This window comes from Alexandromys fortis, unplaced genomic scaffold (genome assembly GCF_014885135.2).
Source record: "Alexandromys fortis isolate MF-2015 unplaced genomic scaffold, M_Fortis_MF-2015_v1.1 scaffold_126, whole genome shotgun sequence".
Classification (NCBI taxonomy): Eukaryota; Metazoa; Chordata; class Mammalia; order Rodentia; family Cricetidae; genus Alexandromys; species Alexandromys fortis.
Genome location: NW_026068018.1, coordinates 235,633 through 307,721, shown reverse-complemented (window position 1 = coordinate 307,721; position 72,089 = coordinate 235,633). Strand labels below are relative to the sequence as shown.

Here is a 72,089-nt window from a genome sequence, read left to right as displayed (position 1 = left end):
AGGGAAACGGGAGGAGGAACGAGAGCGGCAGGAAGGAGTACAGAAAGGAAGAGGGTACCTCCGTAAACCTCGAGGACATCATCGTGAAAGATACACGAAGGCCAGGGGTGATGCAGACAAAATAAACACAGATTAGTGGCTGTGTCGGTTAGTGTGTCTAGTAGTTTCCGTCTCAACCCAGTCTACAATAGTTAAATAACTCCTTTCAAGTGTGGTACAGTAACGGAGGCAGCCTCTGAGGTGAGAGCCTGTCAAGATTTAGAAACTGTAAACTGATTTTTCAATCAGGACGTACATACACACACACACACACACTCAGGTGAATTTGTCTTACTAAATTTTCTGTAGAATATCTTGCTTCCCAAAAGAATTTGAAATCCATATGCTGTATGGAGGAGGACCTGCTAAAAGCCAATTGAACTTTGTTCTTCATTCCATCAGAAGACAATCGTGAAAACTTAATAGTCAATACTTTCCCTGAATGCGTTTATATGTGCTCTGAGTGGTTTACTGGATCATATAGGAAACACAATATTGATAATTAGCACTTTAAGGACCTTTAAAAAAAAAAAAAGACCTTAACACTATACAGTGGGCCTAAGCGTCAACAAGTTCGTTCAACAAATCTTGTACTCCATAAATTGATCTTTATACTCTTTCCAAATTATCACTCATGAGAAATTAATACATATATACGATTTCTAAACCAGCTTGGGGTTTGATGTATATAGAACAGTCATAATCTAAGAGAATTATTTTGCAGTTCTAAAACTACATTTAAGAGTTGTAAGGCTAGTCACAGGCAAAACAAAATCAGCCGGTGGGCTTCTGATCATTTGAAGTGACAGGTTGTAGTGGAAAATAAAGCCTTTATTTCTTTTTCTTTCTCTCTTTACAGTCTGATAGACAGGGAGTTTCATACTCTTAAGGAAGTAGCTACTGCCCTCCTGATTATGTTTAAATAGAAGTAGTTCAGCAATTTGGGGAACGCATGCCTTCTTCACCCCCTTGACATGGGGCATTGATAGTGGCTCCACGTGGTAGTGCATGCCAGCAATCCTAGCATTTGACAGCCTTGCAGGAGGGCTGTTAAATTTTTTAATTGATATTTATTGAGCTCTACATTTTTCTCTGCTCCCTCCCTGCCTCTCCCCTCCCCTCTTCAGTCCTCCCCCAAGATCCCCATGCTGAGGGCTGGCAAATTAATTAGAGATCAACCTGGTCTCTTTAAGGAGACATCTTCTCAAAAGTGTGGTATAAGTGTTAGGGGACAAGGGTTGGAAACATTTGCATTATAAATGCTAAAATAAAAGTGTAGCCTGAAGAATATGCTGTTTAAGAATGCTTCAAACGCATACTAATCATCTAAAAATGTATTTGCAGTTGATCTAGTTATCCTTTGACGTTAGTCATAGCAGCCAGGCAAGATGAAGATGGCAATTCTGAACTAGAGTTGAAAATTGAGGAAAAAGTAACAGAAGCTGTGAAAGAACCTTCTACTATATTTGGTTTATCTGATTTAACAACAGGTTTGCTTTCTTGATTATGAGTATGTTACAAAAAGCAAGTTGACTGCTTTAAATACAGAATGATATCGACCATGTTGAGCCAAAAAGTGATTTTACAGATACTTTTAGGCTTATCACGAATTTTCAGACAAGTTTTTTTTTTGGTTTTTTTAATTTTCTTCAGTAGAGGACAGCATTTTCAGTTTGCCTCTCCTAACTTAGGCTCTTTCTCTTGTTTTGCACTACCTGGCAGAACATTTTAAGCACACCTTTATGTGTACATGTGGATTCTTTTTTGACCATTACTATCAATTCTAAAAACTAAGGATGCTTTTTCCCCCCTATATCTCATTTTAACTTTTTGAGCACGGCCTGGTATGTGAAGTTAATCAAGCCTGTAATCCCAGCCTTTGGGAGACTGAGGTAGGAGAATAATGGATTTCAAGCCAGCATGTGCTGCATAGTGAGTTCCAGTCTTAGCTTTACTTTGAGCCCTATCTCGAAAAGTAAAGTAATACAGTATTTGTCACTCTGCTTTTGCTTAGGAAATTGTCTTTTGAGCAGAAATGTCTGATGGTGTTTGATTCCAGAAGTTGTGATAAAAATGTGCTGCTACCTTCAAAAAGTAATGGTTGCCGGGCAGTAGTGGCGCACGCCTTTAATCCCACTTGGGAGGCAGAGGCAGATGGATCTCTGTGAGTTCGAGGCCAGCCTGGTCTACAAGAGCTAGTTCCAGGACAGGCTCCAAAGCTACAGAGAAACCCTGTCTCAAAAAACATTTTTTTAAAAAAAGGCTAATGATTTTTAAAAACTACTTAACTATCTTAGTGCCTGCTGAGTACCAGTTCTGTGCTTGACATTTAGCCACCAGAAGGATAAATCAAGTACAACTTGCTGCCTTTTTATTGTTTACTATGAGAAAGAAGGAAAAAAGGACACAGATTATGCACATGTGTGAATGAGTGGACTGAGAATGGAACTGGTGGACAGGGAGGTGGCGGCATCAAAAATTGAATTAAAATATCTGAGGCTTTAAATTATCTAGCATATTGACTGAGCCTGAGATTTATTCCATTATCTGTTTCTCTGTCCGGTAACATCCCCTGGCCTTGTGCGTTTGGGTTCCCACTCTGTAAGTATTCCTTTCCTTTGGAATGCCCATGTATTCAGAATGCTTCATCCTTAGGAAGAACAAATTGCAGTTTTATCTGTTTCCTTTTCTGCAGTGCCAGAGTCCTGAAACGATATCTGCACTGGTTTTTGTGCTGATATTTTATTTGTATTTTAATAAATAAAAGCTTGCTTGAAGATAAGATTGCAAAACTAAGCCATAGGCCAGGAAGTGGTGACACACACACTTTAATCCGAGGAGACAGAGGCGGATTGATCTCTGTGAGTTCAAGGCTCCCCTGGGAGCAACATCAATCCAGAAAAAGACCCAGGTGGTGGCCACTCAACACCTTTAACCCCAGTGTTTGGGAGTCACACACTTTTAATCTCAGCACTAGGAAGGTAGAGAGAGGACTATAAAGGGGAAGAGACAGGAACTCACTGGAGTGTGGAGTCTGAGGATTCATAAAGACAGGATCTTGCTCTTTCGGTCTGAAGATTTGGTAGAGGTAAAAGGTCTCTTTAGTGACTGGATGCTTTGCTTTTCTGATCTTCAGCTTGAACCACAGTATCTGTCTCTGGGTTTTTATTATTCATGCTACAGGTTTTCTGTATTTGCTTTCTCTTTCCTTTTGGTTATCTATTCTCTGCACTTTTTCAAGATCACAGGAAACTGGATGGTGGTGGCATGCACCTTTAATCCCAGCACTCAGGAGGCTGGGGCAGGCAGATCTAAGTTCCAGGACATCCAGGGATACACAGAGAAACACAAGAGACCGTGTACTAATACAGTAGTGTTTTCTTGTTTATTCCAGTTGCAATACTTAGTTATGTGCATTCCTCTCTTACACTTTTCTCCTTTGGCTCCTCCTCTGTTCACCCTGCCCATTTATTCTTTCAGATTCTACTTTCCTGCTTCTTTTGACTCAACTTCTCTTTCCAGTTGCTTGTAGATTATTTACTACTTTACTCAGTAGCAAATTTAACAGTTTGAGAATGCAGCCCCCACCACTTACACATACATACCAAACAAAGTGTATGGTCCAGCATATTTTAGTAAGCTTAACTCACAATTTACAAGCATTTAACTTGAGGAATGTGTTATGTTTAGGAAATCTGAAAGTGCATAACAGACAAAAATGGTTGGGAAATATAAACTGCATTAGAATTGAAACACATGTTAATTGCATTTAAGAACTAATTTTCAGGCAGATGAGATGGCCTTGTAGGTACAGGCATTCACAGCCTGGTCTTCAGATCCAAGTTCCAGGACAGCCAGGGCTACACAAGGGAAACCCTGTCTTTTTGTTTGTTTGTTGAGATAGGGTTTCTCTGTGGCTTTGGAGCCTGTCTTGGAACTAGCTCTTGTAGATCAGGCTGGCCTCGAACTCATAGAGATCCACCTGCCTCTGCCTCCCAAGTATAACTACTATGTTAAAAATTAACATCTCGCCGAGCGATGGTGGCGCACGCCTTTAATCCCAGCACTCGGGAGGCAGAGGCAGGCGGATCTCTGGGAGTTCGAGACCAGCCTGGTCTACAGAGCTAGTTCCAGGACAGGAACCAAAAGCTACAGAGAAACCCTGTCTTGAAAAACCAAAAAAAAAAAAAAAAAAAAAATTAACATCTCAATATCTTGGCTGTAATTAAAGCTCTTTGAAGACACAAAACATTGATTATAGTTCTCAGGCTGTTTTGTACAGGGTAGAAATTTTTTTAGTTTTGGGTTGGTTAGCTTTTTTTTTTTTTGTTTGTTTTTTTGAGACAGGGTTTCTCTGTGGTTTTGGAGCCTGTCCTGGAACTAGCTCTTGTAGACCAGGCTGGTCTCGAACTCCCAGAGATCCGCCTGCCTCTGCCTCCCGAGTGCTGGGATTAAAGGCGTGTGCCACCACCGCCCGGCTGGTTAGCTTTTTTTGTTTGTTTGTTTTGTTTTGTTTTCGACTTGGTCTCCTTTATCCCAGGCTGGCTTTGAAGATACTTTTAGTTGAAGGTGACTCCGAGCTTCCAGTCCTCCTGCCTCCACCTCTGTGTGCTAAAGTTACAGGTGTGCACCACCATGCCCATTTATGTGGTCCTAAGGTTCAGACTCAGGACTTCCTGGATGCTAAGCAAGTATTCTACCAACTGAGCTATGCCTCCAGCCCTAAGGGCAGAAACATTTTCCATGGAATTACCTTGACTAAAGCTGAAAGGTACACACTGGAGTTTTTCTCCATAGCGTTTGCCTTCTGAAGTACACTTGCCATTTTCTGATCTGAACTATAGCCGTTCCCATGAGGTACTAGACTCCATACGATAGGAAACAAAAGTATATGTCTGTATGGTGGGAATAACTAAAAATGGAATAGGGGAAAATGCTAGAACAATTTTCTAACTCTTTAAATCTCTTTTCAGAGAGACACATCTCAATTCAAAGGCGGCTTGCTGATCTGGAGAAGTTAGCTTTTGTGGCTGAAGGAGACGTTGACACTGCCAGTTCATTGAACTCAGGTAATCAGGATCCAGGTACACCCATGTTTGGGGTACACACACACTTTCTGTTTTGTTCTTTTTTTTTTTTTTTTTTTTTTTGAGACAAGGTCTCATATCTTGTTTTCATTGTTCTGTTTTGTCTTTTTATTTTTTTTCTTTCTGCAACATTTAACTTTCAGCTCATGAAAACAGTTTGTAAGAATAAATTTATTCCTTTTGAACTAGAACAGTAGTACTAGTTCTATAAGGTGGTAATTGAATTAGTAACAAGTTTTGGACATTCCAAAACACTGCCTTAAATAGCATAGCAGGGACTGGAGAGATGGCTCATTGATGAAGAGCACTGGCAGCTGTTCCAGAGGATGTGGGTTCAAGTCCCAGCACCTGCGTGGTGGGTCACAACCATTTATAATTCTAGTTCCAGGGGACCCAACGCCCTTTTCTGGCCACTCTAGGGACCAAGCATGTCCATGGTACACAGACATATATATTCAGGCAAAACACATACACATAAAATAAAAATAAATTAAAAAGCAGGTAAAATTCTCTGGTACAAAGTGGGGCAATATAGTTGGAACAAAGTTCTAAAATGTTGTCAGTGCTCCACTCTCCTGCCTCTACCCCACTATTCATCCTCATATTTTCTCTCTGTCTCTCTCTTGGCATGCATGTGGGAGTCAGGGTGACATATGGAGCTCAGTGCTTTCCTTTCATGTGCGTCCCAGAGACTCCAAGGCTTGATGGCGAGTGCCTTTGCCCACTGACCCATCGCCTCGGCCCCTGCTCTCTGTTTTAAGTGCTTAGCCATTGCGTCTGCCAGTGTCCGGCTCTTCTAAGTGCCTAGTTCTCGTTTTTGTTTAAAATAAGTAGTGTATATTCAAAAATGAATTATACTTATTCTTGCATTATTCTATGTGCGAAAGATTTTTGCATTAAAATCATTATTGATTTGTTATTTCTGTATATTTTATTGCTTTTAGCTTAAATTTGAGACTGTAGTTCTTATTTGTTTAACTACTTATTGGCAGTATGGGTCCTGGGTATTGAACATAGGTTGTCAGGCTTGGCGGCAAGTAAATGCCTTTACTTATTGAGCCACTTGCCAGGCTGAGATTTTAATTCTTGGACATTTTATCAGAACTGTTATTTAAAATGTACTATATTGCTAAGTAAATGCGTATTTTGATGATCTTTCAGGAATAGTGATACAGTGAAGATCAGGATGTGATGGTTTTTCCAGGTCCCTGGCCTCAGAACAGCAATGTATTACGCACTGTCTTCTATTTTTCTTACCGTGTCTTTTAGCTGTCTTCACTACTGCCAGGGTAGTAAGGGAAGCACCATAGCAGATGCTTAGGCACCTCTACCCAACACCTGCCTTCTAGAAATGCCACATTGCTGGTTTTCCATTCTCAGGTACAGAGTGGTAGACTCCCTAGCAAAAGTTTAGTTTTAAAAAGTTTATCACTTTTTAAACTTCTCTGTTCCTACTGGAAACAGCTGTCATCAGGTAGCCACAAATAGCAGAGTTTGAAGGCTAAAAAATAGTCATTGTTCAAATGCTACAATTCTTCTGAAGGACATCGAGGATCAGAAATAAATATATTCCTGCAGTTAAAATCTTTGTCTAAGAAGGAGGGTGAGTACATGGGGAGGTTCCCTGCTGCTTTTGTAGCTGAATCCAGGCATTAATAGCTGATAATCTACGCTTTTTCTTCTCTTTAAGAAAACAGTCATACTTGTCCATTGTGCCCTAAGGAAAAATTCAGAGCTTATAGTAGTCAGAAGCTCCGTCGACACCTTCAGAATTTACACTGGAAAATCTCAGTTGAATTTGAAGGTTAGTATTTCATTTTCACTTTATATTATGATGATTTAATGTATTTAACAAAAGACACTAAGCACATGACAGTTCAGTGGACATTTCTAATCATTTGTGACTGCGATGTATTGCGCATCTCTGATGTGGGGGTCCCTTGTTGCTTGTTAAACAATGTTTTATTAGGTTTTTTTTCCTCATGTAGAACAGCTGCTATTTTATATATAATTTTAAAGACAAAGTAAATGCCAAAAGCAAGAAAATAAAATAATTGGTACCGAGAAAAAAGTCAGTAGCTGAAATTTTCAGGATGTTAATAGAATATAGGCTATTCAGAACTAGCTTTACTATAGATAAGGGAAAATAATTAAAAATATACTAAGTATAATGACAAAATGATGTAATTTGAAGGAATAAATTTTTAACAAGTTGGTTCATAAGAAAAATAATAAAGTTGAAACTAAGATCATGTTAAGAGACTAAGATTCTGAGGCAGTGAAGTATGGCATCTTTTACATTTTAAAATACATATATTAATCCTTCATGTGAGTGTCATACCAATAAAATAACCAGTAGACAATAGTAGAAACACAGTGGTAGATAGATGTGTGAGGATAGTCATTGCATCATGTACTTTGTGACAAAAACTGGGAATTAAAAAGAATATTGACTGCATTGTGGCATATACATTCTAATGCAGCCTCTAATAAGAATGTGTTCAACATAGCCTAGCAAACTTTGAACTTCCATTTCCACAGGAAACTACAGTCTAAGTTAGGTTTCTATTGCTGTGATAAAACAGTGACCAACAGCATATAGTTCACCATCCATGGAAGTTGGGCAGGAATTCAAAGCAGGAACCTGGAGGCAGGAGCGGAAGCAGAGACTGTGAAGGGGCATAGCTTACTAGCTTGCTCTTTATGGCTTACTCAGCAGCTTCCTTTCTTGCTTTCTTTCTTTTCTTTTTTTTATAAGACAGGGTTTCTCTGTGTAGCCTGTACCAAGTCTGTCCTGGAACTCGGTCTGTGGACCAAGCTGGCCTCAAACTTGGAGATCTGCTTGCCTCTGCGTCCTGAGTGCCAGAATCAAAAGTATACACCATCACTGCCTGGTTGCCAGTATTTTCTTGTGTTTGTTTGTTTGTTTGTTTAAGAGAGACAGGTTTTCTGTGTATGTCACCCTAACCAAAATTGCTCTGTAGACCAGGCTGGCCTCAAATTTACAGAGATCTGCCTGCTTCTGCCTCCCAAGCGCTGGGATTAAAGGCATGTGCCACCACTGTCCAACTTTAGCTTGCCTTTTTATAGTGCCCAGGGCCACCAGCCCACTGGTGGCACCACCCAAGGTGAGCCACATTAATCAATAAAGAAAATGCTCCACAGTCTTGCCCACAGTCCAGTCTAGTAAGGGCATTTTCTCATATGAGATTGTTTCTTCAAAATGACTCTAAGATGAAATAAATAGTCACTGTCACTACTAATGAAATTAGCAATATGTAAGATATATTTTATAATATTTCACCTGAATGAAACTGAAGTTCTTCTCTGAAGAAAAACCTGCATTGCGGTCTTATACCTACATATGTATAGAATACACATACACCCTCTCTCTCATACATGCAGATCCATACACACTTGTATATGATTATGTGAGATAGAAATTGTTGAATATGTGGGCCAGTCAGCATCCTCTCGCTGAGTTAATGATTACTGGGAATGGAAGAGACATTTTCTTAAGTAGGGTACCCATGCTTCTGAAAGCAAGCCCTCACCTTCGCTCCTGTAAGTAACTAATGAAACTCACTGGGCCATAATTTTTTTTCCCAAAAAGACATGATGGTAGAAAGGGCTCAGCAGGAGTGAGACGGAGACAAGGTGCGAGAGTGAGCAGTAGGGGATACATTTGGGAAATGTCAGAATCTAGACAGTATTGAAAGTCAGGAGAGTCAACGACATAGATAACCTCTGGGCCCCTCAACAATATGCAGTGGGGGAAACAATGTAAGCATGAGAATGAGGGGAGATGACTGGGTTGGGAGAGTTTTTCTGTCAGCAAAATAAAGCTGAAGCGATCTGGTTCAAGGAAATTGATGGGGATGGAAATACAACTCAACCGTGGAGTAATTCCTTAGCGTGTAGAAAGCCCTAGAATTTATCTCTGGAATTACCCAAGAAAGAACTGAAGAAAAGGGATAGTGGTTTGTTCAAAGACAGGATCTCAAGTTGCCCAGGCTGACCTTAAGTAGCTGTGTAATTGAGGATGACATCATTCTCTGGCTTCTACCTCCCAAGTGCTGGGCTTACAGGCATGCTACACAATACCTAGTATTTTGACAAATATGTTTTGAGATGACCAGTAGTCAATTAAAATTCCTTAACAAGTGGTTAGAATTAGGGGTCTTAGTGTTGGGAATAAGTTAGTAACTAGCACTATATTATCCATTATACTTGAAATTCCTTCCCATAAGAGATCATTGAAGTCATGAGAGAAGTTAAACGTACTAGAGAAAAAGTATATAGTCACCAACCAAGCTTAATAAATATCTATATTTAGGGTATGAAAAAAAATCTAAAGATCAACATCAAAAACTAAGAATAATAAATTCAAAAATAAAGTCAAACATTTACAGGTGGGAGGAAAACCAAGATTATCACCTGTTATTTTAGTAAAGAAGCAAAGAAGATGAAGTTCAAGGTTGAAAATAACAATCTGAGTGCCAGAGAACAAATCATCTTGATAGAACTAGAATTTGAACACAGGTCTCCTATATTTGCTTATATTCATATATCTGTCTCGTTTATTAAAATAAATGTTGTTCAAGTAATTATGGTGTTACAAATAGAAGAATAATCCTAATGATTCTTCTTTTTTTCTTTTTGAGACAGGGTTTCATTATACAGCCCTGGCTGACCTGGAATTCACTATGTAGATCAGGCTGGCCTCACACTCACAGAAATTCACCTGCCTCTGCTTCCTGAATGTTTGGATTAAAGGCATGTGTCAGTGCACTGGGTGATCCTAATTATTTTTTTAAAAATTAAAAATATACTAATAACTTTGAATGCCAGTAGGAGTTTAATGAATAATAATAATAACACAGCTAGCCATTTTTCATTCTAGGCTACAGGATGTGCATCTGTCACTTAGCTTGTCGGCCAATAAAACCAACCATTGTTGGAGAACAGGTAATCAGATGCTTGCTCTTATTTCTAAATTAGTTGACTTTTAAAGAAAGCACATTTTTTCCATTCTTGAAACTACACTTTGCCTGGGCTTAAGGGATGACTGAGCGGTTAAGTGCACTGGCTGCTCTTCCAGAGTTCCTAAGTTCAATTCCCAGTACCCATATGGTCTCTCACAGCCATCTGTGACTGTAGTCTCATAGGATTGGATGCCATCTTCTGGTGTGCAGATGTACAAGTGGACAAAACACCTGCATACATAAAGTATATAAATAAATAAACTGCCAAGAGCCAGTTATCTTTCTGTCACCTTCTATACCAAATCCAGTACTCACAAACATATTACAGCTTCAGACTCACATTTTATTGTCTTAGTAACCTGCTTAAATGAAGTGTTCCATTTGGTAGATTTCCAGCAAATTGGGTGCCCATTACCATTGCATCATTTGTTCAGCGACAATCACCAGAAGGACTGACATGCTAGGGCATGTTAAGCGCCATGTGAATAAAGGAGAAACTAAGTCCAGATACATTGCTGGTAAGTTATGCAATCTCACTAACTTATTAAGAATTAGGTCTTTAAAATAAAATGATCCAGTTATTCTTTTCAGACATTAAGTATATAAACATACTGATTTAACTAAATTATTTGGTTGACATTGACAAGTAATCCATAACTTCACATTTTTTTCTTTCTATGATGTTTCCAATAATGTTCAGCTATTCTCAACAGATATTAGTAAATGTTATAAACCAGGAACTTTTTTTTTTTTATGTGGTGGTTTTTCAAGACAGGATTTATGGATTTATCTGTGTATCCCTGGCTGTCCTGGAGCTTGCCTTGTAGACGAGACTGGCCTCAAACAGAGATCTGCCTGCCTATCTCCCAAGTGATGGGATCAAAGGCATGCACCAACATGCCCAGCCAAACTAAGTAGCTTATGAAAGAGTTTATAATTACCTATTATGAAAAATTATAGAATTATAGTCATAGGACTTTTTTTAAAAAGATTTATTTATTTATTATGTATACAACATTCTGCCTCAATGTATGCCCGCATGCCAGAGGAGGGCTCCAGATCTCAGTACAGATGGTTGTGAGCCACCATGTGGTTGCTGGGAATTGAACTCAGGACCTCTGGAAGAAAAGCCAGTGCTCTTAACCTTTGAGCCATCTCTCCAGCCCTCATAGGACTTTTATATCAGTAACTGTTTTGCTTATTGTAGAAAATACTGGGAACAGGATGCCCAGTGGAAAAGACCTTTATTGTGAATAATATAAACTCTCAAGGGTTAGGTTAGCAAAAGCTGATATTGTGAGATAGAAGACATGCCTCTTCAGTGAGTAAACATTAGAAAAGGTTACTTTTATTGATGTTATAGAAAGGGAAATATGGGTGTCATTTAATGTCCTGAATATAATACTGACCAAAAAAAGAACAGATAAAGACTATAATTATTTTTCAAATATTACATTTGTCTTACCTCTTGAATATTTTAAATATATATGCATCTATTTTCATAACAGTATTCCATTTGAGTTTGTAGCTGAAGGATTATAATGTATACTAAATATAAAATGTTCCTGTCATTACTTAATAGCCATTTGAATACAGTTCAGTTTAAAATTATAATTGTAAGAAAGTGAGATCCACAAGATTGCTTAATGGGTAGAAGTCCTTCTATGCATGCCGGGTAAGCTAAGTTCTACCCCTGAATCCATAAGGTGGCAGGGGAACACTGACTCCCCAGTGTTCTGAAGTTCAGGGGTTCAGAAAATACTAAGATTCTTACTCAGCCCACTAATGGAAAGCATATAAATACTCAATTTCTTTCTTTCTTTTTTTTTTTTTTTTTTTTTTTTTTTTTTTTTTTTTTTTTTTTTTTTTTTTTTTTTTTTTTTTTGAGATAAGGTTTCTCTGTAGCTTTTAAGCCTGTCCTGGAACTAGCTCTGTAGACCAGGCTGGCCTCGATCCACCTGCCTCTGCCTCCCGAGTGCCGATTAAAGGCGTGCGCCACCACCACCCGGCTAAATACTCAATTTCTATAGTATTAAAGTACCCTCTTTGGCCATCCTGTGAATGCATAATGTAGCATAATGATTCATAAAAATATTCTAGGATTTTTGCTATCTGAAGATATTCTTGGGTTTTATAATACTGGTATAGTGATAGAATACACAGAATTTTAAGTGGATGAACGTACTCGCATTCACCAAATACCTGCCGAGGCACAACTTTTTCCACAGACAATTGAATAAATTCGTTCTGTGACTTTCTTTTGTTTTTTTCTTTCTTATGCCTACTGAACTATTTGCTTTAGAACAAAATGATATAAAGCTACGTTTTAAAATGTATTCTGTTAGATATTTAGCATTATTTTCAATTATCCTGTAGTAACAGTTTTTTCTTCTATTTTAGCTTCTACTGCCAAATCATCTAATGAAATTTTGAAGGAGACAGATACAGATATACAAGTTTTTCCTAACTACTCTATACCTCAGAAAACAGATTCATATTTTAATCCCAAAATGAAACTAAATCGGTAAGATTGATTGAAAATAGAGCAATAGACTTTTCAGATGAACTTCTTTCAATCTCTCTGTTTATATATATTAAGATTAAAATCTTCTATTTAGTATTTTTCTCAAAATCTACCAATCCAATTTTTCAAAGAATAAAATAGGCCTAACTTTATGTAATTAAACTTGTACAAACTGGTGAAAAGTCTTATTTATTAAATAAATAGATGCTTGTTAAATATAATTCAGTTAGATTCATAGTTTAACCTCACAAAACTTATAGTTCTTGAACTATTAATTTGAGAGTGTATATAAGGTAGATAGATACGTTCTTTATTCTACAAAGTTGAAACCATAATACAGCAAAGTTACTTCAGATTATTCTTTCTTTCTAGTCAGCTAATATTCTGTACATTGGCTGCTTTGGCTAAGGAACGAAAACCTTTGGAGTGTTTAGATGCCTTTGGAGCCACTGGTAAGTAAAAAAACTTAATTTTTCAAATTTATTTTGCCTGTGTGATGTTTATCAAATCCATGCAGTACTTTTAGAGGCCAGAAGAAGGCATCAGATCCCCTGGAAGTGGCATTAGAGATGGATGCAAGCGATAATGTGGGTGCTAGGTCCTCGGAAAAGTGGCCATTGCTCTTAAATTCATCTCCCCAGCCCCTATATAATGTCTTCATTGGCTGCTCAGCTTTAATCCCAGCACATGGGAAATAGAGGCAGGCGAATCCCTGTGAATCCAAGGCCAGGCTGGTCTATATAGAGAGTTCCAGCATTGCCAGAGCTACATAGTGAAACTTTGAATCAAAAAAAAAAAAAAAAAATCAAATTTTCACATAAAAAAGTTTAAGATCCAAGGCAAGATTTTCCATTTTTTAAAGGATTCTATATAAAAATAGACAGTGTAATGAACTCATTCCTTTGTGTCACTTCAAGTATAATTCACGCATGTTCTGTCTTAGTCTATCAGTACCTCCACAACTTCAGATTTCATACATTAGTCTCTTTATGCCCATTAATTTAAAATAAATTTGGACATATTTTATGTATTAAAGAAAAAAAAAACCCAAGCAAGGGATCAATGTATGGCTGACCTTCGACTCTATGACCTCCTGATCCTCTGCTGCTTCCGGTGCTGAGATAGCAGGACCATTCTCCATACTCAGGCATCTCTTTAAAATGAAGCTATAATAATAGCATTACCATGCCTAGAAAATGAAGGCTAATTCAGACATCTAAACATTTCTAAAAATTCAAATCAAAATCCCAAGAGTCTATATTACCTTGACTCAAGTCTACATCTTTTTTGTTGTGCTCTTTAGACACAGTCTTACTCTGTAGCCTTGGCTGACCTGGAACTCACTATGTACCCCAGGCTGGCCTCAAACTCAAGAGATTCTGAATTCCAGCTGTCTCTGCCTGGAATTAAAGGCATGCATTGTCATGCCCAGCTAAGTCTCTTTCTTATATGGTCTCCTTTCATTTTCAGTGTGAGAGAGAGAGAGAGAGAGAGAGAGAGAGAGAGAGAGAGAGAGAGAGAGAGAGAGAGAGAGAGAATATGTTTATTGAAGAATCGGTTTTTTGACATGTACTTTCTGCACCTAGATTTGTATTGTCTCACTGTGGCTTATGTAACATACTCCTACAACCTGTACTTTTCCAAATTGCTCTGCTTCTCAAGCGGCTCAGACTAGCCTTAAACTGACCATATGACTGAATATGACCTTGAACTCCTCCCAAATAGTAGCTATATACTTTCACATCCGACAAGAAGGAAAACAATTGTTTTTCTGAAACAGTGAAGAAGACCAAGCTAGCTCTTGAACTCATAGAGATCCTTCTGCCTCTGCCCCTCAGTTGCTGGGACTAAAGGTGTGTGCCACCACTCTTAGCCAAAAGTCAAATATTGAAGGACATTTGTTCACTGTAGTCAGGTAATAATTAATAGCTCCTTTTTGTGTTTTTCACTTGTTTTTTGTTATTATGAGAGAGTATGTGTGTGTGTATGTATGTATGGGTCAAAAGAAAACTTTCAAGAGTTGCTTCTCTCAGTCCACCTAGATTTGGGAACCAAACTCAGGTAGTTTGGCTTTCAACGCAAATGCTTTCACCTGCTGAGCCTCCTTGCCAACCTTTCTGTGGGCTTGAATGATCATTGCCTAGCCTTTGGCACTTTATTTTGTTCTAATTTTGGCTTTCTAAAACTGGCTCTCTCTGTATCTCAGACTGGTCTAGAATTGAATGTTTAGCCCAGGCTGTCCTTGAAGTGCTCCTTTTACTGCTGTGTCCAGTGTAGGAGTCTAGCCTTCATGTACAATGCCAGTCCGCATTGAAACCAAAAGACTTTTAGCAATAGAGAAAAGAAAATAAAAACAGCAATTCTGAAAGGCCATTCGTGCTCGTCACATGTCTTCATAAAGATTAACTGAATTCCACTCTTGACAAGTGTATACTGAAAATGAAAGCATTTAAAAGCATGGACTCTGGGTCCAAAGTCCGTGGGTTCAAGTCTTGGCTTCATCACATACTACTCTGATGCCCCCAGGAAATTGTGTTTTGATTTTTTTTTCATGTATAAAAGGGTACAGGGGATAATACCCATACAAGTATTAAAGATTTAAACCTCAATACAAATGAAGTCATTGGAACAGTACTTACTAAGGAAATGCTATAGAAGCATTTGGTTTCATCTCCATTGTATTATTAGTACTAAAACCATTCTTTAGTAAGATATCCATTTAAAATGGTAGTAGTAATGAGGTAATCCTTCTAAGATGAGCCATTGAAATGTGAACTTTGAATTATTTTTTCCTGTCTGGTATATATATGTATATGTACATGTGGGTGTGTATATGCAGAGGTCAACACTGGCTCTCTTCCTCAGTTGCTCTCTACCTTGTCTTTTGAGTCTGGATCTCACTGAACTTGGATGGAGCTCACTGAGTTGAGTAGACTGGCTTGAGTAGCAAGCCCCCAGGAACCCTATCTTCACCTCCCAGAGATCGGATTGCAGATCCTTACTTATTATACTTGGCTTTTCACGTGGCTATTGAGGATTAAACCTCACATCCTCCTAATGTTTGTACGCAAGCATTTGACTGACTGAGCTCTCTCCCCAACTCAGTTTTTTATTCACTCTTTCATGATCAAATCAGCCACCAGTTTTGTTCTGATATGGGGGTTTCTGTTTGTATGTACACACAACTCTGTGTACCCCAGGTTAGTCTTGAACTCACAGAATCTGTCTTCCTCTGTCTCCCAAGTGCTAGGATTAAAGGCGTATGCCACCACGCCCAGCCTGATTTATCTTTTATAATGTAACTCACACTCCTGTCCTCTCGAGTCTATTGCACTAGTCTCTGTGTTCGCAGTCATTTCCCCTTTGTCACACAGCAGCCTCTCTGAGCTCCATATGCTGATGCTGCAGTTGGCAGCAGCGTCTCGATTACAAGTCTAAAGTGCTCCACCATCATTTCTGTCACATTCATGAACCTTTTTCCAAACTTATTGCCATGTTCTTCCTTACATATTCTGTTCTTTACCTTTTAAAATCTGAAAATATTAAAGCTGATGCCTACAAAAGGCATATTCAACATTTTTATAAACTTTTGGACCTGGCACCATTTTCTTTTTATTGGCTTCTCAACCATCTTCTGAAAGTCAGATATCCTGGACCAGCATCACTAAAAGCAGCTCCGGCAGAGCAGTCACTACTATTCTGTTCTTTTTAGTATATTTGTAGATTGTTGGTAGCTCTGTGACAGTTTCTTTACATGTCTATTCCCCTAAAATGACAATCTTAGAATTTATCCCACAAGTTTAATATGAGAGTCTGAAAAAAATTACATAAAGTCTGTAACAGTAGACAAGACTTTATTTCCATTTATACAGTAGAAGTGTGTAGAAGGTATCAATATTTCAGATGGTGTGTTAGAGATGCATGTCAGTTGGGTTTATGTCACTATTTCCAGTTAGAAAATGGTTTTAGTTCTTATCCCCCACCCCCTCCCCCCTACTCCCTCCCCTTACCCCCAGCTTACCCGGGAGATCTCATCTATTTCCCCCTCAGGGAAATCCATGCATCCCTCTTCGGGTCTTCCTTTTTACCTAGCTTTTCTGAGGTTGTGGGGCATAGTCTGGTTGCCCTTTGCTTTACATCTAGTATCCATTTATGTGAGTACATGCTGTGCTTGTCTTTCTGTGTCTGGGTTACCTCATTCAGGATGATTTTCTAGTTTCATCCATTTTCCTGCAGATTTCATGATATCAGTTTTTAATAAAAGATGTAAAATAAAAAAGGAAGAAAATGTTCTTTATGCCCTTTTTAGTAGCTACAGAATGAGATACTCAAGTGAGTTCTTACTGCATATACAATGCAGTTGTTCCTTTTACCGCACAATGGTGCGCCTGTGTGCTGTTTGGAAATTTTGGCCTAGAAAGGTTATTTCTTCTGTATTTCATTTTGTAATTGTGCATGTGTGAGAATGTGGGCATGCATGTGGCAGGGAGGGTGGGTGGACGACTTTGGAGAGTCTGTTCTTTCCTTCTTCCATAGGTTCTGGACCTCAAAATCATTATCTAGCTGCTCAAAGAACACTTTTGCCTCCTGAGCTATCTCATTGGCCTGGAAGTTATTTTTCATGTGTAAGGGAGATCAGCATATTAGTACATGCCTACAATCCCTGCACACAAGGAGGCAGAAATAAGAGGATTAATGTTTCATAGCCAGCCGGGAATTGTGGCACACGACTTTGATTTCAACATTTGGAAGTTAGAGGCAGGTGGATGTCTGTGAGTTCAAGAACTACTGACCCTGCCTAAAAAATAAAATAAAATATTTGAAGACCAGCCCAGGCTACAATCAAAGTACATTGTCTTTGTTATTTTTATGGTGCTTGAGGGTAAATTTGAGCAGCGGGACTTTCACCTGGCCATCTTTTTCTGCAGGGTATCACCCTGTTAGCATACTGTATTCTGGTATTCATAGACATGACGATTTGGAGCGTGTGTTGTGTGTATGTGTGTGTGCGCACACATTACTTATAAAATGCCTACCATTTCAGTTATTAGTTGTTGCAACTTGATGTATTTAATTATTGTCTTCTCCCCCATTTTCTCCCAAGGAATAATGGGATTGCAATGGGCAAAACACCTTGGAGATGCAGTCAAAGTTACAATTAATGACTTGAATGAAAACTCTGTGACTTTGATTCAGAAAAACTGCCACTTAAACAAATTGAAAGTGGTGGTAGACAGTGAGGAGAAAGAAGAGGGTGATGCCCTTGAGGAAGATGACACTCTTGGTGATATCCAGGTGACCAGGATGGACGCCAATGTACTGATGCACCTGAGATCTTTTGATTTCATGTAAGTGAAAAACATTTGTCAAGTAGATTAAACAGGTCTACTGAAGGTGGGTGCTTTCAAATTAAAGAAACTTGTGGTGATTTATTTTAATATAGTTTTTGGCCTTGGCCTGAGATTCCCAATAAGAAAAATTTCAGACTTCCTGGGAATGAACTTTTTCTCTTAGGCTAATTTGTTCCATGTGTTTGACATGTCACTGACTATTTTATTTATTTTTAAAACCTAATTAAATATTTAAAAGAGGTTGGCAAAGTACACTTTTTCCGCCTCAATATTTTGAGACAGTCTCCCTATTAGCCTAGGCTGACTTCAAACTGGAAATCCTCCTGCCTCCACCTCCTCAGTGCTAGACTACAGGTGTGTTGCCATCACACCTGGCTGGCAAACTACTTTTGAACCTGTGGACTTTCATCATTAGAATAACATTGGTGTCCTGTGGACTATCGATGCAAACTCAGAAATGTCTGTTTTCTTTCTGATTTTAGACACCTAGACCCTTTTGGAACATCAGTGAACTACCTAGACTCTGCATTCAGAAACGTAAGAAACCTTGGCATAGTATCAGTGACTTCTACAGATATCAGTTCCTTATATGCCAAGGCACAGCATGTTGCCCGGCGTCACTATGGATGTAACATTGTCCGAACAGAGTATTACAAGGAACTAGCAGCCAGAATTGTCGTAGCTGCAGTGGCAAGGTACCAAATTGCCAATGGTGTTCCTAATGTTTTAGTGTGTCTCATGATCTTAAAGAGATAATACTATGAATGAATGCTTATTTTTGAAAATATGCGTGAATTTTTAAATTCTGTATCCCTTATATGTAATTTTAATTTGATTTATTTTAGTGGTTTTAATTTTATGGTCTTTTCTTTTTTTTTTTTTACATGTATTCATTTATTTCATGTGTATTTCTATAGGTGCATGTGTGGAGGTCAGAGGACAGCTTGGAATAGTCGGTTCTCTCCTTCCACCATGTGGGCCTGGGGATCAACCTCAGTTCTCAGGCCAGCAGCAGCACTCTTACTCACTGAGCCATTTTGATGGCCTATTATTCTTGTGTTTTGTTAGAACTTAAACATTTATATCTGAAATACAAAAGAGAAACAAAGAAAGTAAAAGTTAATTTCAGATCTGTCTTAATTCAATGATTACAGGAGTAGGGAAACATAAAAAGGAGAAATAAAAGTTATTTTTAGATTTATAAGCTATTTGAAAGATCTTTTCATCTTCGAATCATCTGAATAAAGTGATGGCTTCTAACTTGATTCTGAAAATGACCTTGTAAAATGGAAGGTCTTTCTGTGTCGCCCCAGGAATTGAGAACTGTTGAAATGAAGAAAGATTATTATCTACCATATACAGAATTTTATGCCACAAAAAAAATATTTTCAATATTTATTTTTGTATTTGTGTGCATGTGTACGTGTGTGTGTGTACGTGTGGATGTGTCTGCCACATGCATGCAGGAACCCACTAGGGTCAGAAAAGAGCATCAGATCCTCTGGAGCTAGAGTTACAGGCATTTGTGAGCCACATGTGGGTGCTGGGAAATGAACCCAGGTCTTCTGCAAGAGCAGCAAGCACTCCTAACTGCTGACCCATCTTTCCAGCCCCCTGTAAGAATAACTTAATAATGCAGTTTGTTACTTAGAATATCATAATGGATAGCAGCCTATTCACTTGCCACCCAAACACAGGTTCTGCGGCATTCCCGTGCAAATTCTTACCTCAGCGTAATTACAGGTTCTTAGTACTCCTCGGGCTTCAGCATGTGTGAAGTGAACAGCAACCCTGATGCACAGTTCGCACACATGATGCTGTGTACTCAGGCTTGGGAGTGGGGTGTCTTATGGAAGCTAATCCAGAGAGTCCACACAACCGCAGAGGAAAGGGCCTTGACTGGCTCTCACTGCATAGTCAGCAGCTAGCAAATAATCCTGCATACAGTCAGTAGTCAGTAAATGCATGTGGTTGTAAGAAGCTTTTTAGGAACAAACTAGATTAAACTCAGACTAGTGGTCATGATTACAGAGAAGAGTCATGTGGAATGACAGAGGCTACAGTCCCAAGCAGTTCTGAAGGGGAAATGTCTAGAGACAGAAGACCTGGACTAACAACCCTCATTTCCTGTAATTCAGTCTGTGTGTGAGTCGTGGTAATGATCCTTTGGAAGCACTGTTACTAAAGATTGAGTTTCCCACAGTCCACCCATAGTTTGCTGTCAGGTTAGCTCTGTCAGTACAGTGCTATACAGAGGAAATGAAGAGCCATCAAAATAGCTTGTGACTTTTTTTTTTCTTTTTTGACAGAGCTGCAGCGCGATGCAACAAAGGCATAGAAGTGCTGTTCGCAGTGGCTCTGGAACATTTTGTTCTGGTAGTTGTGCGGGTCTTAAGGGGGCCTACTTCGGCAGACGAGACTGCCAAGAAAATCCAGTACCTGATCCATTGCCAGTGGTGCGAAGAGAGGATCTTTCAGAAGGATGGTAACATGGTAGAAGGTAAGCTGAAGCCCCTCTGGCCTGGGAATCGCACATAAGCCCATCACATCCTAATCATGCGTGCTACGCTTTGCTTTCAAACATTACTGCTGGGGAGGTGAGTTGAAGCACTCCTGGGACACAGCAACTGTCTTACCCATTGCTGTCCTATTAAGTTCTTGGTATTTAACGTGGGTTTTTTAAATGTTTGTGGGTGTTAGGCCTACATATATATCTTGGTATGTGTCTGGTACCTGCAGAGGCCAGAAGAAGGCATTGGATCTCCTGGGAAGTGTCGTTACAGACAATTGGGAGCCTCTGTGGGTGCTGGAAATCAAACCTAAATCCTCTGGAAGAGCATCCAATGCTCTTAACTGTTGAGGTATCTCTTCAGCCCTTGAATTAGAATTCTTAAGAACTCATTATTAAAAAAAAAAATTTAAATAGTTTACCTCTTGCTGTATATATTGCCAGTATTTTTATTTCTTGCTTCAGTTTCTTTCTTTGTTTTTTAAATGTAGGTTTTGTTTGTTTCCTGATGGTAAAGTTACATATACTCTGGCTTTTATTTACAAAGGCATTCCTGTTCCTAAGTACTTCAGGGGGTTTAGGTTTTACTGACTACCCGGCACATCTCCTCTATTAGACTATACATTCTTTATTTTATACTGAGTCCGTATCTACTTGAGTTTGTTTCTGACTGTTTTGTCTTTCCTGTAGAAGGGTAGCTAATCGTACACCTCTGTCACACCAATTGCAGAGTGTCTCACAAATCACAGCCATTGATGACCTTGAACTTTTTTTTAACTGATTTTATTTACTTCCTGTCTATGTGAGTTTGCCATGGTGTGCATGAGAACGGCAGAGTACAATCTGTGGGAGTCAGTTCTTTCCAAGTCATGTGGGTCCCAGGGATCAAACACTAGTTGTCAGCCTTGTCACCAACGTGGCAAGCACCTTTACTCTTTGAACCACCTCACTGGCCTTAGCCTTGAACTTCTGATAGTCCTGCCTCTACCTCCCTACCTCCGAGATGCTTAGATCCTAGGTATACTGCCAAGGATATACTACCAAGCCTGGTTTGTGAGGTGCTCTGGATCAAGCTCGGGTTTTGTGCATTGCTAGATAAGCAAAGCAATCTTTCAACTAAACCACATCACCAGGCCTAACTTTTATTTATTATGCTACGGATCAAAACCAGCCAGGCAATGAACAACTGAGCTATTTCTCCTGCCCCGTGTAACAAAATGATAATATCAAATAGACTAGAACTGATTGATTTTATCAGGCTGTTCCAAAAAAGCCAGTGATCAATCTAGGAATAACCTGGAGTTGGGGAAGTTTAGTTGAAGAGAGGGTTTTTTGTTGTTGTTGTTGTTGTTCTTGTTATTTGTTTTTCATTTCACAAGACAGGGGTCTCACTATTTAGCTGTCCTTGAACTCACTATGTAGACCAGGCACGCTGACCTAAAAATATGCACCACCATGCCTGGTAAGAGGTTCTAATTTTTTTTTTCCAAGACAGGGCTTTTTTGTGTATCCCTGACTGTCCTGGAACTCACTCTGTAGACCAGAGATTCACCTGCCTCTACTTTCCAAGTGCTGGGATTAAAGGCGTGCGCCACCACCGCCTGGTGAGGTTCTAATTTTTAAAAGGACTCTATTTAAGGGCCGACAGTGCAGCTCAGTAGTAGAGCATTTGCCTAACATGAATGAGGTCCTGGCTCAACCCCCAGTACCACTAACATGAATAAATAAATAACCAGTCTTCCATAAGACTGCGTTTCAGTCCCCAGTACCCACACAGCAGCTGCCTCCAACTCTAGTTCCAGGGGATCTGACACCCACACAGATACACAGATAAACATACAAGCAAAATAACAATGCACATAAAATTTTAAAAACTAAAATAAAATGAAAATATTAAAAAAATAATAAGACAGTTGCTTTCTGATTTTTTTTTTTTCGAGACAGGGTTTCTCCGTAGCTTTTGGTGTCCTGGAACTAGCTCTTGTAGTCCAGGCTGGCCTCGAACTCACAGAGATCCGCCTGCCTCTGCCTCCCAAGTGCTGGGATTAAAGGCGTGAGCCACCACCACCCGGCTGCTTTCTGATTTTTAACCATTGCCTGTGACAGACCAATGACTACAAAGGAACAATGAGCACCTGCTTTGTTCTGAGACAGTGAAGAGATGTTTCCCCAATATTTAACCATATTCATATACCCAGTTATATAAATCTAAGTATAATACCATTCCAAAGGCTTTGAGGTGGCATCCCCCATCTCTGTGGGAAGTTGAACATTACTAATTAAGAGCAACACTATTTTGAGAAAGCAGAAGTACTATTTATGGAACCAAACTGCTATTTTTAATGATCATATCCACTTTACCTTAAATCGGAACTGTTCAACAAAAATATTTTGTTAGCTATTCATGATCTGAATTCTGGTTTATGAATCAAATTATGGTACACATTAAAAGTAATGAGACATTTATTTTATAATAAATAAGGCAGTGGTATTACTCACTAGTAGCCTTTTTAAGACAAGCCATTAAGTCTGCCCTTTCTCCCTTCTTAATTCTGGTGAATATCATTTTGTCCCAGGGATATTCTCTCTAGGATTCTCCAAGTATTCTGCCCAGTGTCCTCTCCCAGGTAACACCTTTGCTCTTTGCATCTGTGTAGAGAATCTAGCGGCCTGACCTGGCTTCCACCCAAACAAACCAAGGAGATTTGGTCCAGTCTTAATTTTGCCACCATTTTCAGTGTAATGCTGGGCACACTTTTGAACAAAAAATCTTCCTTTTCTCAACATCACCCATTTAAAACTAATTTTTTCCCCACTGCTCAACACTGCAGACATTTCCACCTGAAGCTGAACATCCTGGTCTTGTGGTTGAAGTTTTTAACTTCAAAAGGCTTTAAGGATTACGTTTTCAAGTACACAAAAAATTCATAACACAGTACCTGGTACATAGTAGGTCCTCAGTACATAGTTATTAATATAACAGTTATATCACTTGCATTTGTCATTTATCCTTTATATTTTTGTGTTTTGCTTTTACAGAAAACCCATATAGACAGCTGCCCTGTAATTGTCATGGAAGCATGCCTGGCAAGACAGCAATAGAACTTGGGCCTCTGTGGTATGTGCCTAAAGACAGTCTTGAGTTTGATTTACTGGTTGTCAGCTTTTGATGTCTTAGCAAATAATTATGGCTCCCCTTCTCCTGAGACCCTGAAGTATTTCAGATTTTCTCTAATTTTCTAAAAGGTGGTAGAACAGAAGATAGGCTGGATATGCAAACTAAATAACTGTGTCTGCGTAGTAAGAAAGGCTATTTGGTTTTTGGAAGATGGTGTCTCTAAGGTGAGGCAAGGTCTCAGCAGTTGGGAGCCCTTGCTTTGCAGAGAGGATGGACGTTGACTTCCCTGCACCCATCAAGTGGCTCACAGCTATCTATACCTCCAGCTCCAGGGAATCCAACACCACTGCTAACCACCACCTCCATAGGCACCTGTACACACATGCACATTCCCACACACCATACTTAATTAAAAATACAAGAAATCTTTTAAACACAGAGTCCCATACAACAGGCAAGCCCTGACTTCAAACTTGCTGATTTGTTGTTGTTGTTGTTGACCTCTTGTGTGTGATGGCAGGTGCATGTGTGCATGCCACAGTGTGATGTGACAGTCAGAGGACAGCGTGCTGTCAGTCCTCACCTTCTGCACCTGCCAGGTGGAGCCTCCACCAATTGTCTCTATAGGAGCACCAAGATGAGATTGATCCCTTACAAACATTCGAAGAGTAATTGAGCAAGCCCTACCTTCTAGTACTTTCTTACCTATATCATCTCCCACACAATGATCCTACTCACTGGTTACAGAACAGAAATTGTCACTAACAGGTTGCTGGCTCCAGAAAGATGATCTAGCCTAGCCCAGTCAGCTCCCTCATTTCATGAAGAAGGAAATTATGGGATGGTGTTTTTAAGTGCTTGCTAAAACTGACCAAAATAATTATTATAGTTCTTATTATTATTACTACTACTATTATTATTATCTATTACCTATTATTATTAACTGTTAGTGTTATTGTTATTGTTGTTATTATTATTATTGAGCTAGAATTTAGTTTTTCCAATTTCCAGGCCTGAGTCTTGTCTTTGACTTCTTCCTCACAGCCGTCAAGCCTTTTCCCTCTCCCCAAACCTCAGTTTAGTAATACATCCCATCTCAAGTCTCTCAGTGTCTCAACCTAAATAATCTCTAAATTCCCTTCAACATATCTTACATTGACTACTCATTTTGTACTTTAAATGACCCTTTAGTATATGCTTACTGTCTACTATTTTATATTTACCACTTTATAGCTACTACTCAGTGAAGAGCCTTTGTACAAAGCATGGTAAAAAGCTGTCTCATTCCATAACAAGTGTGTGAGGAATTTTATTTACAGTAGCATGATTAAGACACAGAAGGAAAGATGGGGCCTGATGGTGTAGGCCAGTAATCCCAGCTACTCCTGAGGCAAGAGGATCACAAGGTCCAGGCCTGTCTACAGTGACTTTTTGGACTCTAGCTGTGAGTTCAAGACCAGCCTGGGCAACTTAGTGAAACTGTTGGGGAGAGGGGAGTTGAAAAAAAAAAAGCCAAAAATACAGATTCAGTGGTAAAGCACTTGTGTAGTATGCAAACTCCAGTCCTGGGAGGAGAACACAGGAGTTATGGTTCAAGTTGAACTACATTGCTAGTAGGTGGAGCCAGGATTGGAATTTCTGTGGTTTAATTCACATTTTGTCAGCTACGCCTACGCTGTTCAAATTAAATGGAGGCATTCACCTCTGAGCCTCTTTGAAACAGGGCCTTACTCTGTAGCCTTAGCTAGCTTGAATCTCCTGTGTAGAGCAGGTTAGCCTTAAAGTCACAGAGACCCACCTGTCTGCCTCCGCAATGCTGGGCATTTTTAACTATAGTCCTCACACAGGCACCAACACAGAGGGAGACATACTGTTCCTTGCTAGACGCACTGTGGAAGTTTACGCTTGGCATTATGTTCTGTACGGTTAGAGTTTTGCAGGCTGTTACGGAGTCAAGTTTTCTTTTCTGTCTGACTGTGTTCTCCACAAACCTACTCCATGTTTCATAGCATTCTACAACTTATGAGCGCCAATAAGTTCTTGTTGATTTTATGTGATTGAAATTTTTTGGCTAATCTTAGTAGTTTCCAGAGCTAACATGATTAAAAAGGATGAGAAATTAGTTTGTAAAAGTACTAGATTAGAAATTCCTGAATTTCAATATTCTATCTCATAATTTGTTATATATTTTAGTTAATTAGAAGACTTTTTAAGTAAATAAACATTTCTCAAATCCAGTTTTCTATTATTCTCTTCCTTTCCAGGTCAAGTTCCCTTTTCAATACTGGATTTCTGAAAAGAATGCTATTGGAGTCTCTTCACCACGGTTTGGATGACATTCAGCCCCTAGTAAAGACGCTGATCTTTGAATCAGAGTGTGCTCCCCAGAGTCAGTGTTCAAATCTCAGCAAGCAAGGTGACTCTAGCTTGCTCGGCTATCCTTGATGTTATAATCAAAATGATGTAATATGAGGCAAGGGCACATGTAGCTCATGCTGGCCTTGATTGTTTGTTTTGGTTTTTTGAGACAGGGTTTCCCTGTAGCTTTGGAGCCTGTCCTGGCACTAGCTCTTGTAGACCAGGCTGGCCTCGAACTCACAGAGATCCACCTGCCTCTGCCTCGCAAGTGCTGGGATTAAAGGCGTGAGCCACCACCCGGCTTCCAGGCTAGCCTTGAAACCCTTATTTTCCTGCCTTCACCTCCAAAGGCTGAGCATCTACTACCATCGTGCCACCCCTCTGTCCTCTTTCTACTCTTCTATAAAGAGACACTGTAGGTAACTGTAAAAGTAGAGATAGCCCAGACTTTTGGTGATGCCCATTGAAAGGCAGAAAGTCAATTGATATCACTCGGTAAAGCTGATTTTTATTCCTTAGATAGGCATTTGTCAGTTTGCCTGGCTTTGATCTAAGGGGAGGGCATAGTAGTCTTTATGCTTTTGTAAGTACTAAGAAGAGGCTACTATTACAGACTTCGAATTATCATTTGCTTTTCTTTGGAAGACAGGATCTTCCTGTGTAGCTAGACTGGTCTAGAACTCAGATCTGTCTGCCTGTACTTTTCTGGTGCTGAAATAAAACATGTATGCCACCATGCCCAGCCAAAAATATATTTTTAAATTTATTTTATTATTATTACTATGTATGTGTATGATAAGTATGTGTAGGCATATGTGTGGAGGTCAGACAGACTTTACAAAGTCAGGTCTGTCCTACCTTTACTTGGGCTCTAGGAATTGAACTCATATTGCAAGTGCTTTTACCAGCTGAGCTATCTCACTGGCCCAGAAAGTTAAAAAACATCATTCTTACATATTCAAAATGTGGAAGGGATTCCAGTTTTATTTAAACATTAAATTGTTACTTAATGTCACCTATAAATATTTTTCCCATTTGTTTTTATTTTAGAAGAAAATGGTGTATTTATTAAAACTACCGATGATACCACAGTAGATATTTACAGTGCACAGGGTATGTATATTTGTACTATATAACTGTTAAGTATCATCAGTGCATTCTAAATGTGTCTTCAATACAGACTTAAAAACAGAACATAGATAGCATTAAAGCTGACAAGCAACAGCCTATAATTACAAGCTATAATATCGTAGTAGTGATTGCTCACTTAAATAGTCAATGGAAAGAAAAACTTAAAATTCCTGTTGAGAGTATATGCTTTAATAATGTGCCAGTCATGTCATTTAGCATCTTCATCTAATTTGGTAGACTGCAAGTCACTGAAAATGATAGTGTGCTGAACAGCACTTGGCTCTCAGCACTGCCCCACCTCATTGTGTTGGTAGTGGATCATTTACCAGAATCTTCATTTTTAGCAGAAATGTCTTAAATCTTTTTAAGAATAGAAGGTAAAACAAATGCTTTAACATATTTTTTAAAGATTTATTTATTATGTGTATTGTTCTGCCTGCATGTATGCCTGCAGGCCAGAAGAGGGCACCAGATCTCATTACAGATGGTTGTGAGCCACCATGTGGTTGCTGGGAATTGAACTCAGGACCTCTGGAAGAGCAGCCAGTGCCATCTCTCTGAGCCCCTCTTACATCTAATCTAAGATAAGGAAGTTGAACTACTCTCTATGGCTGTTCTCTGTCATAGACCTTTATACTTTATATCAGCACAGCACAGGAGAAAAGAGAATCCATATGCTGCTTCTAATAATTACTGTTAAGGTATTATGTTGGATTTCTTCATCGTAGGCTTTTCTATAATTTGTTCTACATTACAGATGTATTTTTTTTCATTAGATGTCGCACTGACCATGTAACAATCCAATCATATTTTATTTATCTGGTTTAATTTTAATTTGGGGGTCCCAAATCATTTTCATTTTATTGTAAAAAGGAAACAGTTCAACAATAATTTATCTTTGGATATGATTTACCAGTTTCATGCAGTACATTTGCCTTCTAGGCACTTGTGTTTAAGCAGGTATCAATTGTTTGTCCTGAAGAAATAGCATGTGAAGATAACACCTACATATAATCAAGGCTTAGCTGGGTACCATGACATATTCCCGTAGTACCAGCAATGGCAGGAGGACCTCTTGAGCTTACAGCTTTAAGACAAAGCTCTTGTCTAGCCTAGACAAGAATAAGACATATATAATAATCATAGGCTGAAAGTTGGAGCAAAATTTCCTTTTAGTATTTGAAGTCTCAGTTGCTCTGTGTGTGTGTGTGTGTGTGTGTGTGTGTGTGTGTGTGTGCACATGCACACACTTGAGCCTTTGGAAAGATGGCCTGCCGGAATAACTTGTCTGCCTCCTTCCACCTAAAATGGAAAGACTAAGTACAGTGTTGAGAAATAGGCAACAGGATCATGTATTATACTTTGATCAGTCTGTGATAGCACTCTTGAAACTCATGTGTATATTAGGGGAAGGTGTGTGCATGTGTGAGTGCAGGTAAGTCAGAGTCCAGGGCAGGGCACTGGGTCACTTGGAGCCACCATGTGGGTGCTGAGAACTGAACCCCGGTCCTCTCCAAGAGAACTGAGTGTTCTTAACTGAGACATCTCTCTTGCCCTTTTTGATTTTGTTTAAGATTTTTTTTTTTTGAGAATTTCATACATAGTGTGGTTCTGTTGTTTTTCACATTCATTGAAGACTTACTATGTATCAGTAAAGCATTCAGGTATAAAAAAAAAATCAATGACATTGCCCCGAGGATTCTAGAATAAAATTTAGAGAGAAAGGATTTACACATACAGAAGACCTGCATACAAGAACAAGGAAAAAGAACGACAGACTTTAGTCAGTCTGGTGGTGCAGTATGTTCTCTAAGGAACAGAGAAGTCATAGGCCCTAGATTCATAAACAGGCTTCATACAGGAAGTACAAACAGAGCCTCAAGGAAGGTAGAAGGAAGTCCCGACTCAAGCAACAGTTGAACACATTACATGAGTGAAGGACAGTCTGAATTCTGTAGCCAACAAAATTATAAGGCATTCCATCCGCAGTGTTTAAGAGCATACTTATTCTGTGTGTTCCAGGAAAGAGGAAAAGCGGTGAAACAATGATAAATACAGCCAAGAAGCAGAAGGTCGAGGCCAGTGCTGCACATCCTCCCTTCTACTACAATATCCACAGACACAGCATCAAAGGGATGAATATGCCAAAGTAAGGCGGGCAGAATATTTATCTCATATTTTAATAACATTGTGATTTAAGTCAAAACATAAGAACCTAATAACTTTTACTTTCCCTATTGCAGGTTAAAAAAGTTTTTGTGCTGTCTTTCCCAAGCAGGCTTTCGAGTAAGCCGAACTCACTTTGATCCAATGGGTATTCGTACAGATGCACCTCTGATGCAGTTCAAATCTATCCTGTTAAAGTACAGCACCCCCACTTACACTGGAGGACAATCAGAAGGTCCCATGCAGTCAGCATCTGAGGATACGGTAGCTGACAGAGTTGAAATGTCAGTGAAGGACAAAGCGGAAGCAGGTGGCTGCAGAAGGTGGTAAACGCAAGGAGCGTTTCTTCTCAGGGTTCTTATGATGGCCCCATGACTCTGTACCAACTGTAATCCTTTTTTTATTCTTTCAACTTAGTGATATAAGATAAAAAATTTAAAAAGCATTGTTTTCATTCAGAAAATTGGCTGTTTCTGACTTGGCTGGTGTGAGAGCTTTGCTTTTTAAGTTTTTATTATTTTAAAGAAAAAATTTAATAAAAACATTTCACGATGAAACCATGATTTTGACTGAGCTCACCTTACTGTTCAGTAATCTAGAAATTTTTCATGTTTCTCTTGGAAATTGAGCATATTCTGAAAGTCATCCTTTATATTTTCTGGCACAAAGGATTAAACCTAAAGGCTCTGGCTCTCCAGTAGCTGGGATGGAGGCATGCACCAAGTACCCAGCTTAGCATTGATTCGTGATAGCATCTCTACTGGTTTGTGGTGTCTATTCTCGTATATAACATACAAAATAAATCTGGAGAATATAGTAAAGTATAGTAAATATAGTAAAATAGGAAGAACAGTAAATGTTCTTCTACATGACTCACTTGAAATACAATTCTAAAAAAAATTCTTATTTTTGAGAAGTCATACTTCTCATTGTTTTCCTTGAAGCTTTTTAGAAATTCAGTACTTACCTGCTACAAAACTACATTTTTACAAGTTTATATTCTAGATGACTAAACTTCAGAATAAGACTTTTGTCAAAATAACTGATGTCATTGTTATAATAATATCCACAAATATGAAATCCCAGAGAGGTTTTTTGTTTTGTTTTGATTTTTTATTTGCTTATTTTGTTTTGTTTTGTTTTTCTAGACAAGGTTTCTCTGTAGCTTTGGAGCCAGTCCTGGAGCTAGCTCTTGTAGACCAGGCTAGCCTCGAATTCACAGAGATCCACCTCCCAAGGGCGTTCTTGGTTTGTTTTTTGTTTGTTTTTTTTTTTAGTGGGGGAGAGGATGGGTTCTGTTTGTTTTGTTTTTGAAACAGGGTCTGAACTATAGCGCTGACTGACCTGGACCTCACTGTGTAGATCAGGCTGGTTTCAGATTCAGAGATCCTCCAGCCTCTGCCTCTTGTGCTGGGATTAATGGTTTGTACTACCACACCCTGATTTAAGAACCTAATTTGACACAGAAGCATGTGATTTACCATCCTCTGAAATATATTTAAGTAATAGATTTACATATAAAAGCAAATTGTAAAAAAAATATGAGGTTTGTAGGGAGTAGTTTGACACCATGACTAGGCACTGTACCAACCTGAAAAGAACATACCTTAAAACTTCCGTGTGACAGAGACGCTGCAGGTAAGAGCACGTGTTCTTGTAGAGGATTGGAGTTTGTACACAAAACTATCCATAACTCTAGTTTTGGGGAAACCAGTGCCTTCTGATGTCCCTTAGCACCAGGCATGCACATGGTTCAAGTACATAGATGTAGACAAAACATTCATCAAATAGGATCGAGAAATTGGTCTTCTCCCGTAGATCACTTGGTAACTAACCAAGTCACAACTATGTATTCAGTCTGCTGATAACCCTGTGGATGTGACTGCCTATTAAATCACCATACCCACTCTTCTCGTCCAATAGTTACTAATATCCTGTTGGTCTACAGGATATTAGTTCCAGGACAGCCAGGGCTGTCACACAGAATTCCTGTCTCCAAAAGCAACAAAAAAGCACTTGGAAGTATTGCTTGCTTGTATTTATGTGAGAATGATACATGGTGTCTTTACAAAAACTATACAATCGGATCTTCAGCAGTTCTTTCAGAGACAGGAAGGACAGCGCAGTAACCTCAAGTGCTGCTGTAAAACTTTGAAGCACGAGAGCCTTGCAAACCCTAAGTGGACCCTGTGCCTTTATCTATGATAATCATTACAGACATCACAAAATTAAAGTGCTGAATTGCACACAGACAGTCTGGCAGAAACTTTGGGAACAGAATTGGAATGTTAACTGCTATCTGCCATGAATTCTTCATTTATTAACCCTCCTAATCATATGTTTTATACTCAATTTATGCATTTAGCTCAACTTCATTCTCATTTTCTATGGTCAAAGTTTTCTAAGGACTTAGTTTCAGATTGACAGCAAAACCATCGCAAACAAAAATTCTCTGAAGATAACTGGTTAAAAAAAATACCAAACTCCTGTTGCTCATTAATTAGTTAGAAAATCTCAATACACATGAGAATCTATCTTGAACATGTCCAATTTGGCAATTTTTTTTGTGCATCTTCAGATCTAAAGCATTCTCAATTCACAGATTAAAAACGACCATGGAGTGGGACTAAAGTATTTTGCTAAGGCACAGAAAGACAGTGACTTTTATTGTCTTTATTTTGTTTTTAACAAGACAATACATAATACATTTTAGCAGGTCAAATTAATTCTTTGGAGAAGAGGGAATTGGTCTAAGATGTAAGTACACTAATAATCCTCATTTAAACATCAGCCACTAAATTAAATGAAGATGATTTGAGCTATCTGGGTATCCTATACTACATGATATACATTTTATATATTGGGAGCGCAGTGCTGGGAAACCTGAAACACTATCGTGGAAGGATGTATTTTTACAACCTAAAGAATCTCCTCACCCCCAAAACTATCACATTGCATTTCAACAAGAATGGAGTAGTCTGTCTGTGCAAGCCTTTTTTTTTTTTTTTTTTTTTTTTCACTTTGAACTGCATCTTAGTCCTCTCACCCAGTTCCTTGGAAAGCACCGTTCTCTTCTATGCCTCTGAATGTAATTTGCTTAGATTCTGTATGTGACACCATGTCTTTCTCTGCTTGTTTATTCACCATTCAGATTCAGCCATGTTGTCACAATTTTCTTCTGGTATCCAATATATCTACACTTGTATACACACTCATTCACCAATGCTACATAAACAAAATGCTGATCATTTTTTAACAGAGAGCCTATATTTCATGTGAATGGATGTGGCTTGAATGAAAAATGTCCTCCTTATATTTGGATATTTGGCCACTTGATTCCCAGTTGGAGGCACTGCCTAGGGAAGTTTAGGTGAGGCTGCCTTGCTGGAGAAGTACATCACTAGGGACTATATCTTTTCCCTAACTCCTCCAGTTCCCTCTCTGGTTCCTGCTCCCTCCACTTGCTGCCATTCCTCCCCACCATGTTGGACTCTTATTCTTCTGAAACATAAGCCAACATAAGCGCTTACTTCTTTTTCATTTATTTATTTATTTTTGATTTTTTAAGACAGGTTTTTCTGCAGCTTTGGAGCCTGTCCTGGAACTAGCTTTTGTAGACCTGAAACTCAGAGATCCGCCTGCCTCTGCCTCCTGAGTGCTGGGAGTAAAGGCATGCGCCACCACTGCCCAGCTATAAATGTTTCTTCCAAGTTGCACTGATATTTTATCAAAGCAACAGGAAAACATCTCTAATTGTGTCATGGATATTTGTTTTGGTTTTGGGTGGTGAATAAGTACATAAAATATACCCAATGCATCTAAAGTGGTTAGCAGAGAACTCTATGTAGACCAGACTGACCTAAAACTCAGAGATTGGCATGCCTCTGCTTCTTGGGTGCTGGAATCAAAAATGTGCACCACACCCAGCTGAGCTTTCTGTTTAGTATCTGAGGGACCTCTATTGTTTCCCATAATGGCTACACTAACTTACTTCCCACAAGGTATTCTGATTTCCAAAACTCAGATACTAAACTCTTTTCTCTAATAGTAGCCCTTCTAACACTTTCTGGTATAGTATGCACTTTCCAGATTATAGGGATTTGGTAGGGACACCTCATAGTCTATGCAAACACATTTGTACTTTGTTCTTAAACAAAAAATTAACATTTATACACTAACTGTTGAGTGAACCTTCTACTAGATGTCACCCAAATGACTGTTCTGGAGGAACACAAGACTCAGTGGCCTTGGTGTTTGCACACCCAGCTCTGCTGCTCAAGGACTGCTCAAGAACACACGGTGTGGAGAAAAACACCATCACCATCATCCTCAGAGACCTTGACAGGAGGGGCAGGACTGAGCTTTGGGATGATTGAGGGTTTGTCCTCCTTACACAACTGGCTGGCTAAAAAAAGACAGTGTTAGGAAACGAATAGTTATGATTGCTGACTCTCGATATAATGCAGCTAAAAGACTCGATTTCTGGTTCAATGTATATCATGGGCTGCTTACAGTTTCCAGCATTTCTTCTATTTGTCTTTTGAGAGCTATCTGGACCTTTTGCCCATGCCCCCCCCCCTTTCTTTCGAGACAGGGTTTCTTTGTGTAGCTTTTCCTGGAACTTGCTCTGTAGACCAGCCTGGCCTCGAACTCAGAGATCCACCTATCTCTGCCTCCCAAGGACTGAGATCAAAGGTATATATGCCACCACCCAGCTAAACTGATTTTTATTTTTAGATTATGTATACAACATTCTGCCTCCATATATACCTGCGCGCCAGAAGAGGGCGTCAGAACTCATTTCAGATGTTGTGAGCCACCATGTGGTTGCTGGGAATTGAACTCAGGACCTCCGGAAGAGCAGCATGTGCTCTTAACCACTGAGCCATCTCTCCAGCCCCTAAACTGATTTCTTTAAACATAATTTTTTACTCATTCTTCAGGAACTTTACATAGGCACCCCAATCCCACTCATCTAACCAGTCCCCTATATATGCCCTTCACTCTTGTAGTGTCCCCTGCCCCAAGGAAAATTTAAAAACAAAAATAAGAATATTAAATAAAACCAAACAAACCACTTCAATCCTCCATCTTTCCCGTCTCTCTATCACCTCTTAGTGGCATATACCTTTGATATTTGATATCTTGTCCACACAACTTTACTTGAAATGTTCATTGTTTAATGTGTTGTTGGTCTGGTTCAAGGTCTCCTGCTTCTGCTACACCATCAATATTGGACCCTTCACCAAAACTCCTCTCAGAGATCCTGCAGTTGATTGCACAGGTTAACACACTCCTACAGGTCATAGATGGGGTAGATGTTGGAGAGTGCCAACTCAAAGTCCTGGATGTGTGCCAGGGGGGGTAGCTGAGTTTGTCAGACCAGGTTGTTGGACCATGTTCCTCAGATGAGGAGCTGAGCCAGCTCTGCCACCAATGCTGAGGAGTGGAGTCAGCTTTCCCAAGTGTGGTGGTGGGAGAAGGGCAGACAAGTGCCCTCCAGGGGAGTTGCTGGCTCTCCTCTGGACAGCTCAGCACAGCCCTCATACCCTGTAGTAACTTGGGCAACAAACATCAACAAAGACCACAGGGGCATCGGGATCACAAACCCAGACATGGCCAGCAGCAGCAACTTGGGCCCAGTTGTCATTATGGCCCTAGTGTGGCAGCACAGCCTCTCAGATCACAATGGGCCCAGCAGTAGCATGGTCTTCAATCTCCAACATGGCCCCAGCTGGCATCCTAGACTCTGGGCAGCCGCATGGCCTTTGATGGTAATAGGAGCCAGGGACAAAAACAAAGACCCAGACATGGCCCAGGGACACAGTTTGGGCCTGGATATCACTATGGCCCCAGGTAGTAAGTGCAGGCCCCCCTAATCTAACCCTGGTGACAGCCTGACCATCAGAGCCTATGGTAGTAACAGAACCAACAGACCCAGACATTGCCCTCAGCAGCAGTTAGGCCAGGATAGCACCCTGACCACAGGGTAGTCCTTGGACACCAACCTGTCTCCTGGTAGCAGCTAAGAACCCGGGCATCCTCACAGGCTTTGTGGAGCCACAGACAACACAGACCCAAACATGGCCCTTGGCCACAGCCTAGGCCAGATGTCAACCTGGTCATAGGTGGCAAGTAAGCCTCCCAAAGCAACTTGTTCCCTAACACATTCACCTCTGATGCAGCTATGGTGAACCAGACCAGGGACCTATGCTGAACAGTCGTAATTCTGAACCACTGTTCCTCCTGTAGACCAGCAAGTCTCCAAAGCTACAGAGAAACCCTGCCTCGAAAAAGAAAAAAGGAAAAAAAAAAAAAAAAAAAAAAAAAAAAACACACAGCATCTAGGAGGTAGAGATGTTGAGCCTGTGTTCAACTTGTCAACCTGTCTAAATGGCAGAGCTGCGAGGTTAAGTAAATCACTAAAATATGAAGGGATGTCTTGCCAAATAGGAAATACCAGTAAAGAGAGAAATTAGGAAAACCCCAATAGAAGTTTTGATTGAAAAATACACGGACCAGGGGCTAGAAAGGTGGCTCAGAAATAGGACCGTTCACCATAGCTGCATCAGAGGTGAATGTGTTGGAAAACAAGTTACTTTGGGAGGTTGACATCTGGCCTAGGCTACACCACCACTGCCCAGCTGCTTTCCTGTTTCTTTACGTGCCTTTTAATATAGTGTTGCTAACAAGCAGACTTTCAGAGTGTGATACTGGGTGTGGTGGTGCTGCAGGCCTGTAATCCCAGCATCCACTCCGGACAAATTCAAGGCCACAGCCTGGGCTACCGGAAACCCTGTCTCAAAACTTTACAATGACAATTTTGGGTATCAGAACTCATTTCCAATTGCGTTTCCTGTCCTTACTGGACTTTGTAAAGTATGCATTTGCCTTGGTAGTTTATTGGTCAGTAACTGACTGGACAGCTTTTGAGCTATCAACTCCTTCCAGCCTTAAGAGCTGTTTTCAGATCACACCTATAACACTCTAGTAATGCACTTTATGTCGCTCCTTACCTTTCACCAACAGACAGAACAGGTGGTTTCCATAGCTACCTCTGGGAAACCATTTGTTTTGAAATTGAAGAAAGTAGGGAATGATTAACTTGAAATACTTGAATTTTCTTAAAACTGCCAGATGCCTTGATTAATTCTAGGTCTTGGAGGAAACTCCTGAAAGCTTGTGGCAAGAGTTCATGTACAAAAAAACAACGGACACAAGTGCTTGCTCATACACACAGTGTGCATTACCTCGTTGTGGGCTATTTATATATTGTGTGAAGATGTATTGCTGTGATTGGTGTAATAGAGCTAAATAACCAATAGCTAGGCAGGACTTCCAGGAGGAGGGGAACTGAAGAACCTGAAGTAGGCAGGAGATGCCTATGAGGCACTGAGGAAGTAAGATATACATTGTAGAAGAAATTTCTAAGAGCTAGTCAGTAACAAGCCTATGCTAAAGGTCAAGCTCTCATAATTAATAAGTCTCCATGCCATTTGAGAGCTGGTCAAGAGAAAGCTGGACAAGAAATTCTTGCTAAGTTACCTTTTGTCAACATGACACAACCAGTCATTTAGAGAGTGGGAACCCAAACTGAGCAACCAACTCCAGAGTGGCCTGTGGGCAGGTCTGTGAAATGTTTCCTTGACTAATGATTTATGTAGGATGGTCCAGTCTACTGTAGCTGATGCCAACCCTGAAGAGGTAGGTGGTCCTGGGTTGTATAAAAACCCAAACTAGAAGTCGGAGAGCTCGGTGATTCAGTTTTTATTCTTGCTACAGGGCCCCATTTCCAGAACCCTCATGGTGGCTCATAATCATTAAGTCCAGTTCAAGGGACTCGGACACCACTTTCTGACTCTGTGGGTAGAGACACACACAGGTACAGACACATGTGCAGGCAAAATCTTCACACATAAAACTACAATACTTTAATAAGGCAAACTGAGCAAGCCTGATCAGGGCTCCTACTTAGTCTCTGGTTCAGTTTTAGTCTGACCAAATCCTCCCCAAACTGTTTTTCAGTCGAGACTTTAACACCAGCAATAGAAACCAATTATGGATAGATGGACACAGACACAGACATATACACACACTAAATAAATGTTAAAAAAAAAAAAAACAACAGTATATTGGCAAAAGAGCAAGGCCCCAGCTTCTTGACAGGAAGACAAATCATTTAATTTCCAAGGTTTGGAGCCAATTTGAAATACCTAGAAAAACTTCATCTAAACAAATAGAAGGGCTGAGGATGTGTAGCTCTGTGAAAACGCTCTACTGTGAGGAGGGCCAAGTTAAAACTCAGCACGCATGCACATGCACCAGGATTTGAATATACATTGCTCTGAAAAACATACATAAAATAATGATTGGTAAATACATGAAAAATGTTCAACATTAAGTCATCAGGGAAATCAAAAATAAAACTACAATGAGGTGCCAGTTAAGACTGCTTTTTTTGTTTGTTTTTCGAGACAGGGCTTTTCTGTGTATCTTTGGCGGTCCTGAAACTCACTCTGTAGACCAGGCTGGCCTCGAACTCACAGAGATATGCCTGCCTCTGCCTCCTAAGTAATGGGATTAAAACTGCGCCACCAAGTACGGCAAGATTACTTATTTTTTATGGGCTGGAGAGATGACTCAGAAGTTAAGGGCACTCACTGGCTGCTCTTGAAGAGGACCTGAGTTCTATAACATGCAGCTCACACCTGTCTTCAATTCCTTCTAGGGGATTCACGCCTCTGGTGATACCATTCATGGAATGAATAGGGTAAAACAAAAACACACAAAAGTGTAATTTTTTAAAAACGTTAATTTTGGGGTTTCCACATTATTCTTTTTGCCTTTAAACTGAGTTGTTGAAGGCCTTTATTTCCTAGTGACAGGGTCTAATGTACCCTAGGCTGGCCTTTCTATGTAAAGGCTGACTCAGTCTCTGGCACTCCTTTCTCTGCCACCCCAAGCTTCGAATCACAGGTATGCATTGGCACTCTGGTACCAAGTTTTACACTATGCTGGGAAGCACTCTTCTAGTTACAGCTGCATCTCTATCTAGTCAAGAAGGTTGACTTTATAGCTCCAAATGTAAACTACTCTTTTCCTATAATCACGCTCAGAAGATTGGTATAAAAGGTATGCACACAAAGCTGGGAGGATGGTGGCATACACCTTTAATCCCCAACACTCAAGTCAGGAGACAGAGGCAGGCAAATCTCTGTGAATTCAAGGATTGCTTGGTTTACAAAGATTTCCAGGACAGCTACCTAGAGAAAGCCCATTAAAGAGACAGAGAAAGGGTAGGTATACATATAGAAATGCAACTATGTTTAAGTTGAAATGTTCAAGAAAAATAATGTCCTCATAAGGTTCAAATGATTAAAATTATACAATACATATTACAAAGTGATAAAGAACCAAGAAACCTAAATATAAAGGGATAAAGAAGGGCTGAATATAAGAGCCACAAGTTATTAAAGAGTATTCCTTGGTTTTGTGAATAAGTACATAAATATATTCAAGCACTGTGAGTGTAAAATTTACTGTGAAACTCCACGGCTTCCATTCTGAATGTCGATTCTAACTACATAATATTCAGAGCTGTATAAGTTTTGAGTCTGCTTAATTTTAGTATTTTTATTTATTTGAAAGTTTATAAAATCAAAATAACTTTAAAAAACTAACCAAAATTGTGTGGCACTGGCAGAAGACATATAAACAAATCAATCTCAAAGTTCAAAATGAATCTCTTACAAGTACGAGCAACTGATTTTGCACAAAAGTTCCATAACAATTCACTAAAGATCTTACTATTCTGTAGTTAAGAAAACTAGATGTCTACATGAAATAAATGAAGGATGGGCCCAGACCTTTGGCCATATACTAAATTCAGTGAGAGCCACACATGGTGGCACATGCCTGTAATACTCAAGAGGCCAGAGTCAGGAAGGTGAGCACAAGCTTGAGGACATCTATGGTTACAAGCAAGCTCCAGGACAGCCAGAGCTACCAAAACCCCTTCTCAAAAAACAAGGCTGGCAAGATGGTTCAACAGGTAATGGCACTTGCTGCCAAGCTTGATGACCTGAGCCTGACCCAAAAACACACATGGTAGAAGAAAACTGACTTCAGACAAGTGTTCTGAATTCTGTGGCTGAGGCATACAAGTAGGACACAGACATAAACGCAGGCATATTACACATATAATTTCTAGGAAAAAAAATAACATACTGTGGAAATAGTGAGAAAACTGGAACCTTATTCATTATCAGCAGGGATGTAAAACAGTGTGGAGAGCCACTATGGAAAACTGTTTGAAATTTCAGAGATTAAAAACAAAGAGTTACAGTATGATCTAATAATGACATTACTATTTGTACCCAAAATAGAAATCAGGAGCTTAAGTGTTTTATAACGTCAGTAATACATGCCCATCTAGTACTACTAAACATGCCCATCAACCTACTAAAAATAAATGAATATGCAAAATGTGTATACATATGCCATTCAGTACTAAAAATTCAAATTGGTATATCCTCATAATTTGAAGGATTCTGAAAACACTACAAATTATATTTCTATGATGTACATAAAACAGTCAAATTCTAAAAACAAACAAACAAATAAACCAAACCCTAGAACAGAAGTGATCAAGAGATGGGCAGAGGAGTTTATAAAAATTATTTGTATGTACAGTTTGTTTGGGAAGATAAAAAGTTTTGGAAATACAAGTAATTCTAATTTAACAGTATAAAGTACATAACAGTGTATCTGTACATACAACCACTAAACTCCAACCCACTCCCAAGAGGAAAAAAGGTTAAAATGAGTAATGTCTGCACTTATCGTCCCATTACTCAAGAGACTGGAGCAGGAGACTAATTTGAGCCCTGGAGTTCAAGGACAGCTGAGCAACAACAGCTAACCAATCCTGCCCAACTAGTGTCATCTGTAGACCTGGTTATATCCGTGATTATTAGAGTGACCTGCAAAATCCTGTGAAACCGAGGTTGGTTAATCGCAGCCAACAGTATTTCTTCTCCCAAATCTAGACTCCACCCCCCACGCAACAAGCATGCACACACACACTGCATACACAATGTACTCAATGTTGTACCATTACCTATGTATTTGACAAAGGAGTACACATGTACTAACTTCACTAAATGATGCAAAGTTTATGTGCTTCCACACTGACAGATAAAAACACATACATTCTCTAAGCACAAACTGCATCACAAATAACTTTCTGTTTAAAGATAAAATTTCAATAACCACATTGAGAATTTATTTAATACAACCACTAATCTAATATGTTAACAACAAAATCTAAGCAATTACATCACAAAACAAGGGTTATATCCAGCAAACATGCATAATAATCTATACAACTTAACCCCAGAAGAGGAATTGGATATAAAAGTTCTTATAATTTTGGTGGTTTTCAAATCTTATGGCACAGATTACCAAAAAAACTGTAAAAACAGATTTCAAATTTTTTCAGTAAAATGGTAAAAAATTGAGTAAGCCTTTAAGTTTTCATACTTGGCTCAAGTTAAAACATCAAGCTGGCCCCAATCTGTCAAAACAGACAGATAAATATTTATAATGACTGGACAGACTTAGTTACAATGGTACTTGGAGGTCTACTTCCTCCTATCAAAACCCTTTTGTAAGGGTTAAATTTTTCAATGCAAACATGTCTTCTGTAAATACTGTGAGAATATAAACTTGGAGACATATAGAGAATCAGGACAGAAGTGAAAAATAAAACTTAAGTCAATATTATTTCTGACTGGTCAGCATAAAGCCTTGTGGCTCCCAAACTATCAACACTGTCTCAATACAAAACTAAGAATATGAGAATGACTACCAACTGGCTGATGTTCTACAGAACTGTCTCAGTATGGAAGCAATGATCACACTCGGTTAGCCTGCTTCTATAGAGTGTAATCAGCAGTAGAGCCCTAAGTTTATAAACACAGGGCAGCTCAAAATTAAAAAAAAAAAAAAAAAAAAAAAAAACCAAACTCTTCAAACAGAAGCAACCTTTCTGTATCATTTTTAGCTCTATGTGTCATGTTATTCTTGAAGTAATAAGAATTAGAGGACGCTTTGAACATATCTTGTACTTTTCATCAAGGCAAAAATGCAAAATATCTCCATATCTCTGGTATTTTAATAGGGAAAAGCATCAAACATTTATAATAAAGAAACTGAACAGTAAAAGTAATATAGAGAAAAGAACTCTTAAATGTACAACTGAGGAATACATTTTATGATGAATTTAAATTTTTCTTTCTTCGGTGAAATCTGTAAAAGAACCATGTTCTCAAAGAACTCTATTGATTCTCTTCCCATGACCAGAAATTCTAAACTTATAGAAAAACACATAAATGGGGGGGGGGGACAAAAAAACAAAAACATTGCATGACAATGGACACCAAGTTCATAAAGAACTTCTTTTAAAATGAGATACTATGTAAGAAAATACCATGAAAATAATAATCCTATGAGAATTGTTTAAGCACGGTAAATTTGAGCCTCGGTCTTCGTGAAGATACTAGTTTATATAGAAAACTATAAATATACAAGACTCCAAGGGAAAAAGTCAGAATACATATTGTCTAACATTCTTTAGGCTACAAAACTTTTGAAAGGGAAAAGGGTGGCTGACGGCCAGCTGAATCTTAAGCCAGGTGTGGTAATCACGCCTATAATCCCAGTATTTGGGCAGGAGTGGGCCAAATTCAAGGCCACCCTGGACTACTCATCAAGTTCCAGGCTAGCCAGGGCTAATGAGACCTTGTCTCAAAAGATCAAAAACTGGAAGGGGGTAGAAAAGGAAAAAAAAAATACAGACCTACAAAAAACTCCTAGGTCAAAGTGTCCTCCTGAAAGGAACCAAACGTTCTGTGGAATATAACTTATTTATACTATTAAGGGGCAGGGAGACTGAATTACTAGAGTCTTCTTAAATAAGGGAAAATGAACCTCATAGTGTAAACAAGTCTGGCTCAGAAGGAAAACTGAACATATCCCAGATCTGTCCGTGAAAGTAATGATGGTGCGTCTTTATATTAAAGAAATAGGCTATAAAAAGTTCAGTCTCAGAATTGATTTTTCAAAGCTTCTTTGTGCTCCTTGGTGGTGCATAATAAAGTTCCATGGGTTTGTTCACCTTCCAGTATTTCTCACTGACCAATTCCAAAGAAAAGGAGCCATTTAATACCTGAAACGAAGAGAAAGGCACAGTTATGAAAATGCATGGTGCTCAGGAATAGTGAGACTAAACTGACAAAGACCAAGAATCTTGCCTGCATCAAAGACCAAGGCATCACAAAGCCCTTGGTCGGCTTCGGAGGTCTTACTCTTATAGGCCCCGCACCACTACTTGTCACTGACAAGGAGCTCACAATGTCAACAGTCATGATGCAAATACTCACAGTGAACTGGCCACTGGCTGTCGCTATATAAATGGTGTACTGCTTCTCACTGGCCAAATCCAGGTTCATCTGGCTTGATTCTCCTTTGCTTCCACGTTCTTCCAAAGCTGACCTCACAGCCAGATACTTGGATAAGTGATCAACAGTAGCATTGCCTGAAGTCTTTATGTATCTAAAAGAACAAAGCATTGAACATTTCATTTTTAGAGTATATCAAAAAATTCCTAAATTATAGAGCTATAAAGTTATGTAAAACATATGTCCGAACCGTTGAAAATTATTAGAAATTTACTTCTCTATAAGAAGCAATGACAGACCATAAAGCCTCAACACCCTACCTTCATTAATAGATGACACAAAACTATATACATATATATGTATGTATATATACATACATGCACACATATATATATATACACACACAGTGTACAAATTTTAAAAACCAGTAATAGCAACAACAACAAAAAAAAAAAACAAGCACATCTTTCCACCTCAATTACTAGAATCTATTGACCACAGCAAGAGACACACACTAAGAATAAGAGCAAATTGTCTTCAGAATTGGCATTTCTGGTTTTGAAGACTGAAGCAGAACACGGAAGTGTTGATCTTGGGACCATTCATTCGTTCATTTCTTAAGACCAAGTTTCTCTGTGTAGCTCTGGCTGTCCTGGAACTCATTCTGTAGACCAGGCTGGTCTGTCTCATGACAGTTGAAATTAAAGGCGTGTGCCACCACCCCCTAGCTGATCTTGGGATTTTATTTTATTTTTTTTTTATTTTTTTTTTTTGGTTTTTCGAGACAGGGTTTCTCCGTAGCTTTGGCACCTGTCCTGGAACTAGCTCTGTAGACCAGGCTGGCCTCAACTTCCAGAGATCCGCCTGCCTCTGCCTCCCAAGTGCTGGGATTAAAGGCGTGCGCCACCACCGCCTGGCTGATCTTGGGATTTTAAAAGATGATACACTATTCAATTACTCATACAACAATATTTGGTGCTTATTTGCACTCTCTGGCAGGCACCGTGTGATCAGTGTGGAAATTCAACCTTGCCACTGTGAAATACAGAGCCTATTCTGGATTGCCTTTTTCTTCATCACCTAGGAGGACTGATCATAGTCATTGTGAAGGGCTTCTTGTCTTGGGAAGAAAACAAAGAAAAAAGGAAAAGGAAAAGGAAAGGAAGGGAAGAAGGGGAGGGGAGAGGAGGAAGAGAAAGGAAACAAGCAATCTAGGCAGCAGTACATTCAAACTGAACCCTAAAACTAGGATGCCAAATGCTGATTTTATTTCAAATGCAAACTTTCCAATTAAATTCCACATTAAACATTCGGAAACCAAGTAATCTAAAACTAATTCACACATTACCTTGTCTGTGCACTGTCATCCTTTTCCATCAGTGTTGGGTGGGGCCTGAATACTAGTTCGATTTCACTAGCACCATCCATTACTGGATCAATGGCCACTGTTGCATTGTTATTATCAAGTTCAAGCCCAGAGTCATCAGATGTTTTGGTCCGTTTGTTACTAGGTCCTGCTTCCTGATTGCTATGTGTGGATGCATTACTACAGTGTGAACTGTCACCATTATCTTCTGCTCCACTGCCGTTTTCAATCTGTTGCTTCTTGCCTCGCTGTAATCTAATTAAGAAGGAGGAAAAGAAAGAAGATTTACATTAGGGTCTTTAAAGCATCAAATTTGAAGCCAAGTTTTATACTGAACATTAGAATTTTGTTTATTTGCTTTTTAATCTTTATTTTCATTTTATATGTATAAATGTTTGGCCTACGTGTGTCTGCACACCTTGTGTGTGTGTTGCCTGCAGAGGCAGAAGAGGGTGTTGGCTCCCCTGGGACTTAAGCTACATGGTTGTGAGCTGCCATGTACTAGGAACTAAACCCAGTCCTTTGGAAGAACCATCTCTCCAGGCCTGAACTTCTGAATTCTAAAACTTAAAAAAGTACAAGGGATAAAATTTGACTAGTGAATTTGGTGAAAAATCTTGTCATTGTTTTCCACATGTCCCTCAATGATCTAGAAAGCTCACCATAAACACATATAAAAGATTTAAATGCACTAGGCACATTTGTGCACACCTTTAATCCCAGCACTCTGGAGGCAGAGGCCACAGACTATAAAATATTTCTTTTTAACCAAGGATAAATGTGTTTCTCATGGGACTAAAGTGAGTAACTAGTCTTTCCAACTCAGCATTGTGTTGAATCTTCTTTCTGAAATACAGTTGTAACGCACAGAATAGAACTCATCTTTTAACTTTTTCAGCAGAAGGGGTTTTGATCAATGTACTTCCAAATCACCCAGAACCTAAAAACAGTTATGTGGAGGCTGCAATGACTTGATCTGGGATGAACCTGAAGTCACTCTGCAATACAGCCAAGTGACAGCCATTAAACAAACAAGCCTTTTACTGGCATCTTATTTGGAAAATGATGATCATTCCTGAAAACTGATTAGTAAACTAGGAGATAAATAAAACCAGAAACAAGAATAAGCACAGTACGATAGAAAGTCTTCACACTGAATATGCTAATTCTGAAACGCCTTTTAGATCTAAGAGGAGACCAAGCATGGTTGAATATACTGTTAGTCCTGATACTCAGAGGGCAGAAGCAGGCTAATCTCTGAGTTTAAGACCAGCCTAGTCTATAGCAAGTTCCAAGTAAGCCAAGAACAACCTCTTGGCTACTCAAGAGGAAATGAATTCAGTCTAAAATTCAATAGTCTAGTGTGAATATGTATGGATGGTCATTAAAGCCTGAAATTAGATAGTCATCTGTAGACCAAGCTACTGTACTGAACAATAAATGATGGTAGCAACTCCACTTGTAAGAATTAGAGAAATGAAACTTTATTAACTTTGAAGGAATAGTTAATGACAACAACAAAAAAGGCGAAATAAGCAGACTCTCCTGAAATCCTAAGAAAACTATTAAAAGAGGAAAGAGAAATAGACTATTAACTGCTGCTAGGTACAATGAAGTCTTCAACTCTATCAACCATCATACTGCATAATAAACACAAACATCACTACTAATTTTCACAAGGACATTACAACAGGGTAAGAATGAACAGCTCACTAAAGGAGACTCAAACCAGAGACAATCCTCTCGATATATTTACTCCATGCAGAAGAGATGTTTTATATTTATTATTATGGGGGGGGGGGGACAAGCACATGAGTTCAGCAAGTATCTAAGTCAAAGGACAAAGTTGCTTCTCTCCTTTCACTGTGGGTTCTTTCTATTATTTTAGATGCAACACCCTGAAAGTGTGCGTTCACCCCTCTAAGAAAAGATAGTGCACTGAACAAACTACTCACCACTGCGTTAAACTTACAGAAAAGGTAAAGTCAGGATTCCCTAAGTATCTGGACATGTCCCACCTCTCCTCCTCTTCCGCGTACCTGTTCATGGCCTGTATCTTCAGCCCTTCCTCAATGCTGTGGCTGAGTGCCTGCTGGTTATTGTGCTTGTTGATCCTGGCTAACACTCTCTCTTGATGAGCTTCATACTCATCACGACTTGGATAAATTTTGCTGATGAGTGCATCAAAATTTGGGTCTGGCCTTAATGATCTTTTAGAAACTAATTTTTTCCGACAGGTAGGGCATTCTTTGTTGCTAAATTAAAAGAAAAGAAAGAAAATGTAAATATGACCATTGGGCTAAAAACAAAAATATCCAATTTCTAAAGTTTAGTTATCTTTACTATCACAAAAAAGTAAAAACAGTTAGCTGAACTCTCTGTGAAAATTAAATAAAACAGGTTAATTAGGATTTCAAAAACCTTAGCTGATATACTTGTGGGGGAAGAGCTGAGGGCAGGGTATTGGGGCTCACTCATGCAAGTTCAGCACCTGGGAGGCTGAAGCAGGAAATTGCATAGGAACCCAAGGCAAATCTGAACCACATGGCAAGTTCCAGACTAGCCTGGGTACAATGTTTTTGTTTTTGTTTTTTAAAAACCTAGCTTAAGCCGGGCGGCAGAGGCAGGCGGATCTCTGTAAGTTCGAGACCAGCCTGGTCTACAAGAGCTAGTTCCAGAACAGGGTCCAAAACCACAGAAAAACCCTGTCTCGAAAAACCAAAATAAAAAAAAAAAAAAAAAAAAACCTAGCTTAAAACAAAGAAATAAACCAGGCGGTGGTTGCACACGCTTTTAAACCCACACTGGGGAGGCAGAGGCAGGCAGATCTCTGTGAGTTCAAGGCCAGCTTAGTCTACAAAGCAAGCCCAGGACAGCCAGGACTGTAACACAGAGAAACCCAGTCTCTAAAACCCAAAAACAAACAAACAAACAAAAAAGAAAAACTTACAAATTAAAATCTAGACATCACACTTTTTAAAAGGTCCCGTTCCCACATACTTATAGGCAACGTAGTCCCTAAATTCCAGAAAGCACTGCTGTACTACAAGCTGAGATCCAGTAATGACTCATTCCAACATACCCACTTCTAAGGGCTGTGATAATGCAATCCGCACAGAACCGATGCAAACACTCCTTTGTAGTCATGGTGTTCTTCAACATATCCAAACAAATTGGGCACATTAATTCACTGTGTAGACTTCTAGGTGAGACCACAATTTCCAAGCCATCTGTTATTGCCTCCTGTAAAAGAGTGACTACTTAATCTCTTCTTAATTATTGATAAATAAAAATACACAGAAGTACTGGAAAATCATAAAAATGAACATCTATGGCCATGACCCAAGTAACCACCACAGCCAACTCACAGCCATTTTGTCTTAGCTAAAATATTCCTCCAGGCTCTTGAACCCCACCACCTCTGCACTACTTTAACAGCCCTTAATACCAAAAGGATGACAAATGAAACAATGGACCATGACTGTAATTTAAGCATCTGGGAGGTGGAGGCAGGGTAGTCAGAAGGTTCAAGGTCATTCTCACCTACCAAGTGAGTTTGAAGCCACCCTGGAATATATAAGATTGTCTCAAAAAATTTTAAGATATTGACTCTTTCTGTCAAGTTCCCATATTCCTCCCTTTTCTTTTGAATGCTCCTCCGTCTCCTTTACTGGATCTTACCTAATTTCTAAACAGTGAATGCCTCTGGATGAAATTACAGATTTTATTGCTCTCTCTTGGTTCTCATACCCACAAATATACTGACAATCCCTAAATTTTTCCATTCTCCCCCAGGCTCCAGTTAGGCATCCCTGCCTGTCCGGTCCATGGGCAAACTTAAAATGAACAGTTTTTTTTTTTTAATTAAAGATTTCTGCCTCCTCCCCGCCACCGCCTCCAATTTCCCTCCCCCTCCCCCGTCAAGTCCCCCTCCCTCATCAGCCCAAAGAGCAATCAGGGTTCCCTGCCCTGTGGGAAGTCCAAGGACCACCCACCTCCATCCAGGTCTAGTATAGTAAGGTGAGCATCCAAACTGCCTAGGCTCCCACAAAGCCAGTACGTGCAGTAGGATCAAAAACCCATTGTCATTGTTCTTGAGTTCTCAGTACTCATTGTCCGCTATGATCAGCAAGTCCAGTTTTATCCCATGCTTTTTCAAACCCGGCCCAGCTGGCCTTGGTGAGTTCCCGATAGAACATCCCCATTGTCTCAGTGTAGTGTGGCGGTTTCTCAGGAAATTCGGGATCAACCTACCCCTGGACCCAGCAATACCACTCTTGGGAATATACCCAAGAGATGCCCTATCATCAATAAAAGTATATGCTCAACTATGTTCATAGCAGCATTGTTTGTAATAGCCAGAACCTGGAAACAACCAAGATGCCCTTCAATGGAAGAATGGATGAAGAAAGTATGGAATATATACATATTAGAGTACTACTCAGCAGTAAAAAACAATGACTTCTTGAATTTTGCATACAAATGGACGAAATAGAAAACACTATCCTGAGTGAGGTAAGCCAGACCCAAAAAGAGGAACATGGGATATACTCACTCATATTTGGTTTCTAGCCATAAATAAAGGACACTGAGCCTATAATTCGTGATCCTAAAATGAACAGTTTTAAGCATGCTTACTTCCAAGCTGACACTCCTCCCATTCCTGGCCCATTTACCTTCTCCAAATGTCCCCCCACTTTCCTCATTATTTCCTTACTGAAAAGGAAACTTCCCCCTTACTCAATTTCTCATATATGTAATTTTATGAATATTGAGTTATTTGGTCTCTATAAATTCTGTAGGTAAGGCCACATAATATTTTATTCACTACTATTCCCCTAGTACCTAGCAGAGGCTGGTATGGAAGTACATAACTCATTTGTTGAATGGATAAAGTGTCAGCCAACACATGATTCAGGACTACTATTATATAAGTTTATTGCTGTTAAGTTCTCTCTAAGTTTTCATTTTCTACACAGGTATCCCAGTTTACACAAATCTACTTCCCAAAATTAGAGTAGTCTGTATTACCTGAGGTGTTCGTTGTAATTCGTACAAACTGAGTTCCCATGTTTTGCTTAATGGTTGAGTTCCATTTGTCTGCACAGCCTGAGACATTGCTAGGAATAAAAAGGAAACAAAAAGATTTAGTATTTGTAAAGAAGGTGTTATGGTTCTAATGTATATGTATTCCCCAAACTGGGTCCAAACTTTAAGGTTTAGAAAGCAGTAATACCTCAGTATGCCTTTAATCCCAGTACTATGGAGGCAGAGGCAGGAGGAAGATCTCTAAGTTCAAGGCCAGCCTGTCTACAGAGCTAGTTCCAGGATAGTCAGGGCTATACAAAGAAACCCTGTCTCAAAAAAAGGGAGGGAGGGAAAGATTAAAAAAAAAGGGAGGGAGGGCGGGCAGTCGGTCGGTCATAAAATATAGGACCTTCCTACTCCAACTGAGAATATTTGGGAAATAGCAAATACAGAATACAGGCCAGGATTTTTCTCTGAAGTTACTTATCTTTATCTAGAAATGGGTTTTGTCAAAAAGGAGCACAAGTGCTTTCAATTTTATTTATTTATTTTTGGTTTTTTGTGACATGGGGTATGAAGGAAGCAAAGAAAGTCTATAATTTACAGGACACTAAGGAGAGGACAAACGGCTTGCACTTTTGGAAATTCTCAGAGGGACAAAGAAACTAAAAATAAAGGCTTAAAGAAAAGATAGTCTCTGGTTCATAACTGTCATGGTAAGCGTGGCTCTACTCTGCCATACCCATGACAGATGACACACTTCTGCAACCATGAGTAGTAAATCCTTCCTGCTTCATTTTCACAGATATTTAGGCCACAGTGACACACAACTAATACAGAAAGTTGGTACCAAGGAAGCAGGTCATTGTGGTGAGAAAACCTGGTCAAAAGATTACTTAGCACCTTGGAACTTGTTTGTGGGAGAATTCTGGAAAAGTTTAAAGAAGCTACTTAGGAAACGTGTACAGCAATGAGCAAAGAAAAATATAAGCAGATTTACTTATTTGATAGGAACTAAAAAGTTCCTAACACCAACAGGAATGCAAAGAGCAAAGGTGAAGCTTATGAAGTTTCAAACTAGAGACCACTCCATGTTACATTCTCACGAGGATGTTGTCTACAATGTCTCTGTGTTTAAACTTACTTACTTACTGCTTTTTGCAGATAGACAGACAGACAAGGCTAGGTTTCTCTGTATAGCCCTGTCTGTCTTGGAATTCCCTATGTACACCAGAGGGAGTTGAGCTGTCCTGGTATGATGTTGACCAATCTGTCCTCGAACTCAGAGATCCACCTGCCTCTGCTTCCTGAGTTCAGGGATCAAAGATGTGCCCCACCATCACCCGGCATGTTTATGCTTTATTAAAAGTGAAGTTTAACAGTGACAAGCTAATTAAGTTAGCAGGGTGATGTGGGAGACCCTCTGTGTGCTGTGATTACCATTAATGAATAAAGAAACTGCCTTGGCCTGTTGATAGGGCAGAACTTAGGTAAAGGGTGGGGGGGGAGATGAAACTGAATGCTGGGAGGAAGAAGGCAGAGTCAGGGAGCAGCCATGGAGCCGCCAGAGTCAGACATGCTGAAACTTTGCCGGTAAGCCACTGCCATGTGGCAATACACAGATTAATAGAAATGAGTTAAATTAAGAAGTAAGAGTTGGCCAATAAGAAGCTAGAGCTAATGGACCAAGCAGTGTTTTAATTAATATAGTTTCTGTGTGATTATTTCGGGGCTAAATAGCCAGGAATAAGCAGCTCTCTCCTGCAACAGCAGGGAAATTTTCAGGGCACAACAGCATACAGCATTCAGCATTTATTACTGCTGGCCACTTTTTAGCTAAGTTTATAATGACAAGCCAAAGGCAGAAGAAAAAGATTTGTCAAACATGCAGTCTGCCCTGAAAATGAGTGAATAAAAGATGTGGAAAAGAAAGGCTCATGAGCCAGGCTGGCTCTTACCTACAATCCCAGCACACAGAAGAAAAACTGCAAATTCAGAGCCAGGGAAACGATTCAGTAGGCAGCCACTAAGCCTGACAACCTAGTTCAACCCCTGGGACAAAGTGGAGAGGGTGAGTTCCACAGCTTGTCCTTTTTCACACCTGCCACAGTGGCAATGTACATATGCAAACACACACAATAGACTTAAAACTTAAAAAAGATTATGTTGGTGATGGTGGTGCACAACTTTAATCCCAGCAGTTGGGAGACAGAGAGACAAGCATCCAAATTCAAGGCCAGCCTGGTCTACAGAATGAGTTCCAGAACAGTCAGAACTACACAGAGAAAGCTCATTTGGAAAAAAACAAAATAAATAAAAAGAAAACAAGATTACAAACCAAGCAGTGGTGGGGCACACCTTTAATCCCACCGCTGGGGAGGCAGAGGCAGATGGATCTCTCCAGCCTAGTCTACACATCAAGTTTCAAGTCAGTGGAACTCTTTTTCCAAATAAATAAATAAAGGGCGGGAGGGAGGCAGCAGCAAATTCGAAGTCAGCCTGGTCTACACAGCAAGACCTGCAGGGACAGAAATGGGGCGTTTTGTTTGAGATTTTATCCTTTTAAGTCACAAGCATGCTACTCTGGAATAGTAGAAAAGATAACCTTAGGAGCACCTCAGGAACTGGCAAAGCCTACCTACTCAGTGCAGGCTCCAGGATGCAAAACTGTAATTTTTGAAAGGTTTTTCCCTTGGGGCGACTCTGTAGTACCATACTCCAACAAGAAAAACAACAGAATTAATTTTCATGGTTCAGAAGCCTTAGTACTTGAGTCCACTTGTAGCCATGTCTAAGGCAATGGGTCTCAACCTGTGGGTAACAATTTCTTTGGGGGGGGGGGGTCAAAGGATCCTTTCACAGGGATCTAAGACTGTCAGAAAACACAGATATTTATATTACAATTCAAAGCAGTAGCAAAATTACAGCTATGAAGAAATTATGGTTGGGGGTGACTACAATATAAGGAACTACATTAAAGGCCACAGCATTAGGAAGGTTGAGAACCACTAGTCTAAGGCAACCAAGATACAAGTACAGCTGGTGACATACCTGATACCTCACAGTGCCTTTGTACCAAACTACCAGGTCATGGAGACTTCCACTAGGATTTCAAAGAAAGGCTTAGAAGGTCAAGCAATCAATGAATGGAGGGTCAGAATCCATGCAGGCAGCCACATACACAATGGGCAATGTATAAACCCTGGGATACTCAAGTTGCCAGGAACATGGAATATCTACAAAAGAATGCTACAGATAGCTCAAGTGAAGCTCATGCCCAAGAATCAGACCATATGGGATGCAAATGAAAAGCCTATCCTGTCCAATACCTTTGGAGCTCAAATCACAATGCTACATGCCTAGATGCTGGACATGGGCCTATAGGATTTAATGTTACCCTACTAAATAGTCTTGCTTTGAACCAATTCTTCCTTGATAATCTCTCATCCCTCCCTTTTGAGGTGGGTCTGTTTGCCAATGTATGCTAGACATTTAATTTGATGTTTACATCTGTGTTCTTATCACTAAATACCTGGTAGAAAGAGTTTAAGAAAGGCATTTATCTGGCCCAAAGTCATCATGTCAGGGAAGGAATTGCAGAGGGTTCAGTTTTTGCAACCAAAAGCTGACTCAGCAGTTGCTTGTTACACTCTGCTCATCAAGTAGAGTTGCCACTGAGAGTACGACTGGGTTATAACTAGGCCTGCACACAGGTGTACAACCAACATGAAACAAGTACACAACTTAACTTGGTATATAGAACCAAAAATGTATACATTAATTGGCACTAACCATATCATATATTGATACATGTCTATAACACACTTAAAATAAAAGCTGTAGCACAAAATGACACTATTCATGCAAATTTAAAAGTCCAACCACCTAAAAACCACCCCCACCTAAAAAAAGCAGTATTTCTCAAATCACTTAAGTTAATATCAACTTTTCCCTCGGAATGCCAAGAAATCAGACTACTAGAAATTAGGCTACTGCAAAGTAGGCTGATAAAGTACATTATACTTGGGGGGTGGGGAATGACTCTTCTACTGTAACTTGAAAAACTACCCACTGACAAAAACACCTCCTATCCCTGTGTAACTTCACTGAAATGCATTACCTGAATAAACAGGAACAATAAACCAAGGAATTAGGTAACAGTGCAACTAAATTGAAGCAGGCTGTGTGGGAGACAGCCACTGAAATTACTGCTGTTACCAAAACAACACATGTCAGCATTACCTTAACCACTCCAGAGCTGTGTAAAAACATCCCTAAGTTATTTTTTAATCAATGTATTATCTTATCAAATGAAGAAACTGGGTACTGAAAAGGGTAAGAGGCTCAGAGAAAAGAAAGATGTAATAATAAACAGAAATGTTTTTATTTTTACATAGCCAGGGATTTCTGAGAAAAAAAAATCTATCCTTAACAAAAAAGTTCTCTAGAGATGAAACTCCAGACTACACACATTTGAGTGATTATAATTCCTAAATCTTGTCTAATTGTCTTGTGTGGAAACATCTTTTACATTCTAAAAATTAAGAATCCATTCTGCTTCCGTTGAGAATCTATCTGTTTATGTTAGAGATCAAAACCATTCGCCCTTTTCTAGGGAAGAAATTGGACCTGTTCTTTGTCTACCAAATTATCAGTTCTCACTGCACTGCTTTGGAGGAAGACTTGAAACAAAAGAGCTGAGCATTGCTGTAAATTTATCTGCCCCCACTCTACCAAGTCTTACATCTTCTTTCAAGGTAATATAAATACAATATGAAAAGTTTGTCAAATCATTCATTACACAGAAGGCAGTTCCTACTATCCTTTAGTTCAGGCATTAAGAGCAGTAACAGATTTTTGAAAACACTTACGTTTTCTGAACAAATGTACATCTAATAGCTGAATACAGACGTATAATCCAAACTACCAAGAAGCCTGAGAGGCAGGAGAATTTTGAATGCAAAGCCTCACTAGGCTACTGAATTAAGCTCAAAGTAGCCTGAACAAATTAATGAGACTGCCTCAAAATAGAAGAAGAGAGAAGAGGAAAGGGAGGAATTTCCCAACAGACATAGGGCTCTGAGTTGGGTCCTAAACTAGGGGTGGGAGATAAACACACATTAGGTCCAACAATACATTAGAAATGAAAACTTTCTTTCCATGTTTTTCCTTAGAACAACAGCTCTCAACCACTTGACCTAAGTAAGGATCCTTTCACAGGGGTCACACCTAAGACCATCAGAAAACACAGATATTTACATTACAATTCCTAACAGTAGCAAAATAAGTAGCAACGAAAATAATTTTATGGTTGTGGGTCACCACAACACGACAAACTGTATTAAAGGGTCATAGCATTAGGAAGGATGAGAAAATTGCCTTAGAAACTAAGTATTTCACTAAATGTTTTCCAATTAAAAAGCCACAGAGAAACCCTGTCTCGAAAAACCAAAAAAAAAAAAAAAAAAACACATTTAGTGAAAAGTTAGATTTGTATTTATTCAACTACATTATGGGTTAATCTTGCATAGTTGATGAACCTAACCACTAACACCATTTTTCTACATAAATGTTCATTTTATAATACCTGGCAAACAGAAAAATATACAGGCATTTGTAATCTATCAAAAAAAAAAAACCAACAATTTCCTACTCAAACCTCAAGATTCTAATATATAGAATTCTGACAGGGCCATATACTTGTTCTCAAGATCTTGTAACAAAAATTAAATCTACTAAACCAAAACTATCCTAGAGTAAGGACAATGAGCCTCCTTTAGAAGGGTCTTATGACACGATATGTGAGGCAGACAGAAGGCACAGGTAACCCTCTTGACTTTGCCTCCCACCTCTAGCAGTTACTAGTTATAGTTGTCACAGATGGACGTCTCAATGTCCAAAACACACAGGCCCTCCTTTAAAGTGGTATCAAAAGTAGAATCCAGGGTTTCCCAAATACTAGGCAAGTATTCTCTGCCACAGCCATGCCCACAGCTTTGGGGGAAATAATCTATAGGAATCAATGTTTTGTAAGGTCGTTGGCAAAGTTTAATAAGATGTTCGTATAAAGTGCGCGGCACGTTCCATAAAACCAAAAGACAGCATCTTTTCTATGTATTTCAATTTAAAGAAGTATTATTTCTTCACCCTCTGACATGCAAAAGATCAGGAAAATGTTATTTAACACCCCCTCCCAAACTTATCAAAACTCCACACTAAATCTTCTTCAAAAGGTTTAGTGGTTACATCCACGGGCTCAGGATGTACCTCACCTGGCAAAATGCTTACTTAAAATTCATTAAAACCCAGAGTTCAATTCCCCAGCACTACTGCCAACCCATACCAGTACCCCCAGCACTCAGGAAATGGAGGAAAAAAGATCACAACAGGGTCATCCTTGAACTCCACAGCAAACTGGCCTGGGCCCTGTGAGACTCTGCCCATAAAGATTTAAAAATAAATAAATTGGTAGGTGGACTCAAGACTGCTAATTGGAGACTTACTCTATAACAAACAAAAGTTGTCAGGGCAGATTTTATCCATCTTCTGTGTTAACAGCCTGTATGTGGCTTAATACTAAATGCAGTATTTAGAAACTTAAAGGGAACAGAAATGTACTGGAGACAGTTATAGCTAATATTTCACGTTAGATATTCTTCTAAAATGTTTCTTGGGTTAATGATTCAACCTCCAAACTCAATCTTTTAGGAACATTAGAATATATATAGGAAAGGTACATTGCAGCCCAACAGAATGGACACTAGGCTAACAGCACAGAGAAACATATAACCTTTAACCTTTAGTTACACTCTAAATAAGCCAGCCTGAAGGGAGACCCTGCCTCTTGCTGAAAGAGTAAATAGATAACTCAGTTCTGTGATAAGAGCCTCAAGCATATACTTCTACAACAAAGGTGAAAGACTTCATACAAAATAGCAGGTGCGAAGGCAAGAGCTGATACTGTATATTCTCACCAGAGCAGGGAGAACATGTAGGCACAACAGAGCTTCCACACTGAATAAAGTATTTTTAAAAGAAACTTGCTGGGCGGTGGTGGCGGCACAAGCCTCTAATCCCAGCACTCCGGAGGCAGATGTAGGTTGATCTCTGAGTTCGAGGCCAGCCTAGTCTACAAGAGCTAGTTCCAGGACAGGCTCCAAAGCCACAGAGAAACCCTGTTTCGAAAAACCAAAAAAGAAACTATATTCTATTCTGAGCTAAATTCTTATGTATTTATGCCTACAAATGTTTACCAGGTGCTTAAATTGTGAAATCTATTTACAGCACCTGAAATAAAACTACAGTTCAGTACGTTAGCAATAAATCACACTTCCTTTAAAACAGAAAGACCCTGAGTAAATGAGGTTATTTAGAAATATTCATTTGTACTTGGAAGGACTGCTGTTGTAAGACATTATTACACATTTAGTGCTTTAAGACAATAATTTATTCTCATACACACAGGTCTGGAAGCCAGAAGTTCTACAAACCAAGCTGTTGGCAGGGTTACTCTTTCTCACAAAAATGATTATCTTTTTGACAATGTCTGATGTGGGATTCCCCTCTGTATGCTATGAATATGTTTTATTACCATTGGTTCATGAATAAAGCTGCTTTGGCCAATGGCTTAGCAGAGCAAAGTCAGGCAGGAAATCTGAACAGACATATAGAGAGAAATTAAGTGGAGTCAGGGAGACACCATGTAGCTGCCGAAGGACACACCAGAACCTTGGAAATCTGAACAGACATATAGAGAGAAATTAAGTGGAGTCAGGGAGACACCATGTAGCTGCCGAAGGACACACCAGAACCTTAGGAACCTTACCGGTAGGCCAAAGCCTCATGGCAATACACAGACTGATAGAAATGGGTTCATTTGAGGTGTAAGAGCTAGCTAGGAATACGCTAGAGTCATTGGCCAAACAGTGTTGTAATTAATATAGTTTCTGTGTGATTGATTATTCAGGTCTGAGAGGCCAGGAAACGTTAAAAGCAGTCTCTGCTTACACTTTCACTTAAAAAAGTCACACTGGAGAACAGCAGAATTGAGCTTTAAAATTTATATCTATAAATCTCTGATTTTGTGTTGGCCCCATTCATATCTATCTTGGGTTGCATAAAGCGCATCAGGAGGTAGGTGGGGCCTTGATGGAAGTATCTGCTATTGCTTTTAACTTTGGGTAAATGCATTCCTTGGTGTGTGGCCACATCATTTCGATCTTGGTTTCTGTGGTCACACTGCTTTCTCTTCTGTTGCTCTAATCTCTCAGCAGCCCATTCTTATTAAGAACATGTACTGACATTCCCAGGCCCACTGTTTCAAAATTATTAATTTTATTATATATGCAAAGGCCTTCTTTCTGAGCAAAGTAACATATCTTTCAGAGAATGTAATATGTATATACTTGGGGTTTATTTTTTATAACACCTGTGAAAACTAACACACCAATGATAACTAATTCTCCACTAATAGCACTTAAAACTATCCAGCATAAGATTACTTTTCTTTAGCTTTGTACTATGAAATAGACAACAGGAAATATCATTTCCACATTATCCCATTTACAGTTTCCTTCAATAGTCTGAGATATACTCTTTTAAGTACTATAAAATAACAGAACTTCCTCTATTTTTAACAAGACATTCATCATTTTTATTCCATGGTTAGTGTCCTTCTTCCTGAATAGAGCAAAATAAAGATCACTTCAAATCCATTCTCCCATCTCTAAATTTTTCCTTTACTTCTTCCATTGTATTTTATAACATGCAAATGAGCAAACAATTTCTTCCTTAATTAATGTTTGCTTACAAGATACAGATGATAGGTTTTAGAAATTTACACAGGGAATAAGAATTTCCAAGTAAGCAATCCAACTGCTATCGTAACCCTGCCTACAGTGACTGTCACTCATAGATACAACCTTCAGCACGGTAATCTAATCTAAAGCCAGACACCAATCTCTGCAGACTCCTAAAGACAAAGAAGGTGCTCTTCACTCTTTTGAAAAGCTTATTGTACTTAACACCTGGAACACTCATCTGAACTACTACTGCATTAGCTGTACTTCTTTTTAAAAAAATATTTATTATGTATACAATATTCTATCTGGCATATATGCCGGCAGGCCAGAAGAGGGCACCAGACCTCCTTACAGATGGTTATGACCCACCAAGTGGTTGCTGGGAATTGAACTCAGGACCTTTGGAAGAGCAGGCAATGCTCTTAACCGCTGAGCCATCTCTCCAGCCCCTTAGCTATACTTCTTAAGCAGTATCATGAATTCCTAATTATTGTATTTCTTTTACACATTATGGAACACAGAGAAGAAAGTATTCAGGTCGACTTTCCAAATCTTTATTATCCAGTATTAAATTGTCTTTTTCTTTGTTTTTCCACAAGACAGGCTCTCTTTATGTAACCTTGGCTGTCCTGGAACTCACTCTGTAGACCAAATTGGCCTCAAACACAGAGATCCGACTCCTGAGTGCTGGGATTAAAGGTGTGTACCTCCACCACCCAGCCTGTTTTCAGAAAACTGATAGACCCTTTAATAATATTTGTTAAAAGGAAAATAAATTATAATAAAAATAATAAAAAATAATAAAGACTTTGGAAGTTTCATTTAAAATGTAGACCCACACAAGGTGGCAGTCTTTATAGAGTAACCCACTCTTCTGCCATCCTATCTCATCTCCTCTAATGCTAAGCCTCTACATAAAAGATACTTTATTGATGGTTCACTTCTGTCTTTCTCTGTGGTTTCAGGATATACCTACAATGGTCCTGCAATGGTCAGTACTACCTATCTCAGTTGCAATCTAATTTTCTTTTGGTCCCTTTACCCAACCATATTTTTAGCAGAGTCATAATAAAGAATGTCATAATAAATGACAAGCTCCAACAGTCCACTTACTGGCTAACGGACAGGACAACACCAATGTATGCTTTCACACAACTTGATAAATAACACAAGGGCACGAATTAGGGAGGAATAAAAATCTGACAAAGCTCCCTAGAGGAAAGGAGTCCTCCTTGGAGAAGGGTAACTAAGTAACTAAGTGAGGAAAGAAAGGTCAGGTAGCCCAGGATGGCCTTGAACTAACAGAGATAGATCCTCTGCTTCTGTCTCCCAAATCCTGGGACTAAAAACGTGTGCCACCATTCCCTGGCACTATACAATGCAATCTTTCAAGACCTCAGTGAGCACCTTCCCCTCCAAAATAAACACATAAACAGATAGATAAATAATCACAAAGCTCAGTACTGGAGAGATGGCTTAGCAGTCAAGAGTGCTCACTGCTCTGGCAGACCTCAGTACCCAGAACCATCAGGCAGTTCACAACCACCTATACCACTAATTCTAAGGGATCTGACACCTCTGGCCTCAAAGAGCACCTGCATAAAGGCTCACACACATACACATAAATAAATATAATGAATAAATAAAAACATCATTAAAAAGAATCATAAAAGCCCATCTCAAAATTCATAAAGAATTTCAAGAAACCTAGAATCAATATAATGTTGAGAAAGGAAAAAAAGAATTTGTGTTTAAAATTTAGCATGAACCTACATTTCTCAAAATGATGTGGGTTGGAGAAATAGCTCACAGCCTTGGAGCCAAGATTATTCAAATGGGGAAGGGAGAAATGAATCTTTTCAACAAATACTGAGAAGATTCCGGTACCCACGCGCAGACAAATGATGCTAGACCCAAATCTTACTATACACAAACTATCTCTGACACTGGATTCTGCAATACTGTGGGGTATCAAAATCACAGAAGAATACTGTCAAGAATGAAAGAAAAAGTAGCCTACAAAATGTAGAAAATATTTGGAGAGTATGTGGTAAGAGATTAACGTCTAGGATATAGGATACATTAAAGAACAAAAACTAAAAGCAATAAAATGAATAGCTATTTTTTAAAAATAGGCAAATAACTGATATACAAATATTTCTCCAAAGATATACAATAATAATAAACAAAAAGGGGGTTCACTCACACTAATAATTAGATATATGCTAATAAAAACCACCTCTCCTCCCTCTCCCGCCTCTCCCTCAAAAGCAGTTTTCAGCTTTGTAAAATGCTGCTGCCACAAGGTGGAGACAATCTGATAACAGGAATACTCGGTACTGAAATAGGAGCAAGGACAAACTTTCCATGCTAATGGAAAGAGCCCAGCTTCAGTTCTAGGGTGAACTAAGGCTAAACACTTTAGTTGAAGATCCAGTTTCCTTATTTATAAATTTATATTAAGTAGCCCCAGAAGCATTTTTAATGCTCTAAGGAACAGAATTTGCCTCATTCTCCTAAGCTGATATAACGAATATACTTTTAACAGCCTTGTTCAACTTCAATACCCTAACCATTATTACAACCTTTACCATCCATCTTTTCTTTCCAAAGCAAGCCAAAAAGAAGCAAACAACACATTAATCTACACTCAGAAGCCAAGCATAGTGGTTCACACCTACAATCAAAGAGCAGGGGAGGGAGGGGAAAGAGGAAAAGGAGTTGAAGAACAGCTCTAGCTACGTGTTAAGTTCAAGGCCAACCTGGGCTAAATAAAGATGGAGTTCCTTGTAGAAAGTTGTATTTATAACAAGAGAATAACCAAAGCCAGGCGTGGTGGTTCATGCCTTTAATATCAGCACTGAGTCTGAGGTCAGCCTGGACCTCAAACCCTATCTCGAAAAACCACCACCAACAATGGAAACTAAAAAACTCTTTGAATTAAAAAAAAAAAAAAAAAAAAAAAAAAAAAAAACTAAAGGGAAAAATAGCCCTTTTGAAAAGAAAAAGCTTTTGGAGCTCCAAGTTGTAAAGGCCAGATAAAACCCACATGCTTATAAAAGGAAGCATAAAAAAATAAACCAAAACAGTTAAGAACAAAAATCCAAAAATCTGAGGTTTATCAAAGCTCACAAAAGCAGGAAAAAAATTCTCATGGTTGATAAACTGAAATTGTGACTTTAAGTAAATGAATCCATAATAGGTCTAAACATCTATGAAATGGTGTTTCACACCTTTTTCCTAATGCTGCGACCTTTAATACAGTTTCTCACATGTGGTAACCCCAACCATAAAATTATTTCATTGCTACTTTCTAACTATAATTTTGCTACTGTTATGAATGGCAATATCTGACATACAGGATTTCTGATATGCGACCCACAGGTTGAGAATTGCTGTCTTAAAGTAATGTGGAAGTAATGGAAGAAGTTCCATTACAGTACGTGTATCACATATATATGTTTACACTTTGTGATGCCTACCTACTAAAGCAATGCTGTTTAATCATTAGGCGTGTGTTGGTGGTGCTGCTACAGGGACAGAACCCCGATGCACGTAAGGCAAGAGACCTCCCAATGATGAACATCTCCAGCCCAGGCTTTTATAAACTTTTTTCCCTTCTACTTTAATTTTTTAACAAAGAATTTTACTAGGTAATCCAGACTAGCCTACAATGTCCAGAGATGTTTTGCAATCCCTCTCCCTCTTTAAAAAGAGTTTCTCTGTATAACTGCTGTGGCTGTCCTAGAATTTGCTCTGTAGACCATGCTGGCCTCAAACTCAGAGATCCACCTCCCTCTACCTCCCAAACGCTCAGATGGTTCACCAAGTGAGCCACCACTGCCAGAGAAGCTTTGTGATCTTGACAGAGTTAAATCTGGTGTGGTGATGCGCACCTTTAAGGCCTCCCAATGACTAACAGCCCCAGCCCAGGCTTTTATAAACCCAGAGGCAGGTGAATCTCTGTGAATTCAAGGCCAGCCTGCTCTACAGAGTTCCAGGACAGCCAGGACCCAGGGGTACATAGTGAGGCTCCTTTTTAAAAACTAACAAAGCATAAACAAACAAAACTAAGAGAAAACTATACACAACATACCATATTTATGGGAGCTTAAACAATAGCTCAGAAGCAAAGAAGCCACAAGTAGCTCACAACCAACCTCAGTTCCTTAAGTACTAGGCATGCACATGGTACACATATCTACATGTAGGCAAAAGCAATCATACACATAGAATAAAAGTAAATCTTTAAAAAGAAAAATTCGTACACAAAACTGGACAGACCTGTAATCCCCGTCCTCAGGCTGAAGTGAGTTCAAAAGAAATCTGAGCAATTTGGTGAGACCCACTTAAAAGACAAAGCAAGGGTGGGTCTACTACTTCTGGACAATCAAGGGAAGAAAAAGGCTACATTAACCCAGTAGCATGGTCTTTGGGACACTATAGTTTTCACTCTTCAACTTGGGAGGGGGCAGGGATAATGGTGGTTCAAACTGAAGCTATTCCTGCCTCAGCATTCCTCGGTGCTGAAATTACCACTATCTCCCTCCACTTCTTAACAAAAAATCCTGCAAACCCAACATTCTTAATGTTTTCTGTCTGTAGCTCCCACTAAGAATCTGATGAAGAACCCTCACCTCTGAGAAAAAAAAAAGCATCACCAACACAGTATATCTACAATTCCTCCCCTTCCTGTTCAATCCTTACAACTGTCTATCAAATATGGAAATTTAACCTTCAGTCATTGCCTCTAATCCCAGCCCTTGCCAGGCAGGTGAATCTCTGTGAGTTCAAGGCCAGCCTGGTCTGCACAGCAAGTTCCAGGACAGGCTCCAAAACTACAGAGAAACCCTGTCTCAAAAAACAAAACAAAAATAAATAAAATAAGCTTTAGTCAAAGTTATCACCAGGATAGGGTATAAGCTACAGATAAATGGATCTCTCTTTTTGTTCTTCACATACATTCCTGCTTACAATTGGCTTTTTAAACTTTTTTTTAAAAGTCATTTATCTCTTATCATATTTACAAATAATCATCAGGTCAAATGGACTAGCATATAGACCACATGAATACACAAACACACTCAGAACACCCAAGATCTGCTTGTAGTTAGAGTCAGACCTAGAAACCAAGTAAGTAAGCCTCTCCCTTCACCACCTTTTCTAAGAGTTGGCTGGGGGTTGAGCCTAGGGCCTTAGGCAAAGGAGGCGAGCACTACCCTGAGCTGGAACCCTAGCCCTACAAATCAAGTTTCTTACTGCCAACTTTGAAGCTCCCTTCTACTACACACACTACCCTTTCAGTAATATATAGTAAGCCTTTGAGAAGACATCTGGCTGAGTTCCAAGATAGCCCTCATGTGCTAAATTAAATTCTGCATAGAAAACAGTGTAAATAGTGAGAGCTTAATGCAATTACTGACATGGAGATATACGTATTTTAAAAAATAAACAATTAGTTTTAAATCAATATGGTATGTGTGTGGTGGAAGAAACCAGCGGGGGGGGGAAAAAATCAAAGCAAAGTACTATATAGGATCTACACATTTCACAATAGCCAACTAGTAATAGTCACCAATACAATGAAGGAAGAAGTGAGAATTGATAAAAATCTGTCAAAACAAAGGAGGAACTTGTTTTCTCTTTCAGAAATAGCATTAAGAAAGAGGTTTTAAAAAGTCTTTTGAGGGGAGCATTAAAAAATATTTCCTAGTTCTAAAATCAGAAATCTAAAGTTGCTTTTCTATCATTTGCCAGTGTTATAACTGTTTTCAATGAAACAAAGTGAACTCTTACATCCAGAAAAACTATTCTTGAATGATCTAGGAAGGAGGAAACATGTCTGCAACAGCTTATTCCCATTATCCACTAAAAAATCCTGGAAACACCTATATACACAGTACAAGACTTAAAGTACAAGGAAACAAGTTTTTACAATTTCAATGGATAAGGTACAAAATACTTAATTACGTGACAAAATTGAGATTGCTCACCAAAACAGCTTTCATACGAGGCAACAGACACAAAAAGAAAATAAAGGTGAATTTGATCTGAACATAGAATAAAAACAATGCTAGTCATTAAGCTTAGCTAAACAGAAGAACAGGAAGCTGGCTGCTATGTCCTTTGGGCTCCCAAAACACATCACTCATCTGTTACTGCATTTAACACACCGTACAGTGGTTTGTCAATTCCCCTTAAGGACAGAGCCCTTTAATGTATTTTTCTATATCTAATTCCTAGCAAAATAGTCTGGCACAACAGAAAATGATGAATGTTTTTTGAAAGGGAAGATAAGGCAGAGTTTCCTATTAAAATTACTGTATTTTATCATGTGCCATTGTGCAGGTCTTTTATTCACTGTCAATTCTAAATCACCCTCCTAAACCAGTGTATGGAGACAAAGTAAAATTCTTCACCCAAATTTCATGGTTCTTCTGTCAGGAGGGTTTCTGCTAAGTTTTGCTACTAAAGGTAGGAGAATGGTGACTGGAAAACAGGAATGGGTCTCTTTTTAAAAGGCTGCAGCTAAGTTGAAACTGTAGTTGGCCCCTGGCTGAGGTGGCAGAAACTGGCTCTAGTATCCTGCGTCCTTTGGTACTTCCAGAGCCAGCCATCAACATCTTTCTGTAAACAGCTGACCTCTACAAAATCTAGTTTCATGGACCCTCTTCTTAAACCTCATAAGGTTTAACTGCTATTAACATTTCCTTCGCTTTTATAATCATCTAACCAACTTCCTAATATTAAATATGTTGTTCTTACTGAAGCTAGTATTCTTTACTGAGACTTAGTATATGTAGATGGATGTTTTCCCTATGTGTATGTGTATATAGGCATATAGTGCTGGCAGAAGCCAGAAGGAGCATCAAATCTGCTGGGATTGGAGCTACACCTTGTTATGATCCACCATGTGAATCTGGGAGTCCAAATCCAACTGTGGTCTTCTGGAAGAGAAGCCAGTGCTCTTAACTGCTGAGCCATCTCTCCAGTCCTCTAGACCCAGTGCCTCTAACTGCTGTCATCTGAGATACCTTGCTGCCTCAATAAATTTGAGATTATTTTATAAAATCCATTTTTAAAAGGCTAACTTGAAATCAGTCATTTGTTTCTGTTAAGGAGAAGCAAAAAAGTCACTCAACTTTTGTTTGTAATCCAAGCCATTCAGCTTTGGAATAAAGAACAAATAAAAAGTGAGGATAGTTCAAACATACTCCGTTCTTTACTACAGCACAGTCAGACTGCTGACACAGTGGGAGTTGATCTACACTCCACTGTTCTCAATTTAAGTGAGAGGTAAGACTGCTACATGTGGGGGTTTTGTTTGGTTTCTTTTTGCTGCCAATCTGGTCCAGATATGCCCCCTATCATTCAAGGAAAGAACTAACGATTCAATCCAGCACTAAAGCAAGCCTAAATTTACCACTCACTTTCAAGCTGGTTTTCTCAGTGCTGGGATTAAATCTGGGTTCTACACACGCTAAACACAATCCCCACGGCTTAACTATGCTCCTGGCTCCAAGCATAATTTTTACATTTTACACACTAACTTTGAATTCTAATTTCTTCATTTAAAAAAAAAAAAAAAAAAACTCCACCACTAGGATGGGCATGGTGGCCCAGCCCTTCATTCCCAGCACTCAGGAGGAAAACGCAAATGGATCTCTGGAAGTTCCAGGCCAGCCAGGGCTATACAGTGAGACCTTGTCTCAAAAATAAAATCACAACTCCACTCTACAACATAGAAAAAAAGCTTCTTTCAAAAGAGCCCCTAAGCAACACATGTTAAAAGCAAACAAGAGAAATCCCTAAGACATTTTTTAATCTGCCTGCTACTTACCACTTCGTTAGCATGCCTTCACTAAATATTTCAACTAAAATTAACTTTTAAAGCGATTTCTCACTATTTAATACACATAAACTAACTTTTAAATTTTTGACAAATGGCAGCTATGTAGAAGCAATTCATTCTCAACATGTGTGAAGACACAGGGATCTTTCTTTGGAACTTCTGGTGGCACAAAGCAGCTCAACATCTAATCAGACAAACTACCTACCCATCATACCCATCCACTTAGCTGCCAAATACCCACAAAGCTTTAAAACAGAATTCTAGTGGAGTTTCTCTACTCAGAACAAAATCGTTAACAGACCACCCACGGACAGTCAAGGAGTCAGTATCTAGCTAGCTACTGCCTGTGAACAAAAGTACAGCTAATTTCTAATTAATGGGTCTCATTACAAATTCAAAACATCTATGTGAAATCAAACTATACACACCCATATATGAACTAACAAAGACCCACAGAATCCAGAACCACAAGTGTCCAATTTTTTCCCCCTTGGAAGACTGGGTCTCACTATGTAGTCCAGGCTGGCCTGGAACTCAGAGACTGCTTAAATGCTGGAATTAAAGGCATGCACCATTACATCCAACTGAGTGTCCAACCTTTTGACATTGTGACAAGATGCTGTCATCTACAAACTTGTTGGGTCCCATTCTTAGCTATCCACGAATGTATGTGGCTTAGGCAACAAGTTGGGCACTCATGAATGCTGGGAATAAGGACCTTGAGAAAATGGACTGGTCAGGGAGTGGTGGCACATGCCTTTAATCCCAGCACTCAGGAGGCAGAGGCAGGAGGATCTCTGTGAGTTTGAGGCCAGTCAGGTCTACAGAGCAAGTTCCAGGACAGGCTCCAAAGCTAAAGAGAAACCCTGTCTCGAAAAAACATAAAGAGAAAGAAACAGACAGACAAATGAATGCAAGAAATCAAGCAAGTAAAATATGATTATCTTTCAAGCTATGTAACACTAATTAACAATCAGTAGCAGGTTTGTATGTTTGCAGAGTGTCCACAATCTCAAGCATTCTTCCTCTCTAGATTACAAACTGGAGTTGGGTATGTAACTGGGTGGTAAAGCTAGTGGAAGGGAAGTGCTGCTGACTGACCCAGAAAGTACCAACACTCTAGCTATACTGTCAGACCTATAACCCCAGCAGGACTTCCAGGAATCCAAGGAGATCCCACCTCAAACTATGATACATATTTCATTTCTCCAAAATTTAAGAAAACGAGTCATTTCAAACTATGAGGTGAAGTCTCTTTAAGTCATACTAGAAGCATTACCATAATATAACAAAGTCCTTTTTTTCCTCTGGATAGCCCTGGTTGTCCTAGATAGCCTCAGTAGACCAGACCAGGCTGGCCTTGAACCCAGATATTTGACTGCCCCTGCCTCCCAAGTGCTGGGATTGATTAAAGGTGTGTGCCGTTACAGCCCCACTTAAAGTACATTTTAATATGTACTCATTTCTCTTGCTAGAAGGACTTATGCTTCTTTGCTAATGTATAGAGATTAAACTGTCCCTGAAACATCTGGTTATATATTACTCATTAGACATGCATCACCTTTATTCCCAAACTGCATAATATGAACACAAATCTTGAGTAAATCAAATTAAAGAGTATACGTCTGACATCAGAAACCTACGACCAGTGACAGACTAATGAGATTTCAAACATGTTTGCTGACTTGGTCTATATTTCTATATACTCTACATATGCACTGTCTTGAATGATACACAGAAAAAAATAATAAAATAAACAAGAACAACAAAGCCCACTAACTTCCCAGTATTTGGCATGCCTGAACTATCTGTTATATGACTTGTTCTAATTTGAGGCTTTCTGTGCAGCACATTTGAGGACCATTATCTTATTTTTTTTTTTCAAATACAAAGACTGGCAGGACCCAGCCAATTATCCTTCCTAACAGCTCCTTTTAGAGGTTTGGCCTTTGCTTGCTTGGTTGTCGAGGCAGTCTCATAGATCCCACAAGGGGCTTTAGGTAGCAAGGGATGACCTTGAACTCAGGAACACCCTTGTCTCCACTCCTGAAGACTAGGTTACAGGTGCGCGTCTACACTCCACCTATAACTAATGTCAAGTGTGCATTCCACAAAGGTGACTCAGAAATTATTAAAGAAAACTTGGAAAAAGTAAAAAGCCGTATTTGCTGTGGTACCCCTAGAAAAAGGAATGTTACATACTTTTCAGTAATTTTCCTAAACAATGGGTTATGTGTCCCATCAAGACTTCACTAAAGATACCTGTTGGTTATGACAAGTACAAACTTCAGAGGGCAAAGAGGTATATCCAGGAGTAATATTGCTGCCATTTGAGTTCTTTATATCAAAGGATCAAATTTCAATTTAAGACACAAAATATAAATTGTGGTATTGAATGTGTAATCTCAACACTTGGAAAGGTGAAACTGGAGGATTGCCTTAAGTTACATATGGAGTTAAGAAGCCAGCTTATAGAATGGGTTGCTATCAATCTGAATTATTAAAATATTCAACAATTAAAAACATTAACTACCAAGTCCACTAAGCACTCTGGTTGATTATCTCGGAACTACAAAAAATAAATTATTTAATGCAAACGACCCATGGTGCTTTTAATTAAATGATCAGCTTCAATTACTGACACTGTGCCTCCTGTTTTTATTTCAAAAGAACCGCATAGTACTAAAAAATGCTTAATGCACATCTAAGATTTTTCACACACCGCATAGAAGTCTGACATCTTCACAACACGTTACAAAGCAAACAAACTTCCGACAGTCTCTTAAGACACCCAAAGGAGATTGGTGGACATGACCCGGTTATTTTAGTGGGCAAAATAATCGGAATGAACCTCAAAGTTTGCAAGACCGAATTTTTTTTTTTTTACCAACAGTATCTCTGCGAGTACGAAAAGGACTTCTGTAGCAGGGAAATGATCCTAACCACTAGGACCGGGGCTGGGGAGTCGACAGGGAATCAAGGATTTCGGCACAAACGTCCCGGGTTCAAAACGCGAAGCTGCCAGAACAGACCGAGCCGCCCCCTTCCCCCAACGCCACCTCGGGGGTGAGCCCGCGGCTCTCCGAGGCAGCAACAGATACTCCGGAGCAGGGAGCGGCTCTCCAGGAATGTGGGGCCAGGAGAGGGTCCCCGGCCCACCCCGATCCCGGGTACCGAAGGCAGGAGGGTCGTCGACCCCAGGCGCCCCACCCCGCCCCCACGGCGAGGACCTCCCGGTCCCGCGGGGAAGCCCGGGGGGAAGTTCGCGTGTTGCTCCGGAGCCGCCCGTGAGGCCCCCGGCAGCCGTAAGCCGACGGCGGCGCCGACGCGCTCCACGGGAAGGGCTCCCGACGCCTCGCCAGCCCGGTGCTCACGGGTCGCGAACAATGAGCCCTCCCGGGCGGGCCGCGAGCGGCCGAGCGAGCGAGCGACCGGGGGCGGCGGCGCCATCGCCTCACGGCTCCTCGCGGCCCGCGGACACACACACACACCCCCAGCCCCGCCGCCGCTCGGGCCTCAGCCAGCCCGGCGTCCCCCTGCCTGCCGCCGCCCCCCGCCCTCGCACCCCTCGCCGTCCCGTCCGCCCCGCTCACCGGCTTCTGCCCCAACCCGGGGCTCCGTTGGCCGCGGCCGGAGCGAGACTCGAGGATCAACCGCCGGCGCCGCCGCACAATATGGCGAGCCTCGGCTTCCGCAATGGAGCTCGGGAAATACAACAGGGGCCGCTCAATATTCATGAGAGACTGGGGGGGGGGGGGAAGCCGGCTCGGCCGGAGCTGCGGGGAGGGCGGGAAGGAGCGAGGGAGGAGGCGGAGGCGCGGGACGCGGACGTGCACCGCGCGGGGAGGCCCCCGGCGTAGGGGAGGGGGCGTGCCTCGTGCAGGCCCCCACCGCCCGACGCCGCCAGGCCACGCCCACATCCTGGCCCCGCCCCCTCCCGCGGCCGCACCACGCGGGGCGCCCCCGGCGCGGGCGCAGCCCCCAGCCGGAGCCTGCTGCCTTGGGCGCCTCCGTTCTGTCTGCGTTCCCAACCTGGAGCCTTTCTCGGCCTGCCTGGGCCCACAGGTTGCGCCTTCCCGCCCGCTACTGAGGTTTTTAGACTTGGACTCCTAGCCCCTGACTTCGGCGTCCTCTTACACATCCCAGCACTAGAAATCCTCAGGATTTCAGCGGCAGAACTTTCTGGACTTTGGCCGCCCTGCATCCCAGTCTACTAGACACTTCATCTTTACTGAGTAAACTCGCAAGAGCTAAGGAAAGTGACCTTCAACTCTGGAAATGTACGCTTGGACTCCCGTTAGCATTTGTTCCTACTGACCCCCCCCCCTTCCTGCTGTTTATATCAACCTCCTTGGCTCTTTGAAATCATGTATTATCTTCAGAACTTGAACTTGAGAACTTAAGCAGCTATGGATAGTCTAGTCATCTTTACCCCAAACAAAACCAGTTAGCCTACAAGAAGTTCAGTAATACCTGCATTTACATTTTGACCTAAAGAAGTAACAAATAAAAAAGTTTCCTAACTTCAAAATGTTACATTGAAAAGATAACCTTGAAAAAAAATAACGAAGAATAACAGATGATAGATCGGAAGGCACTCGCAGCCTGAAGAATAGACTGCGGTGGAAACTGAGCAGCTGGCGTAGAGCTTCCAGTAACATGGCATTTCTCTTCTGTGGCTTAAATTTTTCCTATTGTATTATTCAGAGTTTTCTATAGGAACAGAACTAGTAGAATGAATATATTAAATATATGTATTATGAAAATTAACAGGGAATTGATTAGGGTGATTCACAGGCAGTGGTGCAGCTAGTCCAACAGTGACAGTCAATCTCCGAAATGAAAGGCCAAGAATCTAGTTGTTCAGTCTGGGAGGCTGGATGTCTCTGCCCTGGTCTTCAGTCTGTGTTGGAATCCCAGAGAAAGAAGTTTTAATATTAGCAAAGTAATGTCTCAGCAGCAGGAAACAGGACCGCTCTGGTGAGAGTGAGGAAAAAAGGCAAAAGCTTCCTACTTGCACGTCCTTCCACACCAGAAGATTTAGGTTGGGTCTTCTCACCTCAGATGATTCAGTATTTCAATATCTCACAGATGTGCCCAGCTCCTTGGGTTTTTCTTGATTCCAGATGTGATCAAGTTTAAAAAAAAAAAAAATAGCCTTCGTGTTTATTCGTCCATTCTAGCAATTCTCTGACTTTAAAAAGCCCCTCAGTTAAGCTTTTCTCAGATGTGAATGTTTTCGGAATAACGACAGACGCTCTGCTCCTCTGCCTCAGAATGTTCATAATTTAGAACTTTTGTGAAGCACGATTAATAAAAACTCAGAGAAATTGGGGTTCAACCTGGAAGCCAGAAAAGCAAAACAGCCAGCCACTGGCTCTTACCTCTACCTCAGTCAGAAACGGCGATCCTGCCTCCAGGGTCCTGCCTCCAGGAATCTCTGAATGAGACCGTGCCTGAAGACTGTCTCCTCCAGTTTTATATTCCTCTCTAGGGCTGGGATTAAAAGGTGTGCGTCCTCACTGACTGGTCTGTAAGGCAGACCAGTGGGCTGTGTGACTCTCTTCAGGCAAACTTCATTTATTAAAATACAAATGAAATGCCAATACACTTCTGCTCTAGTTCAGATGCTTTTGGAAATCATGATGTGTGACTAGATTAAGCGAGTCCATTAATGTTGAGGAAAGTAATCATTTACAGAAAGCACAGGAACTTTAGGGATGAGTTTAATATCATACTTAGTCACAGTAGGGTTGTTTTAAAAATAGAAAACTTATGTGATATTTAGATTAAAAGTTATTTAAAAAGTTAGACCTCAGGCTAAAATCCTTTAATAGAAAGATAGTTCTGGCAGATTAGTGTAACTTCTTTCATCTCTTTTATCTCTTCCCTCCAACAGAGCTTGGCTTGAGTCCTCCCAGCCTGGATCAAACAGGAAAGGTTATGTTCTGGCACCTAGTAACAAACATCTCTAAAACCTTCAGCTTCAACACATCAACAGTTCATCACCTGCTCATCCCTGGTGCTTAGTGGGGATCAGGCTTACTGTGCCCATCTCTCTAGGGACCACACTGACAGAGCCGCCATCGTCTCTTAGCCATAAGTGTCGTATTAGTCGGGGATCTCAGGAGTAACAGAACTCGTAGATTGAATATCTCTCTCTCTCTCTCTCTCTCTCTCTCTCTCTCTCTCTCTCTCTCTCTCAATATATATATATATATATATATACATATACATATATATATAAAGGGAATTTATTAGAGTGACTTACAGGCTGTGGTCCAACTAATCCAACAAGGCTGCCTATGAAGGGA

At 39.8% G+C, this 72,089-nt stretch overlaps 2 protein-coding genes across 4 annotated transcripts in view; one reads left to right on the top strand and one right to left on the bottom strand.

Moving 5' to 3' along the window:
- The window catches only part of Trmt1l (tRNA methyltransferase 1 like), a 30,407-nt gene extending 576 nt beyond the window's left edge, over nucleotides 1–29,831 (top strand). For 2 of the 3 annotated variants that reach the window (XM_050162905.1, XM_050162906.1), the window contains exons 2-15: nucleotides 5,013–5,108; nucleotides 6,817–6,930; nucleotides 10,030–10,094; nucleotides 10,500–10,629; nucleotides 12,512–12,635; nucleotides 13,008–13,087; nucleotides 17,740–17,983; nucleotides 18,469–18,681; nucleotides 20,296–20,486; nucleotides 23,535–23,613; nucleotides 25,878–26,029; nucleotides 27,022–27,084; nucleotides 29,125–29,251; nucleotides 29,346–29,831. In XM_050162905.1, coding sequence (XP_050018862.1) covers nucleotides 5,013–5,108; nucleotides 6,817–6,930; nucleotides 10,030–10,094; nucleotides 10,500–10,629; nucleotides 12,512–12,635; nucleotides 13,008–13,087; nucleotides 17,740–17,983; nucleotides 18,469–18,681; nucleotides 20,296–20,486; nucleotides 23,535–23,613; nucleotides 25,878–26,029; nucleotides 27,022–27,084; nucleotides 29,125–29,251; nucleotides 29,346–29,598 — 1,931 coding nt within the window. In that variant the 3' untranslated portion in view covers nucleotides 29,599–29,831. Of the gene's footprint in view, nucleotides 1–5,012; nucleotides 5,109–6,816; nucleotides 6,931–9,788; nucleotides 9,903–10,029; nucleotides 10,095–10,499; nucleotides 10,630–12,511; nucleotides 12,636–13,007; nucleotides 13,088–17,739; nucleotides 17,984–18,468; nucleotides 18,682–20,295; nucleotides 20,487–23,534; nucleotides 23,614–25,877; nucleotides 26,030–27,021; nucleotides 27,085–29,124; nucleotides 29,252–29,345 lie in introns of those variants that run through there. The other variant, XM_050162907.1, reaches the window with a different exon arrangement.
- A 10,591-nt stretch (nucleotides 29,832–40,422) lies between these two features.
- Nucleotides 40,423–69,536, bottom strand: Rnf2 (ring finger protein 2). Its single transcript, XM_050162925.1, has 7 exons — nucleotides 69,369–69,536; nucleotides 49,126–49,214; nucleotides 47,177–47,337; nucleotides 46,134–46,349; nucleotides 44,077–44,349; nucleotides 42,711–42,882; nucleotides 40,423–42,496 (listed from the first exon to the last, which is right to left on the bottom strand). The coding sequence occupies exons 2-7, from the start codon at nucleotides 49,210–49,212 to the stop codon at nucleotides 42,389–42,391; spliced, it is 1,017 nt and encodes a 338-aa protein (XP_050018882.1). The 5' UTR covers nucleotides 49,213–49,214; nucleotides 69,369–69,536; the 3' UTR covers nucleotides 40,423–42,388.
- Between the last annotated feature and the right edge of the window lie 2,553 nt (nucleotides 69,537–72,089).

Excerpts from the sequence above, each read along its gene's own strand:
- Rnf2 (XM_050162925.1), bottom strand. The coding sequence starts at position 49,212 with ATGTCTCAGGCTGTGCAGACAAATGGAACTCAACCATTAAGCAAAACA. Across the intron at positions 44,350-46,133 it reads AAGATACAGGCCATGAACAG|ATTACAGCGAGGCAAGAAGC; the intron begins GTACGCGGAAGA and ends CTTCTTAATTAG. Across the intron at positions 42,497-42,710 it reads CAGCCAGTGGCCAGTTCACT|GTATTAAATGGCTCCTTTTC; the intron begins GTGAGTATTTGC and ends TCTTCGTTTCAG.